Source organism: Rhipicephalus microplus, chromosome X (genome assembly GCF_043290135.1).
Source record: "Rhipicephalus microplus isolate Deutch F79 chromosome X, USDA_Rmic, whole genome shotgun sequence".
NCBI lineage: Eukaryota > Metazoa > Arthropoda > Arachnida > Ixodida > Ixodidae > Rhipicephalus > Rhipicephalus microplus.
This window is the reverse complement of record NC_134710.1, coordinates 22405469-22477557: the sequence shown is the minus strand read 5'-3', so window position 1 is coordinate 22477557 and position 72089 is coordinate 22405469. Positions and strand designations below refer to the sequence as shown.

Below are 72089 nucleotides of genomic sequence, written 5' to 3'. Positions count from 1 at the left end.
ACTTCATCACGTGATGAATACAGTTTGCGTGACTCATACGCTATCGGCGATGGTCAATTTTTCACGTTTGAGGAGGCATTTAAGGCCTTAAGATGAAAGAAAGTACACAGTCTTATTCCCGTGCTGTTTCAGCTAACCGACAAAGAAGCAATGGCATTACGGTGGAGGCAATATGCTAGAAACCCGTTTATTGTGCGATGTCAGTAGCACGTCAAAGCACACTAGATGGTCGATTTTACGCTGATTTTCGGAATTCTCGCTATATGAAGCTATATACTGGCCCAGCAAGCCGCACTTGTACAGCACACTCGCACACCGTTTGAATCTGAACACGAGTCCTGCCACGAGGACAGCTCACACTGAGAAGGCGGAAGTTCGAGGGAAAACCTACTTGGAGATGATCAGCATGCGTGGGGAAATATAGTCTCGACCTTACGGAGCACCACCTCGTGATTGCGCGCGAACGAGTTTTCCTCCGTGTGGATCTCGTGCTAAGAGATTTTCGTTAACCTTAATTTTCGAGGATGTCTTGCCTCCTTGCTCAAAATAAGCGGGCTGGCACAGAGGCCTCGTGCTGTGGAAACAATGGGTCGCTCGAGCCATGGGGATAACGGGAATGAACGGAGCGCGCGCACACACGGCGGGCAATTAAACGCGTTGTGACTGCGCTCATCCGGTGTCGCGTCGGACACCGTGGCGGATTCCCGAACGAGGTCAAGGTGCGTGCCTTGCTGGGTGCGCTTGTTTGGAAGAGGTGAACTTAAACCTTTGCGCGAGGCAGGCAGCGATAATTGCGCCGCTGTCAGCTGCGATCGCCGCTGCGCGAAGCAGCGCCTCGGAACCTAAGCTCGATGGTCTCGCCACGTTAGGAAGGCCTGCCCTGGGCGCTGATTGCGCGCGCGTTCTCCCTCTGCCGCACCCTTTAATCTTGGGCGTAGTCGACACGCTCGCGGTAAGGAGCCACTTCTTAGTGGGACACTCCACGCGGGAATAGAGAAAAGGGATTAAGGTGACGTGTAATGGCGAGAAGCCGTGACAGCGAAGGTGCACGTGCTGTGCAGGTACACGGATGTTGCGCAGGATTGCCGTGCTAAATGTACGAGATGCCGGAAATTGAAATATGTGTGTGTGTGCACTTTAGGTTTTAAATACACGTGCTTGATGAGAGTGAACTCGAGCTTCTTGACTGTTTCCGCACTCCAAAAACGCTTACGACGAATGCTCTGCTACGTTCGACCAATATATCGCGCCGGATAACCGGAGCCTTAGTCGCAAGCGGGAAGCTATAAATGATATAAACTCAAGTCAAGTGCTTCACTGGGCAAGATGATATAATTCATGGTATAAGGAGCTATTATCGAGCCTTCCTCTCTGTTCTTCGCACGCTAAGTTTCGCTATGAATTAGAACACTGAAACAAGTACCATCAAGAGCTTGTGTATACTCATTAGGGAACCGCTTGAGTAATAAAAATAATGTTCAATTATCAGGTCATCTTTAAAAGGCACAAGCTTCGCAGTCGATACAATGAAGGTGTTTGTTTTGCGCAGCATGTGTATCTTCAGCTAACGAACTTCGAACCTGAATCTAAATTCTCTGCATAGCACCTAATTGTGAACCAGTAAGCGTTAGTTGCACCAAAACCGCTTAATTCATCGCACTTTCTGCATAAAATATCAACAATATATTGCGCTGTGACAATCTGTAATGAAATTGTGTACTAAAGAGACTATCTATAAATGAACTACGTTCTCGCCGCGTTGATGTAAACATTGAGCACATGTAAAGAATGATACATTCACTCATATCAAATCAGTGGGCGTGAACGAGCGAACACAGAGTGGAAAAAAAGAGAAGAAAAAGAGAGAAATATAAATAAATAGAAAGAGATTAGCACTGCACACCACACGCAAGGAATAAGGGGCGTGCTTGTGTATTTCGGACTACTCGCTGTTTTTCTTGGACAGATTCAGCTGCCAGCTTACCTGCGCGACAAATTTTGAACAACTTCTGTTCTTTTTCTCGACTTGCTAAGTATTTATGTATGTGAACCTTCGAATGCTTGTGCAGTACTTATATGATTATTGTCGCTTAGTGAATGCATCACTACAACAAATCAAATGCTATAATTTCAAATACGCATTATAATGGATACCTTTAAAAAATCAGCATGGCTCTGTGGTAGAATACTGGGCTGCCACAGGAAAGGACTCAGGCTCGAACCCCCTCTTTTCGTTTTTCGCGTGATAGCGGTTACAGACACCGGCGGCGGCGGAAAGCTGTGGCCCCCTTGTTGTGCTGTCACAACAGCTCTCGCTGTAAAAAAAATGGCTCCGTAGCTGCATGTAATCTGCAAATGTTGTCGAAAGACGATAGTCTTGCGTGGAGAGAGAGTGAACAAAAGATTTATTTTATGTTCTGGGCAAGAAAATCGGTGAATGGTATTCCGGGGGCGCTGCGTTAGAGTGCCTCGAGCGTGCATCGGAGGCTCACGAGCGCATCAAGTCATGTCACACGTGAGCCATGAGCGCCATCTGGCAGTTTCTTTTGGAAAACAAAGCGCGTGGCCGTGCGCGCCCGTCTCAGAGGTGATAAGGTGTAGAACTCGAGGCGACGGGTAGGTGCCACCACCATCTCGTCTTAGCAAAGCGTTGGAAACGCTTCCCGTTCCGTGCAAGCATCGCATAGTAAGCGCAGCGTGATAAGCACTACGGTCCTTAAAATTACTTATGTATGCGTTTTCTAGTGAGAGATACATATGCAGAATATGTGCGTGATGTTATGGTGCCCCAGACATGCGCAATAATTGTTTTTTAATTGACAATTGCACAAGCATGAACGCTCAATCTTGAGCAACATTGGTGGTCGTTGCGGATGGGGTCGGCCGTTTCAAGTACCCGATGTCGGTGAGTGGACAGACAAATGTACAAACAGACAGACAGACAGACAGACAGACAGACAGACAGACTGACAGACAGACCAAAATTTTTGCGTCGAAGGTCCCCAAGAAAGACTATCGCCTTTTAAAAAATCAGCCCACTTCAGGTGATTAATCAGGCGCTGAACTAGCACACTCTCTGAGATTACGCAATAACAAGTTGTGATAGTGACAGGGAGCACATTATGCAAACGTCCACTGTGTCCGTTTCAGAGCGTGATTCCTTGGTGATTTGGCGGTGACGAGTGGAGCTGGTCCATCGGCCATTCAGCTCTCAACCAATCATGGTGCTCTGAAACGGCACAGGGCCACCTATAGTAGGTTCTTACAGAATGTCCCTCGGCGTACAGCCGGCTGTGGTGTCTGAGACTTGTACACCTGTGAGCATAAGTATACAGACAACGGGAGTGCGTGCCCGAAGTTGTTGTCTGTGGCGTGTATAGTGACAATCCACCTACTGTTATTGTTAAGGCCGCATTCGCCAGAGTGATGTCCTGGACAACGCAGTTCTTTCAACAGGAGACGACTCACATTCCCGGGGTTCATATACTTACTGTCACGGGTACACATGCGGCCACTACCAACCACACTCTGAATCTGTGCGAAGCGGCTCGCACAAAACCAAGTTTGTTTGTTTCGCGTACTTTTTCGCCGCTTTAAACAAACAAGTAGGTGGCTCGCTAAAACAATTGCTAGAACTATCTCTTCGTGTTTTAAAAATAAGACAAGCAAACGAGAATTTTCGGCATAGCTATAAGTGATCGCTATGGAATCTACTCATTGTGGCTACTACACAGCACTCAGTCATGTCGCTGCGCCGCACAGACCCCACTAACACTGACGTTCACTAAAAACGGACAACACAATCACAACACCGACGAAAAAAATTGGCCCCATATCTCCACTTTTCACTGCAAATGTCGACGAAAGACGATAATCTTGGATCTGGAAAGAGAAAACAGAACGTTTATTTGATGTTCTGGGCGAGAAAACCAGTGAATTCTATTCTTACGGAACTGCGTTAGAGAGTCTCGAACCGTGCAGCGAAGGCGAACAAGCGCATCGAAGCACGTTAGACACGAGCGCTATCTGGCAGTTATCTTCGAAAACAAAGGAAGGCGTGTGCGCCCGTCTTGGAGGCAATAAGGTGTAGAACGCAAAGTGACGGGCAGGTGCCCCCACCGTATCGTCTTAGCAAAGCGTTGGAAACACTTGCCTTTGTGATCAACGCGTTGCATTGTCAGCGCAGCGTAATAAACCCTAAGGTTCTTAGAATTACTTATGTATCCCTTCTCTAGCATAAAGCCATACAAAATATGGACGTGTTGTTGTGGTGCCTCAGATGTGCGCAATAATTGCTTTTTAATTGAGAATCGCACAAGTATGAACGCTGAAGCTTAAGCAATATCGGTGGGTGCTGCGGATGGGGTTGGCCATTTGAGGTATCGTTTGGTGCCGTTTGGGCTATCGTTAGTGTGGACAGACAGACAGACAGACAGACAGACAGACAGACAGACAGACAGACAGACAGACAGACAGACAGACAGACAGACAGACAGACAGACAGACAGACAGAGCAAAAGTTTTGCGTTGAAGTACCCCAAGAAAGACTATCGTCTTTAAACATACTTCCACACTCAGCGGGATCACCTTGCCAGACTGCTTGGGTCACGGAGGAAGGAAAAAGGTAAGGAGAGGGCATGCCCAGCCGGCGCAGGGCGTAAAAAGTGTGGCGGAAATGACATCATGGCGGCCATTTTCACTAGGCACAATGGCGGCGTTGCTATAGTTACGTGTTGCGCAGTGGAGCTGGTCTAGCAGTGAGCGGCCGCGGCTGGCGGCGGAATGTGTGCCTCCCCAGGTCTCGTGCTGAGCCGTGGCGGACAATAGAGAGTTTTAGTACTGCGGAATGGTGCTACGTACGCATCACGCAAGCGCCTTGCGTTACGTGGCGTCGTTTGCCACTAATCGACTTTTAGTACGCCGTAGTACCCGCGTACGTAACGAGCGTGAAGCGTGTTGCGTCATCTGGTATATCAAAATAGAAGTACGTGTTGTTGACAGCCAATGTGAGCCAATCCAAGTGTTATAGCCAGATTATGGCCATATTTTAAGCCACAGAGCCGTTCGGTGCTTGCCTTCGATGCCGCCATTTTGCAAAACGAAGTCTCGCGCTGTCGTGAACTCGTTCGAGAGCGGCGCGATCACCTCATACGTACGCACGCACGCATCTCATGCGTGCGTACGTAGCAGCTGCGTACGTAACGCGATACGTGCGCGTTGCGGTCTGCGCATGCGCACTACGCAGAACGTGGTGTCCTTACGTACGCAACGCCGCCACGTACGCTGCGTACGCAGTACTAAAACTCTCTAATATCTGTGCTCTGCGCCGCGTTATTGGTTACGCAGTGTTCTCCTGGCTGTTACATTACTCTTAGCAACGTTTACAAATCCCTTTGTCCATCACGGGGTTTCAACAGTGCGCAGAACAAGTGCATATCCATGTGTCGTGCGGCGGATGACGCGGATGAAGCAGTTAGTGTTCAGCGAAATTGCGTTGGGTACCATGACGAAGCTGAATGACGACGAACGCCTTGCAGGTCAGTGACGGTTGAGCAGTGCTCCTGCTTGTGACAACGGACGGCGCTGTTGAGCCCAGCAAGACGCCGTGAGGACCATGTGCACATACGTAGTTTCGTGCTGTGTGTGTACAGTAACAACTTGCATGTGCGTATTAAAACACCTTTTCTGTTCCGCTTGGTACACTCTTCACCAGCATTGCATGTAATCTCAACGTAACAGCAACCACGTTCAACTGTCACTAGCACCGTGCTCAAAGTCACCACAGTCGCAGAATGCTGACGCCGGTGAGTTTCACGAGGAACACGGACACAGTGGCAGGACGCTGCGTCGGCCGCGTGGCGGAATGCAACCGTAGAAGGCGCACGACCGATCGTGTTGTCTGTACAGTTGCTGAATTAATGACGTGAAAGCCCTCGCCGTTGTCAGTGCATCTAGCGCACGTTCTCTCGTAGTTGCTTCGTTGTCGGCGAGCTGTTACTCCCTGTTATTACTCGGATGAAGCGATTTCGCTGAAGGTGTCCCGCTGGCTCAGAGTGATGAGCCCCGTTCCATTAGTTTCGGATCGTCACGACACACGCGCTGCGCAGCCCACGTGCTTTCCGAGCCGGAGAGGGAGTCGCGCCTTCTGCTTCGCATTCATATGTAAACAAGAGAGGAGAATTTGCCTAGTCAATATGGCCGACTTCCGGCTTCATCGCGGCTTCACAACGAGTGACGTCAGGGCCTCTCCTTACCTTTCCTTCCTCCGTGGCTTGGGCAGTGGTGGTGGTGGCGCCAGTGGCGCGGCGGTCGCAAGCACACGCGCTGCCGTAAAGTTGGCTTTACCTAAAATGAACTCTTTTTTTTTTTTTGCGCACGTGAGCGCGTTTTACAAATCGGGGCGCGAGCGGCGAGTTCTATCAGTGGTGCAATTCTGCGACCTAAAGGTAGCGTATACAGTAACTATAACGAGTGCCGTGAGAACATGATCAAGCTGGTGGTTGTCTAAGTTTCGCCGCCTCTCCGACGAGGGGCAAACCGGGTTGGTGGTCAGTCGACGACACGATATTGACGATTACCGCCACCGCGTGACGGAAAGGAAACTTGGTTTCAACACATGAGATAGCAGGAACTAATAAGTAAGAAATGGCAAACAGCGCCACTGTACGTAAACCTGAAGTCGATGGGTAGTGTACAGGAATTGTCTGGTTTCCAAAAGTCTGAGCGATCGGAGTGGAGGGGACTAGAGCCATTGCCCCCTTGCCGTCGCCTTGCTGCTTTCATCACACAGGCACGCGTTCCACGTACATACATGCGCAAGTGAAGTCGGACACAGAACCATTTAGCTATTATTTATTTATTTATTTGTTTATTTATTTATTACAATAGTGTGTAGCTTCTTTTGTGTCTGTGAGAGAGAAAGCAGGCCACATACTCCGGCGTTTTAAAGAAACGTGCTGTTACCGACAGTTGACCAGTTGTGACGCAACCAGCATCCAATTAGCGACGCGTGAAGGAGCCCAGGAGGCAACCACCGCTTGCTCGGCCCGACCAAGATGCAGTGAGAGCACCCCCTCCCCCTCCTCCTGCGCGACGGCAGCACGTAGGCAAATTAACCCCGACCCACCACCCGCGGCGCAAGTCGCTGCTGCGTCGCGTTTCGTCATGCGTGGCCTCCAGGCTGCTCGGTCGGTCAAGACAGGCGAGGATACTGAGCAGCAGCGCGCTTTCACTCCCGAGTCGCTGTCGCAACGATGTCGCAGTGACAACCCACGCGGTTTGAGTCACCACGAGACGTAACGCGAAACTGGGAGCGTGTTAAAGAACTTCGTCTTGATAGACGAACCCCGCTTCCAAAACGTTTGCTGTATAGATTGAGACTTCTTTGTTCACTCCGCTGCCCTGACAGTACGGTCCACCGTTAAAGGGAACAGTCGAAGGAGCACTTTGCCTTTTAACAGCGAGTGTAGGTGGAAAATTGACGCACGACACCAGTCTTTCGAAACGAGTTATATAACTGTCAACCTCAGTAGCCTTAATATAAGCCACCATGTGTTTTTTTTTTTTCAAGAGAGCTAAATGCAGACATACCCTGTAAGTGAGTGTTCCTTTTGACAATGAACCCGTTTGTATACACACCCACCGCTCGCAACACGCAATTACACTAGAATTGCTTAAAAAAAAGTATACTATAACCATCGTGATTCCAGCGATAACGGTTATCTTAATATTACCTACTTCACACACAGGCAAAAAAGTGTGTTCCACACCCGCCGTAATGCCTACTGGCGGCGCTCATTATATCGCTCTCGTGTTCAGATGAACATATATACCCAATAGAATGGACGTAGGGATAACTGCCGCCGTAGCTCGGTGGTATATGGCATAGGACGCGTTATTCGAAGCTCGCAGGTTCGGTCGTTGCTGGTGGCAAGTCATCTTTTCATCCACTTTTCTCTCTTCACATTTAAAACATTAGATTACTACTAATAACATCGGATGTATGCACTAAGGGACAAAGAAGGCAAAGGTTGGTTTCCTAAATAAGAGCCGAGTACCTGTTCTGAAGCGAGACTCTGAATTCCCGTACTTTCCCTCTCAGCGCTAGCTCATTGATTGGCTTCTTGCGTATCAGTTTCTGTCGTTCCTTCTTCAAGTCTAGGCGAATTCGAGACCCCGCCATTCTACGATCACTACATTTCTTGTTATGATTGTCTGTCAGTTCTCGTTAATACTTGACGTATTAGAATTTTTCAAGGGGGCGGGCGCATTTCAAACATACTTTCCAACAGATGTCTTGGGTGTTTCAGCTACAAGTCATCTTTCTCTTGTACGTAAACCTTCCGCTTAAACGAGTATAAACATGAAACCCACGCGGTGCTATACATTTTCTTAGGCTGCACGTCTCCGCGGGTATAACTCGGATATTTAGGGGCGTATATGTGAGTCGGAACAGTATTGTCTCAACCAGGGTTTAAAAATATGTAGCTTGAAAGGACAAGTGGCACAAGTTTAACGGGTATTCATTCAGGAGAGCTTTCCCTCAAAAATAAAGCCACCAGGACAATTATTGCGTTATAATCACACATATTAGGGATGAACAATTAAGAGGAGACATACATAACGACTGGTGCGACACACATGTAGTTGCAAGGATGGGTTGATCCCAAAAATGGTGCAATCGCCTTCTGCTGGTAAGCGATAGGCTAAGAAGTCGCTTCAAAGCACGAAGCCTGGAAAAAAATAACAGGAATATCAAATGGATGCTTTATGAAACGAGCTGTACTTTTTTCGCATATACACATACGCTTCACTGAGGTTTATTGAGTGTTTTATGTAGTTTTGATCCGGAGTGCACAGGAAACAGATTTCACATCTGTGGAGTCAGTTTCAATAGCGGTGTATGCGGACGTACGTTCAGGTTTATTTTTATTAAATGCGGAGTACTTCAAGGCCCTAGCTGTCATATGCTATCGTCGCTTGGTTTAACGCACGAAAAACTACTTATAAACATTGAAAAAGAAGAAGAAAGAAAAAATGGGAATAACTATAGTAATAAATTAAAATAAAGAAAGAAACATGGAAGACTGGAAAAGATAAAGCGCAAGAGAAGGAAGGAGACAAAATCGAAGAACGCCGCCCAGCTTTGAACTGCCTTCCGGCTTCTTGGCACCACTTCCCTCTTTCGCTCCATACTTTCTGTACATGTACAAATCTATGTAAAATCAAATAAGGGTTCACCTGCCAAGTCTGTTAGCTTGGTAAAAAAAAACATGAGATAAAAAGGCTATTGTTTGCTAGCATCCCCGTATAACGTCCTTTTCATCTATCTCACCTGCAGAGGGGGAATAATGTGAGTAATTTTGGTTGTTCTTAGCAGCTGTAAAATCGCTTGTGAGTATAATAAAAAATATTTTATAGGGAATAGCCTCGAGGCTAAAAACAGTTAAACCATGATTATTTTGTTGAGCGGTATGTTTGGAGGTTCGCATGTGGACTGTGGCAGTTATGAAATCATAAATTACTCCTAAAACGTAAATAACTCGCACGACTGATTAGTTTTCTTATATTTGTGTCAATATAGTAATAACAAATTAATATAACTGCTCACCAAAAGTAATGATAATAAATTACCATTATATTTGAAAACAACGGTATTCGTATAACAAAACTTTGTCAGTCATGCTCAAACCCATGTACGCTTTATTTACGGTACATATGCATCGAAGTGAAAGATATCTTTGTTGCATTACAGAAATAGCTGCCTCGTTCCCACGCCTGATGTTTGGCACTAATATTATCTTGTCTTATCTTTCCATCGTTTTGATTTTTTAGCAGTGATAAAAGTGGGCATAAAATACTCAAGTCAAAAATGATTGTAATAGTATAGAGTAATTTTCTTAATTATACTTGCTCGAAGAAATTCATTCATCACAGATATGCCAGCTTATAAAAGTACTCTAATTATAGTAATTTCATCACTGCTAAGTCAGGAAAAGTTAGAAGTAATCGTAATGCCGGGAACAGTCTACTTGGGCTCTTGTTTTCAATATTTGATTGATAAGTGGAGTTTAACGTCCAAAAACCACCATATGATTATGAGAGACGCCGTAGTGGAGGGCTCCAGAAATTTAAACCACCTGGGAGTCTTTGACGTGCACCCAAATCTGAGCACATGGGGCTACAACAATACCGGCTCCATCGGAAATGCAGCCGCCGCAGCCGGGATTTGATCCCGCGACCTGCGGGTCAGCAGCCGAGTACCTTAGCCGCTAGACCACCGCGGCGGGGCCTTGTTTTCAGGAGCCTTGAATGTTTCATCAAGGCGTTAAAGTTTGAAGAACTGCTGTTCACGTAATGGTACGTTATGAAATGTAGGAGTCAGCGATGGAGTGCCATCAGACGAGCAACGCGGTGTCCGTTTCAATTTTCGTCGGCCTTCCGCCCGGTTTCACTAATTGCTGTAGATTTCAGGCTAAATCCCAAGCTCGCTGCTTAGCTCGAGAATGATGGCTAAATTCCCAGCCATGGCGGCCGCCTTTAAATTGCGGAAAAGCGCATAGAACACCCATGCACTTGACTTGATATGTGGGGTTTAACGTCCCAAAACCACCATATATGATTATGAGAGACGCCATACCGGAAGGATCCGTATATTGCGAACATCTGGGGCTCTTTAACGTGCACCCAAGACAGCCATGTACTTAGATATAGGACATAGACATGCATAAATCTACGGCAATAAATAACTGCGGGTGGTCAAAATTGAATGCCCGGTTTTACTCTGTGTCACATCATCATATGGTTGTTCAGGACCCCAGAGGTTATTATTTTTCTTTCACTAGCCTATTGTTCCCATTGGCGAAACCTGACTGTTTGAGCTCCGTGACCCCTTTTTCCTCTTCCATAACAAATGTCAGATTGCAGCCGGGCACTGCGCTTCCTGCGCGCAACTGGCGAGCCAAGCGTGTTCGCAAATACGGAGCTCGCCTCGACGCAGACAGAGGGGTCACGCGGTCAGCCACACGTGCCACGCGAGCCGAGATCAAGCGGTCGCTTGTTGCTGTCATCCTTACGTGTGCAGTAACCGAAATGCAAATCAGCGCCGTCGAAGCGCGACCGGCGCGCCACGCATTGCGCCAAGAGCCGCTAGAGGGCCAAAACGAGTCGGAACTGCACGGGAGCGAAGCCCCCGCATCGAGAGCGCGCACAGTTTGCGCGCTTATTCCGCGCCACCATCATTTGCGGCCATTAAAAAAAAAAGGGGGGGGGGGGTGGGCTTCGCGAGAGCGACGTCAAAAGGGGATTACGCGCTGGCCGCGTTGCTCTGGCCGCAGAGATAACACGGGAACAACTGGAGCCGTTGATACTGACCGCGAGAGCATTTTACGATTAACACAAGCGCCGCAAAACATGTTTATGGCTCCGTAAAGAAATCACTGGGATATTCAGTCCGACCCAAAACTCTCGTCAATTGTCCTGCTTGGCGCAAGTTGGAAAAAAATAAGAAATTCGGGGCAGTGCTCTTGCGCAGCCCCGAACTCAACGACCAAACCCTGGCCGTCCACTGTGTCAGTGAACGGGCCGACAAGCTCGGCTTGACGGTTCCCATTTGTGAGACTAGCCGGCTGGCACGTGGTCTCCCTTGTGTCTTCTCTGGACCAAAGCAGTCTTCTTCATCATCATCATCATAACCATCATCATCATCATAATATCATTAAGCACTGTCATGTTTATCTGCGCTGTAGCCACGCTGCAAACAGGGGCCCCGTAAAAAAGATGAAACGATTCCTCAGAATCGCTGTTTGATAACACACTGTTAATTCCTTTTCCTATGTCGACAGCTACATTTTTTTTCCAGAATGCCGGCGACTCTCACAATCGAGTGGGTAAAAGGGAAAGAAGGGAAGGAAAGGCAGCTTATAGCCAGGGTAAATACCGATTGGCTGTCCCTGAGGGGAGATCAGCAGGGACGTACACCGACATTTTCTTCGAAAAGAGAAAGGTTCAGCCATATCTTATGTTCGTGCGTGTGTCTGTATGCGTGAGTTTATATATACACATGCAAACTTGAAAAACACTTAGGCGGAGGGGGGGGGGGGGGGGGTAACTATACACGTTAAATTCCTTTTACCCCCTGTTGTAGTATACCAGCAGCACGAATTATTTATGATAGCTCAGTTAAGTATGTGTGTGTGTCGAGAGTTAGGCTATATGGGAAAGGTACGTGTGCTGAACGAACACTTTGTGCACACAGGTGTGTAAGCACGGCACGGTCAACGCGCTGATGCTCGTAGTACATGACGGCGCATGCACCACGCTCGCTTTCTCTATTAGGATATATTCACCGATTGGTAACTAATTTCTTTTTTGCCTATGCTTTGCCTGAGAAAAATATACCAGAGAAAAAGTATCAAATAATATCAAATATTTATTTTCTCTGGTATCAAAAATAATACCAGAGAAAAAATATCAAATACATACGTATTTCAAAGGGTTGAAAGCACCTGTCCAACGTAACAATACTGATGAGCGGGCTTCATTTACGCGGCAACAAAAACAATAGGAAGAAAAACGAAGAAAATGACCCAGAAACGCGGCATGGAAATCCCGCCTGATCTTCATTAAAAGCCAACAAAAAAACATAACTATTAACAGGTTGAAACATGCATGCTTTGGGGAAACAAGGTAAGAAAAGGAAAGATGGGGACCAAAAATAAAAGATATTTTTTGAAGCTTTGTGTCCACGAATAGAAACTCGCAGTCGAAAATGGTTCATGACTGAACAATTTACACATAACTTTCTTCTAATTAAGCGCGTCTGCGTTAGTTCTATCGTAAACTCATCCGTTGTTTCATCACCGAAAAAGTTAAGGTGGGTGGTTAAACTAGGTAGTATATCGAGGATAACAGGACATGATTATTTTGCATCACTGGAACGTGGACGAGCATAAAGAACACGGGATTATTCTGTTACCATGCCCCGTCTTCTCGTCCCCTTTACGCTGGTAACCATGTCCTGTTTATACCGAAGCCGCGCTGAATGTTAGAACGCCCACAACTGTTGATATGGCGCGATAAATAAAGATAGCCGGTCGTTCCCAATGATTGCCAGTGTTATTTTCAGCTTTAACACTTAAGCATCGCCCAGTTTCACAAGCGTATCACCTGCTGCAAAGTGAACAGAATAAAGTAAACATCATTCACATTGCAAGGACTGTGCGATACCTTTTGAAAATGTTACATGTATACGTTGCAGTTTGATTTTTTAGGCTGAAGAAAGGACGAGGATCACTTTATTTAGCATTTGCAAAAGCTCTGAATTGACACCTTCCACCTTTTGAGGCATTTCTTTTTATTCGGCTGCTTATTTGTGTGTTGCCCGGGCCTAAGAATATCAGCCGTTCAACTTTATTTCATATGCTTTGACACAAAGCGTAAACGCAAGATGTTGAAGTGATTGTCATCAAGCCAAACTTGATCAAGCCCTTTTTCACAACCCGAGAGAGACCACAATTAGAACCCAAGTTATCATCATAGAGAACAAATCCGACTAGACGCACAGACAAGAAGATGGTGGGACATGTTTTCCAGCGCTATAGAGAACACTCTACGAGCACGAATCCAGTCGCCCAAAGAAACAAATTGGCAAATACCACGCGCCACACTGCGCAGATCTTCCCTACTGCTGTAGTGTGGAGCACAGCCGTGTCACTACGTAACCAAGCTGCTCTGAAAGCGCCAGAACGAAGTGAGCAATGCCGCTTACGGCAGTAAGCACCTGACAGCCCCGAAGAAATGTCTGCGCTCTTGACTAGGCTCCGTTTATACGAAATATTTTGAACTCGTGGGTTACCTACTGGCGGCGCTGTTTCGTGACAATGCGTGAGCTTATTGTTGGTGAAAGATAACACTGCGAGCTCTGATGCGAGCGCTCAAAGAAACAGAAAAAGCATATATATATATATATATATATATATATATATATATATATATATATATTATATATATATATATATATATATATATATATATATATATATATATATATATATATATATATATATATATATATATATATAAGCGAAAGAAGTGTATACTTAAGGGCGCTCGTTTTTGCGTGTTTTCACACCATATTAATGACATTTAACAGACAATAATTCCAAGGAAACTATAAGGGAAGTTATAGACTGAATCGTAATGCAAATGTGAAGAAAGAAAAGTGGGTGAAAAGATAAGCTGCCGTGAGCAGGAACCAAACCTGCGACCTTCGAATAACGCGTTCGATGCTCTACCACTGAGCTACCACGGCGGCTATCCTCCCAGCCACTTTATTGGGTATATATGTGAATTTAAGCGTAGGAGTGTCAGTCAGCGCCACCAGTAGCCATGGCGGTGAGTGTGGCACATTCTATATGAGCCTGTTTGGTGTCACGTAGCACGTGAGCTTATTACGAGCTGGCCGCTGACCAGGTTGTATACGAGGGACTATTGATCAGCTGCCAGCTCATAACTCATGCATTCAATTCCAGCGGATGCACGCGTCCCCTAAACACCAGGTAGCTTCTTGGATTTATTGGTTATGTCCAGACACGGTATGAAGAAGCCTAAGACAAAGACGGAGAATTAGCTTGACACACACGAGCGCACGTGTGTAGAGCCTCTTTCACTGCCTTCCTTTTATATCCGTTTACCCTGTGTCTTCCCTAAGCACAATTTATAAGTCTGTGAACAAGTTCAAAATCAGTGTCTGAAAAATCAACAAACACCGAAAAAGCGTCAGGTTGCGTATAAAATTTAACATCTATTGACTGGTCAACTTGTTCTTGAATGTGGGGATCAATTTGTGCGAGAAAAATGTCCTTGCAGGGCAGGTGCCGAACAAGACTCGTGTTACTAAAACAGTGTGTTCTTCTTCGCCAGTTTTCATTTTTCGCGCTGTCCGTACATTAGTTACGACCTACCAGCACACACCTGTTTCCGCCCTCTTCATGCCTACAAACATATTTATGGTCTTCAGCAAGTGCTCCCTCTCCGCTCTCCTCCTCCAAGCCAAAGAATAATCACCACCCCTAAACCCAGTGAAAATCGTTGGCCAGCGAAGTGCGGCCCCAGTTTCTACTACTGAGTGACAAGACAACACAGCTATCTCATTATTCGAAGGAGAATGATCATAGGCGAACGCGTGGGGGGGGGGGGGGGACACAGGGAGAGAGAACACCTCCTTTTTCACATACCCCCCCCCCCCTCCTCGGAAGGAAAAGGACCAGCGAAGCTGTGTATCCTGCGGCAAAGAGGTGACACAATTTTTTTTTCAAAAGTGTGGAAAGGCTCGGGATTTTGATGAAAATATGAAGATTTTTTTTGCAATATAGCTTATGCGCTTTAAAGTTTTTTATTTGGGTAGCATGCGTCCTCCCGGCACCGGATGGATCGTCTTGGCTTGCCGCCTGCGCTTAGCGTTTCTTGCCAGGTCTTGAGGGACCTTGTGAGAAGCATGATTTTTTTTTTTTACGCATTCGCCACTTCGCAACGTTTTAGTGAACCATTGGTGAGCAGTGAGGCTGTTCCAATATCTGTGACACACATAACTGTGCACGAAACAACAACCTGTCTACGTAAGTACATCCGTTTTGCCTCAGCATATGAAGCTTCACTGTCAAAAAAAAAAAAATCTGGCCTTGGTTCTGCAACAACGCACGTGTGCAACATTGCGCGTAATCATACCGGAGTATAACTTTTCGACACTCAGAGCGTGAATTGTAAACAGAAATAATTTTCTTCAAAAACCTTCAAAATATTGGTCCTTCAACAAAAATCTTCAACCTACCTGAAGACGCAGAAGATTTTCTTGGCTCTGCGGTTATTTACGCTCAGAGGTACATAGTAGTCCGCTGTGGCTAGCTAGGAAAGTGTTGGTGAGAACTAGAACTAATGCAACACTCGGCACGTTGTATTTTCAAAATGGTCATATCGCCGTCTTTATATATACACGATCATATTGAGGAATATTGATATACAGAGCCTCGAAGTACCAGCTTTAAAAAAAACAACTGCCACGCTGTTGGTCATTATATGTGTGTACCTGCAATCACTCGAATAAACCCTTACAAACAGATGCCCGTTGTTTCGCAGATTATGTGCCGGTGCAGTCCTCTTGCCTTAGCCCGGTTGAGTTGCAAGAGACATCATGCCAAGATTCTCCAGGCAAGTGCTTTGGAGTGGGAGGATGGGTTTGTCTGTGGAGCTTGGATAGCCAAGCTTTTACGGGAAAAGGTCACATGACCTCAGCTCAGTGTACCCGCAGCCCTTATTTATGTGAAGTTCTAGACAACGCTTACTTCGAAAGATCTCTTTTGGTAGTGCATGTGTAGTACACACTGTACTAATTGGACCTGTCGAATAGCTAATAAACCACACATATTGCACCCGAAATATAACTGATGCAAGGAAGGGACGATAAAACTCGCTGCAAAGGCGAATTTATTACACCGTTTCATGTAATGGGCCAGCCTTTGTCAGAGTAGCAGAATAATTCATACATGAAGTTCAGAAGGGTTGAAGGGCGCAGAAGGGCGAGTTGGTCATCTATGAACGTATACCGTGTATTGGCACAGTACATAAAAAGGAAGGGACACGACACAGACGTAGAGATAGGTAGGCGCTGACGTATTTAGCGCCTACCTATCTCTACGTCTGTGTCGTGTCCTTTTCTTTATATGTACTGCGCTAATAGACGCTACGTTCATACGTGACTTTAAAAGCACCGTTCAAGAACAGGATTGAGCCATCGGCGCTGATTACAGCTGCAACATGTGTCATGATTTCCGGTCAATATCACGGATTTCAAGTACATGACAGAATTAAAAAAAAACAAGAGATGAAGAGCCCTAATCTCGGGGATTAACTGTGGGCTGTCCAGAGGACCCACGATGCTGCGGTTGGACTTGGCCTGACTGTACCAACGTTGGAGCAGCCCGCTGCGTGCACCTCAGGATTTCAAATAAAGTTTCGCATCCATCCATCCGAGAAATACAAAGTACAGCACAGGATTCTTCCGATAAATGCTGCGGAATACCATGAGTATGTGTAGATAAAACACGTTCTCATGCATCACTGCAATGGCAGAGCATGAAAACTGTAATCTCTGCGCTGAGAGCCATAAGTAAGCAGCTCGATACCGATGATGCATTGTACATTAAGTGCGCCTTTTTGCTTAGCCTAACGCTAAACAGGTTTCATTTTTTATCTTATTTTTTTTTCATTCTACAGGAGACAGTGTCAGATAATGTCGCGGTCCTGGCTTATGCATATATCTAAAATCCAGTATGTTTACTTTGAGGCTGTTAAATGAGTGACGCGGCATATTTACATGTTTAGATAGCAAAAGATTTGGTTGGGATGCGGCATGCCATCCGCGGTTGTTAAAACGTATTCTGAAAGGTGATTCACAGTGGCCCTCGCCACGCTAAAGCAGGTACACATTAGACGAACCGCAATGAAAACTACGTTTAAGTATGAATGTGAATTCGTTCGATGTGCTTGCGGCAGTCAGTGTAGGTGTTATATGAAGGCAAGCTTCAACGTGGTTCGTTACAACGGGTGCAACCCGTTTGGTCAGAATTGATAGTTTCAGAAGACGTAAGTATGTCGCCAACGTCTTTTGAGTGTTTCTGCTCGACACGAGGTCGCTGGGAAAAGCTGTTCTTAGTATGTCACTTTGGGTAAGATTGTAGTAATACTTACGAAATATGTGTCTGCTTCTCTCATAATCATAGGGTGGTTTTGGGGCATTAAACCCCACATATCGATCAGTATGCGTTTAACCTTGAAGATGACAGATGAATGCCCTAGTACCAAGGTAGCAGACTGACCCCCACTAGACCTGTTGCTGCGGTTTTAACTGTCTATCCAGTCGCCTTGGGGCTCGAGGTTTGGCGCCGTTATTTTTTTCCCGGATATATCATTTGGGTTCCTGGAACGAAGAATTGAAATGGTCTTCTGGGTAGCCGAAATCGCTGTGCCTGGCTGCATGGTGTCTGTCTTCCAATGACGCACGTAACTGCTTTAAAAATAAGGAATTGATGACTATCGATTCAGTTCACAAGAGATGAGATTCGGGCTTGTTGGTAGCTCATATTCAGTAAGTTTTCTTGTAGCGCACCCAAAAAACGGGAAAATATTAAGGCACATATAGACGAACGGCGCTCATTCTGTCTATATGTGCATTCATTTCTTCCTGTCTTTTACGTGCGCTACAACAGAACTTACCGAAGATGATTATCAGTTTGTTTTGGAAAACGTTTAGTAGTTTGGCGTCCGTGCAAAATAGTGATCGTGACGTTGAGGAAGCTTGTGCTGGTTTCTAGTGCCTGTTGTTTTCATTGTGATGATGGTTGATTCGGTGTAAATAAAAGGGAAGTGGTGCGTGGCTTAAATTAGAAATGACGCAGCTTTGGTTAGGGCACTGACGCAGCGATGATACCAGTTGCAGCTCTAAATAGATTATTTTTTGCAAGCAAGCAGCGTCATAACTGCGGTGGTTCCTGCCCATGATGCAGTGTTGCTCATACACGTGCGTACAGGACGTGTCGTGCGCTTTTGGTATACCCTTGCCCTCTCTGGGGATGCCGAGCAATCGGTGGAGAGTGCATCACGCGTCGACGCTGCATGCAAGCGGACGCCGCGATACTTTGTGCCACGTCATTGGCGACCTCGTGTTGCAGGAGCAACGCCGATGGTTACCTAACAATGCACCGCAGTCTGCCGCTCAGTGACCCTGACAGCGTGTCGGGGGTTTCACCAGGAGACCGTGATGCAGGCGCGGCTGCGTAAACACCGTTCGGCCTGCAGGAAGCTCGCTGAGCGCGTGCTGCAGCCACCTTGGAGCGGCGTGCAGTGCAATCGAACGCACTTATCATGCCACCGTGTTGCCGGAAGCCTAGACAGCGATCGTGCAGTGAGACCTCGACAGTAAAGCATGAACCAGCTCAAACCTGGGCATGGCGTTCGTGCAACCGAGCGAAAGTGTGCGCCGAGGTGAATCTGAACACCATTACGTCAGGTGGTACGAGTGCGGCCAACATGAATCTGTCTGTCAGTTGTTGCCATACAGACCATTTTCATGCCGGGAGCATCGATGGGAATGTGCTTGCTGTGTTGTCGAAGGGCCCGGACCACCGCTACCTGCGTATAACGCGATGATGGTTGGCATCTGAAAAGTGAGTGTTCCCAACTCGTGTGAGCACAATCTCTGCCATTAGCCATACTTAGTTTAAGCTGCATATTAAGGTATTAGGTTTGTATGGTTTTTTTTCAGTTCACTAGTTGCAATTAATTGAGTGATGTGTGGGGTTCAGTGTCTCTAAAACCACCATATGATTTTGAGTGATGGGCTCCGGAAATTCTGACCACCTGGGGTTCTTTAACGTGCCCCCAAATCTGGGGCCTACAGCATTTTCGCCTCCATAGAAAATGCAGCCGGGATTCGTTCTCGCGACCTGCGAGTCAGCAGCTGAGTAACTTAGTCACTAGACCACCGCGGCGAGGCCACTAGTTGAAATTCTTCTGAGCGCTATAACCTGCTGAGCGCTATAATTGCTGAGCGCAATTCTGCTGCGAGCTATAATTCTGCTGAGCGCAATTTTGCTGAGCGCTATATCCGAAGCGGGGTGCTCCGATTGTACGCAGAAAAGCTAATGACGTGAAGATCTGCCTCGCTTACTGCCGATTATTCAATAAAGGTCATTGCAAAAGTTCTGGCTAGCAGCATATCTTTGAGATATTTTGTTTGATTTGCGTAAGCAGGATTTGCTGTGAGTTACGTCATTCCTTAGAGCCAGTGCGGACAGTTCTGCGTAGAGTTAATTTGGTATCCCTAAGAAAGTACAAGTTGGGGCATGCCGTTATGCTCCCAGTGAACTTTGAGACGACGCAAGGCCTCATTACAAACAACTCATTAAAAACGTCAAGTCGGGGCAGTGGAGGCTCGCCAGACCACGGATCTTTCCGCTTGATCACATCCACCAAACAAGCTTGGTTGTTAGTTCGTTGTTTCGTTGTGTTGTTGTTTGGTTGTTGCAGCAACGACGATTGTGCAGCACCGATTCGGTGCTGCACAACCGTCGGAAAAACGAGGTGAACCGGCGACCCACGTTGTAATGATAACGTTGCGAGCATGTTGACTGATGCAGACTCTAAGTGCGGCTGCCTTCGGGCCGCTCACTGCATGCGGCTTGCGCTCTTCTTTGAGCCGATATAGCCGGCTGGTTTAGAAGGTGGAAGGGATAGACGAGGCTTTATTTTCAGCGCAAGCGGGTAAAAGCGAACGTATCTCTGAATACCGTTATGAAGCGCTTACATGTGTTTTGCCGGGCGTGGAGAAGAGCGCTCTTCAAGTGCGTTCGTTATCTACCGTTTTAGTCACGCACCCGCTGACAAGAAAATGCTGATTGCGAAAGAGTGACTAACTCTTGTTTTTGCAGGGACACCACGGGAAAATTTTGGGCAGCCGCATGGTGCCGCTTGTGGCTCAACTGTGGAGGCAACCGCGGAAATGAAGAGCCTGCGCAGCACCTCACATGAAAAGGCGTACGGCTTCATTTTCCTGGCTGGCTTGGCCTTTGCGTGCGCAGGGTTCGCCGTGTTTTCGACGTACAGCCAGTTCCTCGGACTGGTACTGGTCATCTTCGGCGTGGGGGTCATCATGACGGGAGCGGTCTTTGTAGACTCGTGCCTTACTCAAGTAGGAGCTTCTAGGCAATGCAGCCCACCCGACTACGAAATGGTAATGGCACAACGTGAAGACGAAGACGGCGACGCGGCGCTGTTCCTTGGTCCGCCTCCAACGTCTACAAGACGACACTGGAGCCTCCCTTCTCCGTGGAGCCCTTTCACTGAGCCGACCCTCTTCGAAATGAGCCCTGTCAACGACCCTCGCATCGGGCACCAATTGAGCACGCAGCTGCCGCAGAGTAACTGCTCCGAGCGGGACCGTCTGCAGGGCCGCTTTGTCTACCCATTGAAACTGCCAACCACCCTACCGCACGACTCAGCGGCTAACAATTTGAACTCGTCGGCGGGCGAGTCGTGGACGCCGGAACGCGACGCTGCTGCCTGCGGGCCGATCCTTCAGCCAGATGTTTCCTTCGACGGAGCCTCACCCGCGCATCCTGCCTGTGTATCGGTGGATCCGGACGAGCTACCTTCGTACGACGCGGTGCTGGCCGAAGATCTCCGGGCAGGCGGCGTTGCGTCGCCCGACAGCCGATCTCCACGCGAGGACAACGGCCGGATGACGCGCGGCCGATTGTCGGCCCCCGAGCTTCTCGATTCACCCTCGTCGACTGGCACTACATCCCTGGCTTGTGCCGACCGCTAGCGTGCGCCTGCAGCGTCGCGCACTGCAGCGGCTTGCGACGAGCGTTGCAGCAGCCGGGAAGAGCAGCAGCTGGTGTCTATAAAACTAGAGCCTTTCTTTTGCTCTTCAAAACAGCGTGGATGTTCATCGGCGAGCGCACAGCTGCGCCGCCCTCCATGTCTGTTCGTGGCAGTGCTGCGCATGAGATCTCGTGGGTGAGTCCCCCGCCTATTTCTGGCTCCAAACCTCCTATTTGTTCGGGAGTGTATCTATCGTGTCGGCCACCCTTATGAGGTGATGGCCGGCGCGGTGCACGGCACACTTCCGCACCTATGACGTGACGAGGTGGGGACAAGCAGAGCCGCGTTAACAGCGCGACGTCGCGTGGGGTTTTGCTGTAAAGGTTGGTGAACCTGTGTTCCTTTTTTTGTTTGTCGCCTTTTCTCCGCCGCTTGCCTCCTGTAATTCGCAATCGGAGAGTGAAAGCGAGATGCATGCTACAATTCACAGCCGTATTTCATACGTGACTGCAGTGGAATACGTAGTGGTCGATTTCTGTAACGCGTCGTCTACTGCGTCGTCTATTATATAATGCATATGCTTCTTTGTGAAACAATCAAATGTAACAGTTCTGCTTGAAGATCATCTTCTTGTACTCGTTGTAATCATTATAGAGGGCATTATTTATTTGGTCGATTTGCATGTTCGATTTTGGGCAGAAGAGTTGCCTGTTCTACTTTATCCCTAGGACAAATCGCTTCCTTTGAAGTTACTGTTTTATTATGGCTTCTGTATCAACAAAAGTGCAAAGTTATTAAAAAAATTGTCTTCGTCGATAGTGGCAGCGTATTGTGTCTCGCTAACATTCCCTTGTAATATTTTATATTTTGTGAAAGAAGTGCCACCTGGCTTATTTGTTGAAAACTCGAGTGTATACTTGTTATCAAAAACAACTATAAAAATGCAACTCTCACAGCAATCTCACCAAGTAAAGTTGTGTGAACATGAGGAAGCAGAGGTACTTTATACCGGTATATTATGCTCTATTATGGTAGTACTCACCTTCTGTAGTCCATAAATATGTTCCGTCCTAATAAAGAGAACTTTCGATGTGCTCAGTGTGCATAAATCATTTACAATGTTCACATTATATACTTAGCGCCATGTTGGTGTTGTCTGGTGGTGAATGCGTATACACTGCGCTAGATCTCCACTTCATATGTGACGTGACATTTCCATCCATTGCAACTACAAGGCCAACACATAAATGATAAGACTTGCGTGAATTGGGAACTAATTGGAAAATTGAAGTATGATTGGTCTTGGTACTGCTTCCTTGAATTTATTTTAGCTCTTAAATAGTAACAAATTGATGTGGGCTAGTTCGTACATATTTAGACCAAAGAAATTAACAGCGGGAAAGGAACAAAGACGACGCAGCTGCAAGTAAGCTGTCTTTTGTATGTACACTCGGGAAACTAAAAAAGAGGCCCCCTGCGTGCACCACTAATTGCAAAACCTATTACACTGATTAGACGTGCAATGTTGTTTATTAATTTTCGATTAGCTGTGGGAAAGTCTATGTTCCAACAGGACAGTGTTTTCATGATCACGCTCGAACACAGGGCAACAACCTAAAGAATAGACATCGTAGCCATTTAGTTGACCATTGCAAGAAGTGCGCATATATTTAAAGGAGTTCGTAACTCCTGGTGGTGGCACACGTACCACCACCAGGAGTTGACGTCACCACTAACCCCCTTAAAACTAACATGCCAAGGATGACATGGCGCCTTTGAAAAAAATAGGTCCTCCTATCGAAACGGCGGCCAGCCAGTCTGAGGCACTTCCACTGTTAACCCTTATTATCCCACTTGTTTTTGCGAAGTAATTTAGTGCTAGAGCTACTTCATGAATAAGCGAAAGCTGCAGAATACATTAATGCTTTCACTCGTCAGCAACATTTGCCGTTCTCTCGTATCTGTGTAAAAAACGTATTAAAATATTAGCTAACATGTATTTTGCTTAGAAATATTCTATTTTTCTTAGAATACTTGCTATTACTGCACCGAACTTGACGTGTTTTTTTACAAAAAGCAAGTGATACATTATGGCAAAAAGTGCAAAATACGAAACGGTGACAGGACACAGCACTGTGTCTTATATGTTCCTGTTGTGATTGCGTCAAACAGGTGCTGAATGCATAAACCTTCTCTATCGTCCAGTAACTTCTCCGTTAGCTGGCTCCTTCCACTGATGTTGGGTCCAGCGTCAGGATTTGCTGCATTATTCACTTAATAACTCCTTTAGCGAAAAAAAAACATTTTTTGAATGTGCATCCAAATTTTTGCTCAAGCCATCGATGGTTTTACCAAAAGAATAAATGTAGCAAAATCTAAAGAAAAAAAATAAAGCTATCAGGTCATCTACTCTGTAGCTCAGAAATGAAAAGTGGCATAACATTTTTTTATTTCTCTGAAAATAAAAGACTTTGTGTACGGAGCACCGTGCTAAAGTACGTGAGTAGAACATCGTAAATGCTGGAGCGTTGTAACATGTAACATGGTAAATACTCTAACGTTGTAAACACTGTTACAGCTTCGCTTGAACATTGAATCCACAACTCAAAACTTTTCTGTTTAGATGCTTTAACGAAAGCAGTTTTGAGGATTCGTTTTAGGGACATGGTTACTCATTTGTAAACTTGGTGCTTAAACCTTTTACAACCGTACCAATTACTGTCAATTTTCTTGAAAGCTTAAAATTAATATTCTTGAAAGCGTAAAATAATATTCTGCTTGCTACAATAACCAAAATTTTATTAACTTTACTGCTACACGACGCAAGCTTCCCTCAAATCAATTCAACAGTTTTCACATTGAAACATTTCTGAATATTTTGTGTACTTGAACAAGCATGTATAAGTTGATTGCTAGCCAGGCAGTCGTTGTCTAGTTAGTCGCGGTGCAAGCATGTGGACATGTGTTTGCACACGTGCGTATATATATATATATATATATATATATATATATATATATATATATATATATATATATATATATATATATATATATATATATATATATATATATATATATATATATATATGGGGAGAGCGTATGCGTGCGTGCGTGCACAGTTGGCACAGTTTTCTTTCATTGATCGCACCCTTATGTCAATACTGCATTGCTTTTCTTAATTAGCCACCTACTGTTATTTAAGATTGTTCTAGCGTAAAAGCTGCTTTACAAAACGACAGCCCTTAAGCTGTGCTCGCATTTTTTCGTTTCTCAAAAATCGTTCACCGTTCAGTGGTCACATTACCTCTGGCTACTCGTTATCGCAATTAATCAGCGCATGTCGTTATGAGCCGATATATATAGCACGGACCTTTTTTTTTTCAATAGTTACCCTGAAGCTGAGTTTATGAAACTCTCTTCACTGTATTATGTGGCTAGCACTTCCTTATAGGAAGGCTTCTGCAAGAAGTTTGATGCCTGTTCCTAAGAAGAACGATGCATACGAACTGTTTTGAAAATATGGGTCCGAACGTCGACAGCTGATGAATAAGTCAGCTGCTTTAATGTCGGATTAATGAACCCCAGCCTATGCTGCATACAAATTATCCAATGTTTAACTATCATGAACACTTTTTACAAGACTATTTTAGCTATGACAGTGATGCTTGTACAGGTGGCATATGAGTATAAATCAGATTATAGCCAAATTACTTTCCGTTACCGCGGGCCAAAGCCTCTTCATTTTGGTTTGTGAGTATCAATTATGTCTTTAACGCAGTTTATTACTTATCTTATTGCGCCTACAAATACATATTTTCATCGTTTGTGTCTTTGTACACACATACTTCCGTTTAGCGTCTGAAACAGGTTTCCCGCGACTATTTTGCCAGTACTAAAGCACGTTCCATTACATATTTCCATAAGACTTTGTAACAACGCTAGACTTCACTGCTATTATTGAGAACGCGTTTAGTTACTCCGGCGAAATCGGTCAGACTTTTCATCACCCTTCTAAAACTACCCACGTCCGCTTTTTGGAAATCTTAAAGCGGCCGAGAACTTTTCCCAGGAGAGCGTTTCTGCCATTTGACCCATGTCTGTCTCCAGTAATTCAATATTTCATTTCGGTAATTACTCTGTACTTTCTTCCTCTGGCAATCTTATAAACACCTGGTACCACAGCAAAAGTAGTTATGAAGCAACGTGAAAATGTCGCATTTTTATTATTTTTGAGAATTTTGTAAAGCATTTCAAGAAGCACCCTAAACACTATAGATGTGAACTATTACTATCGCGTTTTTTACATCTTGGCACTTTTTTCGAGATTTTCATGATGTCAATGAAAGTGTCACCCTTCTAATATTTTTTCCCAGCTATAAGGTTGCTGTCCGAAATCCTATAAGCGGCTTTTATTTCGTATTGTCATCACTGCTACGCTGAGATAGGTTGTTTTGTCAACGTAATTGTATTGACAATACAAAAATTTTACAACAACATTTGTACACAGTACCAGCCAAGAACTTAATACTTTATTGTAATAACTGGCTTTTGTAATGATAAAACCTATTGTCACTTTTTTCAGTGGTACGTGCACACCTTCAACGACACGCGTCAACGAGAATATGGGCACATAAAACCGATGATACATGATCATTTGTCATTTAGTCATAATACGAGCACCCCATGTTATATGTTGAAGCTTACCGCTTCAAATCCTATATGGCACAATGTTTTGAATTTCCTAATTGTTGTTCTACCAAATACCAATTTTCTTAAATTACTCTACCGAATAGTTGAAGGACACTACAACATAGACTCATCTCACATCATTACTTATCCTAAGGCTTACGCAACTAGGCGAAGACAACTTTTCATGATAACGCCTTTACTTTCACAAAATAACTGCGTTAAATACCTTTTCTCTCTAGAACTCTTGTTAATTGGAATAACCTAAGCGATATTGTTGTAACACTAACTCACTTTCTTTCTTTGAAAAATGCTTGCAGCAGTTCGTTGGCATCGTTGAACACATTTCTATTGTATTCGTTCGTATTTATTGCATAATCCCGTACAACTCGATTATTTGCCGGACAACTTTCCTTTTTGAAATTTTATTCTATTTTGTGTTTCTTCAGTCGTTTTGTTGCATTCTTCTGTTTTACAGTTACTATTTGCTGTTTAATACCAATGTGTTTCTTGTTCATTTCTCCGGTCCTAATGTTTTTCATGTATGCATTGCATCTTTCACTTCGTGTACTTTTTGTATATACTATTGTACTTTTAATGAACATTATCCATCTATATTTCACACCTACTATTGTCTCTGCTGGAGACTGTAGTATCAATTAAAAATACATAAGTACCTTTAGCTAAATCTGAATAATTATTTCCTTTCATCTAACGACAATACTGCAATTTTATCAACACTAAATACTGCGCCCCCCACGTTAGGACACGTCGGTATAAATTCTAACATTGCGACTCATTGCTTCTTTATACACTGCTTACAGTTCAGCAAACGAGGCAGCGTTGCAATGTGTAGCCCCACGTCATTGTCACTACGTCAGACCTTCACGTTGATCGGAAACGCGAAATTGTAAATGCTCTCCGAGTGGATAGAAGAGACCGAAAGTTGGGCACACATGTGCAGTGTTTGTGCTGTGGGCATCTGCAGCAAGCGCAACGCGCGTCCGGTTACAACAAGCATCTCCACACATCATTTGAAGAGTGAAGGTCGCGTCATTCAGTAAGAGAAATACAGCGGGGCATAGAAATACGAGCGGCTGTCACGAATGCCTTATTTTATAACGCCCTCAATTGCTAACCATGTAATCGTAGTATGAATGCACATGAATGCGTAGCGGAAATGTTTAAGGATTACTGCTACAATCTGACTTAGTGATTCATATTATTACAATTTCAAAGAAAGAAAGGTCGGCTGCTTGCCAATGCAAAGAGGTATGTCTCACAGTTTTGAATAACCTGCAACATGTGCGATGAGTTTCGTCTGCTGAATCCACAGGACTCACGTTTCACAGTTACACCACGTTGCACGTTTACGGATTGCGCTCGAGATTGATGATGCCCTGTGAGGGTGTTGACCAAGTGGCTGCAGTTGCGACTTCGAGCAAGAACCGTTTCATGCTCAAATACTCTGTGCTGAAGAGCGATTCGTAACAGTAAAACCATGAGAAAGCAGAACGTTCTCTGGAGCACCCAGATGTGTCTGGGTTCTCCAGAAACATCTGGGAATAGATGCACATAAAAGGCCAAGCTCAAAAACATAATATTGGGGGGGGGGGGGGGGAGAACAGAAACACAGTCGAGCACTCAGTGGCACCATGTTTTATTTCTTCCCACACGATGTTAATAAGCACGAAAAATGATCAGCAGATCACGTGGCGCGGAAATGTTCTGACAGGGTCTCATTCGAGCACATCTTTCAAAACTTGCACGTACTTCTTTATCATGCGAAGCAATCGATGCCTGGCTGACGCACGCGCTCTGGTTAACATGCAAGTGGTATGCCTCCACAACCTCGCGATTCGTTTCGTTATTACTTCTGTACGCTACATGTGTTTTCTAAAACATTGGCTCACAATGGCACGTTTTGATGCGCCGCCATGTTTGTCCTAGCAGAGTTTGATTGCAGAACAATCGAGTTCTAGCTGGCCTCGATTGCTCTACATGATAAAGTGCAATTTTTGAATGAAGTAACCAAGTGACACCCTGTCAAGACATGTACGTGCCACATGATAAACTTTTGTACCCAATAACCTCATGCGTGAAGGAAAAAAAAAACTAATTCTCAGTCACCGCTTGTCCGCGTCTCTTTTCTTTTAGTCCTCCGTCCGGGTCACGCTACCCACAGCAATATCATGTTTGCCCAGTAGTTTTCCGTTCCGATTAGGCTTATAATCTTTGCTCTTAACGAAAAACTAAGCTGTTCGTATGCACGAAAACCCAAGCTTTCCCCTTGTATTGATTTGTTTGTAGCATTTACGCTGAGAAAAAAATTCAGTGGAGATGCATACATTATGACCGGTGAGACTGATTCATCAAGGTGTGACCTATATTATTTAACATGAAGGCAGCCCCGTCACATGTTAGGAATTTTTTTTAAATTCGGTGATGAAAGAGATATAACGAATAAACAAGCATTGTTAGATTTCGTATGTGCACATATACTATAACAACGACTCTATAATGCCACACTTACCCAATTGAGGCAACACGTAAACCGCAAAACCCGCATAAATGTCTTATGCACTCTCTTTCCTGTGCGTCCAAAATATTTTGTTGTGAATTACCATCACTAGACTATCCTCCGACCCCACACAAAAGCAATCATATTCACTGACAACAGTTCAAGTACTTCCCCGGCATTGTGAGCACCTTGCGTAAAGTTGCACTTCTACCGGGTACTTGTCACAGCAAACATGAGGTCCTTATGCGATTTCATAAAGCCCATACGCCTTCCATCTTATGTTTAAAGCCGTTCGAGTTCATCTTTGTAAGGTTATGAGGTTCAGATTAGCTCGTCTTCGACAGGAGAGGCCAGTGGGAACGTGGATAAAATTTACTGGAATCTGCTCAGAAAGCTTGCTTTTTTGAGTCTACCCAAGATTTGGTCTTTCAGTTGGGAATATAAGCTGCCATTCATTCCACAACACTGTCTGTGAATCCAATACACCTGATCTTTTCGATTAACTTATAGTGCACGACATGATCAAAAGCCTTTGAAAAATTAACAAAAGTGGTATCAGCTTGAAAATTTCGGTTAATTAATGACGCAAAGTCTTGGGGTATCTCTAATAATTGAGTAATTGTTGATAAACCTTTTCTAAAATCATGTTGCATAGAGTTCAACACGTTATTTTCGTCTAGGTACGTCATGATAACTTTACTCACTATGTGTTTCATTAATTTACAACAGCAACTTGCCAGTGATATTGGTCTATATGTTTTCACGTGTAACCTATTGCCTCCTTTATGAATCAGTATTACTTTAGCGCACAGGCAATCCTTAGGAAGAGAATCTGTATTCATTGATGTCAAAAATACAACCTCCAAAAAGGGAAAATGTGAAGATGTACGATAAGTCGCTTATCGTTCCGATGTACGATAAGTATATTATCTTGTTTTTGCACTCAGAAACAAGATAAGAGACTGAACGAACATCTGAGAGCGCTTCCGTAAAAATTTCTGGGTGACTCGTTGCATAAATTCTACAGCAGGACGCAGACAAGGCTTTTTCAACTTTGTCCGCATGTTCAGATAATTTATTCTCGAGAGATAAGAACTAGTAAAGAAGGAAAGAACGGGAGGTTAACCAGTTTAGGACAGCTAGTTGGCTACCTTACACGTGGGAACAGGATGGAGAGATGAGAGATTGAAAGATGAAGAAGCCGCAGATAAATGTATGGGGTAGCTTAGACAATTTTACTAAAAAGACGACAATGCCATCCATGTACTGGGGCTATCAACAGGATTCAGCGTTTCAATGGACTTCAAAAAACATATGGTTTCGATTAATCAGTTGTGTATAGACGTATAAAGGGCACATAAAAATGCCCAACGCGTCCAGATCAAGTCTGTGAAGAATGTCGACCGTAAGCTTCGGGTGTAAGTATAGTAGCCAGGAAGGTGCAGGTTTAAGGGTGCACAGAAGGTAATAAACACAGTAATGCTAAACGTTTCTTACAATTTTAATGTTTATGCTTTGTGGTACTGCATCATTCAAACAAACAAGGCAAAAAAGTACCGCATATGCGCCGCGACGCACCCACCCGTTTTCTCGCGTCCTGATGTGTCCATCTTTGTCAGCGCACATGTTAATAATTCTCGTGCTCTCGTTTACAAAGGGCAGTTCTTGGCAAAAAAATGTTTCGTTCGCAATGAGGCTACTGAATAGAGCGTTATGCTGCTGAACATGAAGTCACAGGTTCAGTTCACGACACTTGTATTGCTCTAACGGTGGCCGCACTTGGGCAATAGATGCGAATTCATAAAGCAGCAAGTAGCAGAAACCGATCCTGTACCTCTCACTGAGGCTCATTAAATAATGTCTCTTCTATTTGTATACGTCAGACACGATAATTACGTTTTAATAACGTACTCGTTGCTCATGCGTGACAAACTGCTCAGCATTGGAGGTTTGTAAGGAAATGCATGCATTGGTTCTAGCGTTAGACGTTGCCAAGTTCAGGGCCTAAAGGCGGCCTGTCCGGATCCAGAGATTCTTAGCATACTCTGCTGCGTTGCAGATCTGACCACCGCCGTGTTCAGTTGCTTCGCAGCTGCTGGGGACTGAGGGCCGTGAGTTATTTGACGTATGCATGCGGGAGGTAGTGGCCAGATACTGCACCAGGGTGGCCAATCCTTCTCTGGTGAGGGAGTGCGTTACCGGCGGTGGTTACCGGTGAGGCAGCACCCCAGGCCTTTTAATGCAGTTCCATCACCACGCAGATTTTTTTAATCCGGTTTGGAACTGCGCGGCACCGGGATTTGAACCACGGACCTTTTGCATGCGAGGCGGATACTGTGACTACTACGCCATCGCCACAATGGATCTATTAAGGGAAGTCTAGCTGTATTATTCGAGGAGCTAGAGGGTGTTAAATGGGATATAGTAGGGCTCAGTGAGGTTAGGAGGACACATGAGGCATATACGGTGCTACAGAATGGGCACGTCCTTTGCTATCGGGGCTTGGCTGACAGAAGAGAACTGGGAGTGGTGTTCCTAATTCACAGAAACATAGCTGGCAACATAGAAGAATACTATAGCATTAATGAAAAGGTGGTAGGTGTCGTAATTAAACTGAATAAGAGATACAAGATGAAGGTGGTACAAGCTTACGCACCTACATCCAGCCATGATGACGCTTCACTTGAAAACTTCTATGAAGACGTGGAATCGGCAATGAGTAAGGTAAAAACACAGTATACTATAGTGATGGGCAACTTTAATGCAAAGGTAGGGAAGAAGCAGGCTGGGGACCAGGCAGTAGGAGATTATGGTATCGGTACTAGGAACGCCAGAGGAGAGCTACTAGTAGAATTCGCAGAACGCAATAATTTACGGATTTTGAATAACTTCTACCGAAAACGAGGAAACCGCAAGTGGACATGGAGGAGCCCTAATGGCGAAAATAAGAACGACATAGACTTTATAAAGAGTGCACACCCAGTCATCGTGCAGGATGTGGAAGTGGTTGGCAAGGTACGATGCAGTGTCCATAGAATGGTACGGTCTCGAATTTGCCTAGACCTGAAGAAGGAACGACAGAAACTGATACGCAAGAAGTCAATCAATGAGCTAGCACTGAGAGGGAAAGTACAGAAATTCATAGTCTTGCTTAAGAACAGGTACTCGGCTCTTAGTGAGGAAACCAACCTTAGCGTAAATACAATGAATGATAATCTGACGAGTATCATCACGGAGTGCGGAGTGGAAGTTGGAGGCAGGGGAGTTAGACACGACACTGGCAAGCTTTCGCAGGAAACGAAGAACATAATTAAGAAGCGCCAAATCATGAAAGTCTCAAGTACAACAGACAAAATAGAACTGGCAGAGCTTTCGAAGTTGATTATTAGGCGTAAGGTATGCGATGTAAGGAGGTATAACATAGAGGAAATTGAACACGCTCTGAAAAACGGAGGAAGCGTCAAAGCAGTGAAGAGGAAACGTGGGATGGGCAAAAATCGCATGTATGCATTAAGGGACAAAGAAGGCTTAATAACTACCAACATGGATAGGATAGTTAAAATAGCGGAGGAGTTTTACACAGATCTGTACAGTAGCCGGGACAACCACGACCTTAATACCATAAGATCTAGCGGTAACCCAGATGACACCCCACCAGTAATGATAGAAGAAGTCAGAAAAGCTTTGGAGAGCATGCAAAGAGGCGAAGCTGCTGGTGAGGATCAGGTAACATCAGATCTGCTGAAAGATGAAGGACAGATTGTGTTAGAAAAACTAGCCACCCTGTTTACGAGGTGCCTCCTGACGGGACGAGTACCAGAGTCTTGGAAGAATGCCAAGATTATCTTAATACATAAGAAAGGAGATGACAAGGATTTGAAGAATTACAGGCCGATCAGCTTGCTCTCTGTAGTATACAAGCTGTTTGCAAAGGTAATTGCTAACAGAGTAAAAAAAAGGTTAGAATTCAATCAACCAAAAGAACAAGCAGGATTTCGAACAGGCTACTCAACAATCGACCACATTCATACTATCAATCAGGTAATCGAGAAATGCTCAGAATATAACCAACCACTATACATAGCCTTCATAGATTACGAGAAGGCGTTTGATTCAGTAGTAATATCAGCCGTCATTCAGACACTGCGAAATCAGGGCGTCGATGAAGTATATATAAACATCCTGGAAGGAATCTATAGGGGATCAACTGCTACCATAGTGCTTCATAAAGAAAGCAACAGAATACCAATCAAGAAGGGTGTAAGGCAGAGGGACACAATCTCCCCATGCTATTTACCGCGTGCTTGCAGGTGGTTTTCAGAAGCCTAGAATGGGAACAGTTAGGGATAAGAGTTAATGGAGAGTACCTTAATAACCTGCGCTTCGCCGATGACATTGCATTGCTGAGTAACTCAGGGGACGAATTGCAACTAATGATTACGCAGTTAGACAAGGAGAGCAGAAAAGTGGGTCTGAAAATTAATCTGCAAAAAACGAAAGTAATGTACAACAACCTCGGAAAAGAGCAGCACTTCGAGATAGGTAATAGTGCACTTCAAGTTGTAAAAGACTATGTCTACTTAGGGCAGGTAATAACCGCGGAGCCGAACCACGAGATTGAAGTAACTAGAAGAATAAGAATGTGGTAAAGCACATTTGGCAAGTACTGTCAAATTATGAGAGGTAGATTGCCACTATCTCTTAAGAGGAAGGTATATAACAGCTGTATCTTGCTGGTACTTAGCTACGGAGCAGAAACCTGGAGACTTAAAAAGAGGGTTCAGCTTAAATTGAGGACAACGCAGCGAGCGATGGAAAGAAAAATGGTAGGTGTAACCTTAAGAGACAAGAAGAAAGCAGAGTGGATTAGGGAACAAACGAGGGTGAAGGATATCATAGTTGAAATCAAGAAGAGAAAATGGACATGGGCCAGGCATGTAGCGCGTAGACAGGATAGCCGCTGGTCATTAAGGGTAACTAACTGGATTCCCAGAGAAGGCAAGCGAGTGAGGGGGAGACAGAAGGTTAGGTGGGCAGATGAGATTAAGAAGTTTGCGGGTATAAATTGGCAGCAGCAAGCACATGACCGGGTTAACTGGCGGAACATGGGAGAGGCCTTTGTCCTGCAGTGGACGCAGTCAGGCTGATGGTGATGATGATGACATGCGTTGGTTGCACTAGCCACACTGAATGTCAGCAAAACAATGTCTCTGCACAAAACATGATTAACAAATGTTGTTTGACTGTCTACGCTATACGCATACATAAAGGCGAATGAACTAGAAGCTCATTACATTGTCCTTATGAAACGAACCCCCATATTTATTGTCTTTACACTCTCAGAAAAAAAGAGCCAATGGACTGTTTTTGTGATGCCTGACTTGCCATGTATACGAGTTTCCTTTAAAGAAACGCGTAAACTTTTTGGAGATCACTAACTCTCTTCATAAAGCCGTGTGACACCCATAGGGGAGTCAATGTGCCTTTTAGAGAAAATCATATACGTGTCAAGTCAGCAAGGTCTCACTGAAAAGTGTAACATATATACTTATTTTTTTACAGTGTAGTGGCAGGCTGTACACTGTAACAAATAGCAATATAGTTTATTATTTTTTTTCGTTGATTGCATATATCTATCTGAATCTATTGTGTCGCATCCAGTACTCTCACATTTAATCGCCTGCTTATTTTGTCAAAGTTGTGTACGAAACGGTGTTGTGGGTGGTCGGGGCTAGTCAAGCTGACATGAATGCAGTTTTTTTCCTCCGTTTGTGTCACATATTGAATACTATTCTGAACATCTTTGTGTAATATAAGGGCGTGAAATACTTCAATACCAAGAGTCTATAAGCTATCTATAAGATATAAGAAAGTACAATATCTATAGGATATTCTACTTCACTACTATTTTAAAATACATCTGTTGCTTTTCAGCATCGCGGTTATCTGACTAAGTCACTTCGGTGGTTCACCTGTATTTTAGTAAAAAAAAGTGAATTCTTTCTCATAATAACCACTATACCAAAATATTACGCATGAAATAGGATATTTCTGCCCTGAATGCAGCGTAATTCGTTCTTATCAGTTGTTCAGTTGCCCAAGAGATGCATTACCCTGATTCGTATGAATTGCAAAATTATATTCCTACACCGGGTGGCTACAGCTGCCTGTTGAGTATAGCGAACGTGGGAGTCATAGCTTGGGCAGGTACGCCCCGTAAAGGTGAACACGTGGTCGACGCATAGCAGGAAGCGCTGCACATTCGAAATAAGCTGCAACAAAGCCAGCACTTAACTTTTTCATTTATGTTTTCTATATCTCAGATGGCCGTGAAACACCGCATGTCCTCGCGCGCATACTGCAGTGGCGGCGAACAGCATCCGGCATAGCTTTGGTGTAACTTTCTCTCGTGCTATTCAAAGTGCAGATTCGCTGCGGGGCTCGGAAGGAGAGCTTTTGCGAATTCGTTACGAAGCACTTACCTCTGTGTGACTATAAATGGGTCGTTTCTGTGTGTCAGCAGCCGAACAGATGTGGAGTGACATCTCATGGCGATTTGTTTTGAGGCTGCGGCAATTTCCTGCGATGACGCTCACGAAGCGGTTGCGAGTTTGTAAACATAGCGCAACCAAACCCGAATATGTAAACGGTGCGCTTCCTGAAGCACAGAAAAGCTGTCACTCCTAAAAGTCGCAAGAAGTGAGGAGAGGGAGAGAAACCAAGATGAAGAAAGGCAGCGAGGATAACCAGACGAGCGTCCTGCTTGCTACCCTGCTTTGTACTCAGCTAAATGTATACAAACGCTCACTAAGGTTAGAGTTCTGTGGCTTATACGACTTCTTCGCTGTGAGAGTCAATAGAGCAATCGTGGTCTTTGAGATAATAAAAATACCCTAAAGAGAAATAACGAATGAGTTTAGATTGATACGTGGTACTCTATGAATTGTCGTTGATTTCATCATCATACCTTTATTTTTAGAGGGGAAAATCAAGTTTAAAGTGACCTTTTCATTCAAATTTCTCCCAGCGTGACTTCACGAATTTCAATGTGTACTTATCGCATTTCGGTGCCATTAGCTCCAAAAATATCCCCAAACTTTGTACGTTAAGTCTATGGCCTCTTCTAAAGTCAATTTACTTCAATTTTACCGATTAAAAACGGTAAAAAATATTTGACATCACGCTTATTGGGCGGAAACTTGAAGGAGGTGTCTCCACCCACATTTTCTTTTTCGCGCGTTTTCTAGCTTACTAAGCGTCTTCTTGTCGCAAGCATGGCGTTCTCGGTATCATGAAAGAGTACTTTCAGCGGAACAAGAAAAATAATGTGCTCTTTAGTACCTCTTTAGGACTGCCGGGTGTTCCCATGGGCCCTGCCTCTTTTTGCACTTCGCGCTATCCAGTGCCACCGTTCGTTGTCGTAACAAACTTACTAGATAATTGAGGAGGGCGTGAAATACACAGCACACAAGAAAAAGACGTACACGGTATGGCGTGCCACTATTGCAACGGAATTTTTCGTTGTGGAAAACTTATTGATAACGGAGTTGTGCAAACTGAAACCAAAAGAGTCGACACAAAAAAGTATAGACATGTATACTCTTCAATATATGCTCTTCAATAAAGGCAATCTCTCCTTCTTGCAAATTAATAGACGGTCGACTATTGCAACACGGCCCCTCTCGCCCACTGAGGAAGACCTGACTAGTCCCCCTTCTAGTGGAGTCTTTGTGCCTGCAGTACATCGCAGTTGTAAGCGCGAAAAAAGAGGATACCTGCTTTGCACTCTTTGCTGCGCAACGCCGGATGCGTGAACAACCTGTCAGCGAGAGAACTGTTGTGCTTCCAAAAACGCACGTAGAGACACCTTCCAGTTTGCTCTGTATACGCCTTCCTGCACGCATCGGCATTCTGCACACAACACCACGTGAGCGAAAAAAACTCTTTTACGTGCTTGATGCTACATATCCCCTGTTATCACACCGCTCAATCTCGCCTACTCACTTACTAATGACTGAGCAAATGTGGTCCACCCGTTTTTTTTATTATTTTCTCGGAGAACACGATGTTAACAACGTACATTGAAGTCACTCTCTGAATGCCGTGCGAAAGCCAGTGGTCATACGAGATTCTTACAATCTTTTTTGTTGTTGTTTTTGTGAAATTTCATTCAGGGATTATACTTTTTTCGCAAGTGGCCGCTATGGTGTTATCAGGAAAACCAGCTTCTTCCAACTTTTCTTTTAGCTTCATGAAAAAAAAAAGAAACTAGTGTTCGTGACGTGCGTTCATGACTTGTCCAACGCGGATCTTAGGCACCAGCCGGCATTGTCCTGAGCTGTATACTACAGAAGCGGATTCGTGGTGTTAGGAGAAAACACCAAACAGACATGTTTTTCTTCGAAAGACAGCTGTAAATTCAGAAATCGAAGTGGCCCATCCTTTGGCCCTTCACACGTAAAAGTGAAGCCTATAGTCTCTTGTTATAAAACACACTTAGTACTTTATTAGCATTCCTGTTGAAGCTGGCTGAACTAACCAAGAGCAGGTAGTCGTTCGCGTATACATGTACACTTTGTAGACCAACCCATCAAGGGCAGTCATTAGAGCATAGTCCACGTTTTCCAAGAATATATTGCTCAGTACTTCGAACCAATACAGGTGGCGCCAGTAAAACGCAAAGGTACACTTTTTTTTTACTGCAAAACACACAAGATCAGCATGTATCGTAAACAGATCGAAAAATCATGCAGAGCAGCTTAGTTCCCCAAGAAGCAGCGTTCTGTGCTCCAAGTGTTCAAACTTTGGGAATACCGGGTGTGTTTTGCATCAACAGAATTTTCGAAGATTGCTTGCGGCACATGAGACAAAATCACTTAGGAGCTGGCTGTATTACTCGAACAGGAGTCGTTGATTCAAAAACTTAAGATGCATAATTGATGAACTTATAAAAGAAATGAACAACCTTACAAGAAATAACTTAAGCTTACGTATCGCAATAAGAAAATTGGAACTCGTCATCCTGCACCGCATACAAACTGGAATCGACGCACTGTTGCTCACAGTATTGCTTAAATAATCCGTCATTTTCCTAACTTTACGTTTGCCTACTCGTTATACTACAAGAACACTAGTACGGCTATGTTCACAATGAAAACTCATCAACAGGAGGTGTTTTTGAAGCCAACATTTCGACAGGTGGTCTTGTCTTGAGTGTGGTGGTATGCTGGGTCAGTTGGTGCGCCATATTGTAGACTTTATAATCGCAAAAGAGCACACTTAGTACTTTATTAGCATTCCTGTTGAAGCTGGCTGAACTAACCAAGAGCAGGTAGTCGTTCGCGTATACATGTACACTTTGTAGACCAACCCATCAAGGGCAGTCATTAGAGCATAGTCCACGTTTTCCAAGAATATATTGCTCAGTACTTCGAACCAATACAGGTGGCGCCAGTAAAACGCAAAGGTACACTTTTTTTTTTACTGCAAAACACACAAGATCAGCATGTATCGTAAACAGATCGAAAAATCATGCAGAGCAGCTTAGTTCCCCAAGAAGCAGCGTTCTGTGCTCCAAGTGTTCAAACTTTGGGAATACCGGGTGTGTTTTGCATCAACAGAATTTTCGAAGATTGCTTGCGGCACATGAGACAAAATCACTTAGGAGCTGGCTGTATTACTCGAACAGGAGTCGTTGATTCAAAAACTTAAGATGCATAATTGATGAACTTATAAAAGAAATGAACAACCTTACAAGAAATAACTTAAGCTTACGTATCGCAATAAGAAAATTGGAACTCGTCATCCTGCACCGCATACAAACTGGAATCGACGCACTGTTGCTCACAGTATTGCTTAAATAATCCGTCATTTTCCTAACTTTACGTTTGCCTACTCGTTATACTACAAGAACACTAGTACGGCTATGTTCACAATGAAAACTCATCAACAGGAGGTGTTTTTGAAGCCAACATTTCGACAGGTGGTCTTGTCTTGAGTGTGGTGGTATGCTGGGTCAGTTGGTGCGCCATATTCTAGACTTTATGATCGTAAAAGAGTAGGAATAGAGAGAAAGTACTTGACAGGACAGGCACTCAACTTGCGGCTGCTGTTTGTTGAGAAACTTGCGTTGTTCCTGTCGAGTTATTTCCTTCTGTTCCTGCTGTTTCACGCTCACACAGCCTAAAGGTCTTGTTTGTTTCGAGGCAGAAACTATCTAACATTCACACGTGTATGCTTCACACCATCTCTCCAACCAAACAGCAAAAGAGAAGACAAGTTTGAAAACAGGGGACGTGGGTGGAGAAGAAAACACAAGTGGGATATGGAGATAAGCGACATGCCGAGTTGGCTGACTTATCAGAAAGGACCGAAGAAAAAAAGCAAAAGTGAGGGGAGGGGAGAAATCCGCCTTGTACGGGCAAGAAATACTGATTTGCGGCAAGATGGCTTGGTCTGCTCGGGATGATTTGTGTTTCGTTCTGGTTCGTCACAACATCGTATATTTCTACCAACGTCCCGTTCAGAGTGTGTCCGCGGCGGACCGAAGAGGCTTTCATTTGGCTGACCTACTTTCTCTCATGATATGTCGACGTACTAAAATACGTTCGCTTTCACACAACTCTCTGTTTACCTTGCTGGTTCCTTCACTCACGAAACTATGCCGGCCGTATCGTGTTCTGCGATTGGGCGACGCCTTCGAAGGGGACGAATTACGCACGCTGCAAAAACGGTGGACATGGTCCGTGCCAGCGCTGGCGTGGTATGTCGTCTTCTATTTTGGTTTCACTGAAAATGTCCACTCACTTCATTCAGATTGATGTATAATCTATACGTGCTCACATGCGACACTTCGTTGAAGTGGCACCCAAAAAAAATTGTAATTTACCTCAAAACCATGCCACGTGACACACATTTGTGCCAGAGCACGTGCGTTTTCTCTGTGAAAATTTCTTCAAGGGAGAGGCGCACTAAAAAAGAACACCATAAGAGTACGTGACATCGCTGAAACTATCATTATAAAGCCAGTGGTCACCCGTAGTGGCAGATCCTAGATTTCTCATCGGTAAAATGACTCTCACGTAATAGAGGTCATGTGAAGAAAGTCTGTATTGAGCAATCATCTGTGAAATATTCAAACTTCTAAGCTATCCTTTGTCCTCATTCACATGCTCACAATTTATGATAGCAATTTTCTGGATTGGCGCGGAACGCTGCTTTATGACCAATACCAAAGTTCCTCGAAGTAAGATTTGAAAATACGGGGCTGTTCTATTCTTGTTTCTCTTAATGCTGTTGTTGTTGTAATTCATTGCTATTAAAAGAATGTGTCCCTCACAAGCCTCAGAAAATACAAAAAACGATTGCAATATTCTCTCATGGTGTATCTCGTCTTACTTGTGCACTCATTGACGCAGTAACAGTGATTTCCGTGACCCTATACCCCAGAACACAGCAAGTTCACTGCGTGCCGCCATATTAAGAATGCGCGTCACGCCATCTGTTGCAAGCGTGCCGTGTTGAAGCAACGCCTTGAACGGCCATGCGAGCAGAACCTCCACAAATTAAACGCGAAAGTTGCCAACCCGAGCACAGCTGTGAGCATGTTTCGTGCTTATCCTCTCCTGGAAATTCAAGCTGTTTTTTTTTTTTTGTGCGTGTGAAGTATCGAGAAGACCTTCCTCGACAGTCCGGAATGTCTACAGCACGTACATTGCAAACTATGGAAGCAACTTTATCGGGTACGTACCAGTGGTATAGCCATAACACCAGGCCCATGCCCCCCCCCCCCCCCTTCCGAAATCTTATTGGCAATAGCATAAGAGTGAACATGACCATTTAAAAATAGTGCCCCCCTCCCCCCACACACAGACACTTTGAAAACCTTTTTTTTTTTCCTATAGGCCCCTAATGCGTACTATCGCGATAGAAATAAGCGTCAAAAGCGGAAAGCGTGGCTTTCTACTCAGTCAAACTGCGACACACCTTGACTTCCGCTAGGCAAAACTTGTGCTTCAAGCAAGTAGCAGAGCGGAAACTCTGTTACCTGGGGTAACCACGAGGCTAGCAGAGGCGAAATGAACCTGCAAGTCGGAGCAAAAAGACCTATATTATCGGAAATCCTTTTTGCAGCAGCCTGCAGTGTAAAAAGACCACAGTGTGGAGAACAGTTTCATGTAATGTGACACATGAGTGAATCTAATAGCCCCCTCTAATGTCCCAAATCATCTCAACATTTTTCTGCCTTTCTTCCTTTATTTTTGTCTTTCTTTCCTACGACTTTTTTTGTTTGCCTTTTAATAATTGAGCTCAGAGGCTCCCGAAGGGACATAAGCTGAGGGGGAATATGGTGCAAAATACATGATGTATCGGATGGATTTAGGGATTAAAATTTTTCACAGAACCATTGGATTGATGGATGCGAAACATCATTGTAAATCCTGAGGTGCTCGACTCAACGCGCAGCTGGCTGCTCCTACGTTGACACAGTCAGGCCATGCCCTACCGTCGCATCATGGGCCCTCTGGACAGCCCACGGTTGATCCCCAACCTCGGGGCTCTTGAGAGCGGATAGCCACTTGTCTTCATAAGAATGGCCCATGTCCCGTAACGAGGGGCAACGCCAGAGCATGTGGCCTAGGCTGGCGAATTCGTTGCACTGCCTGCAAGAGCGATTAGGATAAATGTCGGGATAAATTTTATGCAATAAAGCCGGGCTGGGATACGGACCCATCTACGGTAGTCTGAGAGTCAAAGCCTGCGCTCGATTTAACTTGTTGTTCGGAAGGGGAAAGCCTCTCCTGCGGAGATAAAAGGGCTGTGTAATTTCGTTGTAAGTGGTCGGATGATCTCTGTTCTCCCCAACTGCCGGCCGGCGGGGCCGGAGTTCCCCATGGTCGCGGAAAGTGAGACCTTGCGCCTTGGAGTGGGCCAGCTCGTTCAGCTTTGTGGCCACAGAATGAAGAAATTGGTCTATTACGAAACGACACAGATAATCTAGACTCAAGCATTTCCTTCTCTTTCTTAGATATGTTAACCACTTCACCCACTATCTGTTCTTAAAAAGAAAAGCGAGAAGGTGAGAGCTTCGCTGGAGCGACGCTGAAGTGCCGCCTTGCGGCTGGACTGTGTCTGTGCATTAGCCGTGTACATAAGAAGGCCGAGTTTTAGAGTAAACTGACCCTTCGTGAAATGCACGACAGGCGCTGTATTTGGAACATACCACTGTCGTGTGGGAAGACCTACACACGGCAGCAGAAAGGGGTGGGAGAAACGAAGGAAAAGCAAGGCAGTTGTAGTGGCACGTAGTCCACTGTGCGTGGGAGAGAGGAGGACGTCCACTTCAACGCGAGGCTCGTCAGTGTGCCTTCCGCAAAGTCTGTTATCGAAGGTTTACTAAATAAAACATCTTGTCCGCCTCACTCATCAACCGGGAAAATAAAAATAGCGCCAGATCACGACTGTATGACAATACCACATTGCTTTTGTTCCAGAGCATTTTACAATTTCTGCGCAAAGCTCAGATACCCATTTATCGTGGTAAGTGCGCCAACATATGGTAAGTGCGCCAACGTTTCAAACTACCGCCCGATATCGCTGACATCCGTTGCATGTAAAATAATGGAGCACATTCTATTCACGAGTATTGTAGCTCACTTGAATACTCATTCTGCGATTACGTCAGCCCAACATGGATTTCGTAAAGGTTTTTCCTGTGTTACCCAATTATTGGAATTCACAAATGATATTGCTTCTGCATTAGATAAACGGCTTGCGGTTGAATGTATTTTCCTCGATTTCAGGAAAGCTTTCGACACAGTACCCCATTCATTACTCATTGAAAAGATGCTCACATATAAAATAAATCCGGCGGTTGTCTCATGGATTAAAGAATATCTAACGTTACGCCGGCAATTCGTGGTTGTAAATGGGGTTCGGTCACGGGCACAAACCGTTTCATCTGGTGTACCCCAGGGCTCCGTCCTGGGACCTTTGCTGTTCTTATTGTACATCAATGATATTGGCGACGGTTTGACATCGCAGTTGAGGCTGTTTGCAGATGACTGTGTGGTTTATAGGATCACTAACGGTACGGAAGACCTCAACCTGATTCAGCAAGACCTCGATCGAATCAGCACATGGTGCACTAGGTGGCGCATGCAGCTAAACCTCACGAAAACTGTCAATATGACATTCACTCGAAAGAAGAACCCTCTAAATTACTGCTACACCCTGAATAACATTGTAATTGGTAAAGTAACCGAATTTAAATACTTAGGTGTTTGGTATACCCCAGAATTATCGTGGCAGAAGCAGGTTAACTACGTAACCGGAAAGGCGGGAAAAATGCTGGGCTTCATTCGCAGGAACTCTGGTGCATTCAGTCAGTCCACACGTGAGCTACTCTACAAGACGTACGTGAGGTCCGTCCTCGAGTACGCTTGTGTAGTGTGGGACCCTACGACGGCGCGCGACGTTATTAAACTTGAAAGAGTTCAGAATCTCGGTGCGAGGTACGTGTCCCGTCAATACACAATTAATTTCAGTGCAACAAGAACTAAGGAAGAACTCAAATGGGATACCCTGGTACAACGACGCAGAAAGCTGCGCCTGAAGCTTTTTCATTCCATTTACTATGGTACGATTAACATACAGAGAGACATATATATAATACCGCCTAACTATAGGTCCCAGCGCGTGGACCATGAGCGAAAAGTAAGAGAGGTTCTATGCCGCACGGAACTTTTTAAGAAATCTTTCTTTCCAAAAACAATCCACGACTGGAATAGGTTACCTGCTGACATCGTCAACGTAGTTTCGAATGAGATGTTTTTTGCCCTGCTGAAATGATTGTTTCTTTGATCTTTTTAGGACGTACTGTATGCATTACTGTTCTTATCTTTTGTTCTTCTTTCTTTTGTCCTCACACTGTATGCAGAAGGGAATTGTGGCTATACTCCGATATCAAATCACTTATTTTTCCTGTTGAAGTGACTCAACCTTGTAGTGTTCTTGTTTCTCACATATACTGCATACTGCTGTGAATAACTTATGTTGTCGATCTGCTGTAGCTGTTGTTGTTGCTATTGCCGTTTTCCACGCTTTATATATGACAAAATATTGAACTGTCCAGACTGACTGTAAACCCCTCCCCCACTGTAATGCCTCTGGCGCTGTGGGTACTAAATAAATAAATAAATAATATTCGTTGCTTGATGTTCACTCGTTCAACTAAAAGTATAGTATCTTGTAAGTATATAACGGTAAGTAGAAAATATATGCTCGTGGAGCAATTGCTTTTCTTTTTAGCACAAGGCTGAGCAAAACGTGGGTTGGGGTATTTTAAAGTTATTTTGCTCCTACTTGGCTTGCCTCGGGCATAATAAAAAATTTCCCTCTTTCTGATAGTTGTGGGAATAAATATATGTTATAATTAGAGTCATAATGATTTGATATTAATATTAGTAATAGTAGTCGTAGCAGTGGTAGCAGTATTAGCAGTAGCAATAGTAGTAGTAGTAGTAAATACGATCGCGTAGTCGTTTCCAACGCAGATCTTCCTCTATTTGCGTTAAGTGTGATACCGTCCAAACAACACAGGGAATATATTGCTATCACAGGCTGGATTAGACTCGCAAGGAGAGCTATCGAGAAAAACGTTGCGTAACAAGCAAACTTGGCTACATATACGCCTTTCCAGCAGCTCTTTTCGCCCCCAAGACAAAAAAAAATTAATTTTCATTCTACTTTCCAGTCCACCGCGTGTGTTATGGTGCGCAAATCTCCACTCAATTAGGGAATAAATAAAAAAGAGAATGTGTGAGCGTCCCAATGCACCGAATGTAACAGCGTGCTCGAGGCCACTTTTTATTTTATCTTCCCCGAACGACCCCGACAAGTGACACCCCGGCGGCCCGCACGAACACGTGGAGCAGAACGTCCTGCTGTGTCACCGTGCCAGCGACTTCGCCCGGCTGACGCCTTGGCACTTGGCAGTGGTGGGAAGAAAACCTTGGGGAAGGCCTTGATTAGACTTCCAACGAGCATGAGTGCACCCCCCCCCCCCCCTCCGTCACCCTTCTAGTCACTGGTGCAACGTACGGGCTACAGCATCGCACGTCTGTTGCATCACATGGCACGCAAATGGCACCACGTTCCTTTTTCTATTGAGCGTGACGTTTTTTTTTTTTTTTTTGGCTCCTGGTTGACGCGCCTCCAATTGAGAAACCGTTCTTGGCTACGTAAGTCCCTATGTTACCGACGGCGTCAGGGTCAACGAACAAAGCTTCCTTCGCCATGTTGCGGAAAAAGCAGGTGATGTGCATTGGCGAAAAATTACGAGGCTTGTGTACGTTGAAAAGAACGCCAGGCCTGACCAGAACGTGCAGCATTCCGCGTAGCACAGTCACAGCGAAAGGCGGAACAGATGCATTTCTGAACCTGTTGTAAATTCTCTCGAGGCTACCAATCAAAAGCACGCTTACAAGGTAGCCACTACGTCATAAATAACATTTTTTGTCAAGTTGGGGGAATATGTGATACTGGGAAGAATCGAGGTACCCGCTACGCATTTGTGATAAATTATGTGCACGGATGAAGATGAAGAATTGTGACGGCCATTTGTAATTGGTAGGAAGGATTCAACAACCCACTGGTTACAATATTCGTATTGAGCGACGCCTAATTACACAATTCAAACTGTGGGACAATTTTACACTTTCTGACGCCATGGCTCTACGGTAGAATACTGGGCTGCGACAGTGAGGGCCCGGATTCAAACTCCCCTCTATCGTGAATATTTTTTTTATTTCATTTTGTGTCTCATTCCGCGTGATAGCACTTATACAGACTGTGTGGAGGTGGCGCCAAAACGGTCCTTGTTGTGATCTCGCAGCAGCTTTTGCAGTAAAACGAGGGGGAAGTGGCAGAGGCAGCACATAAACGAACAAGAAGAGCCCACGCTGTATTTTATGCAAATATCATGAAATACAAAAAGAGAGACTGTGCAAATTGGAAACTTCAGATGGAAGCCCTCCTAGATGCATGCGTTGCTGCTTGAAATGGTTTGGAATTATGATTAAGGAAAATTAAAGTCAAATAGAGTGAGGAGAAAAAATATATATGGAAATTATCAAGCCTGAATTACTGACGTATGGCCAAACTTATATATTTATGCTCATTTGTGTAAGCTGAACAAAAAAGTAAACGTACCTGGGATCGCTTCGCCTCGTTTTTTCCACGTGAACTGGCCGATTTTTAAGCACAACAAAGGACAGACGGATGACGCAATTAGTGTGCTCACAACCATTTTCCAGGAAGACTCATTGGGCGCTCTTTTAGTCAATGCCGCAAAACGGGTCATGTTGTCCATTGGGGGACGTGAAAAACGCTATACCCTCGCTGGCCTCTCGACGTTCGATATACGTGTACATGGGATGTTTATTAACGGAAGAAGCGAAATCTGTGTGATTTCAATAGTTCGTTGCCCCGCCGCGGTGGTCTAGTGGCTAAGGTACCCGGCTGCTGACCCTCAGGTCGCGGGTTCGAATCCCGGCTGTGGCGGCTGCATCTCTGATGAAGGCGGAAATGTTGTAGGCCCATGTGCACGCTAAAGAACCCCAGGTGGTCGAAATTTCCGGAGCCCTCCACTACGACGTCTCTCATAAATCACATGGTGCTTTTGGGACGTTAAACCCCACATATCAATCAATCAATAGTTTGTCTTCCAATTGTGAAATATGTTGCTTCCAGAGTGGAATGCATTGTGGATGACGGCGTCATCAATTGATCTCAATGGGCCCGTTAAGTAATGAGCTTGAGCGCCCTCTAGACCGGTGGAGTGCGCATGTGCAAACTCAACGGTTAAAAAGCAACCTCCGGCGCTCGATTACGGAGTTTGCTCCATCCCGGTGCACGAGGGGCTTCGCGGGAGTTCGCACCTGATTTCGGAAGAATGACGTGTTTCTGTCTTCTGGTGAAATGCGTTCTCTTTTTTCACTGGTTCTTAACGCAGACAAACCTAGCATTCATCATGTAACGCTATCGTGTCCCAGAAAGCACTCGGCATAAATCGCCGTTGAGCTGAGTTCTGAAGGAGTTGATTGATTGATTTGTGGGGTTTAACGTCCCGAAACCACTATATGATTATGAGAGACGCCGTAGTGGAGGGCTCCGGAAATTTTGACCACCTGGGGTTCTTTAACGTGCTGAAGGAGTTGTACCCCTGTCAAACGGCCACCACCGAACTCTAGCTGTCAGACTCCGTCAACATAGAGTTCCGCTAGGTAGTTCAACGGAGATGGAATTGCTTCAGTGTCACACGGCAATGACAAGGTTACAACAGTTGCCGCGAGGGGACTCAGCCGGCACCGTTCGAGTTTCGCAGAAGCATTCCAAATTCATCCGTAGGTGTGTGTTTTTTTTACAAATCTTCGTGATGCTGTTTTTTTACGAAAACACAATAATAAGTACGTCTGAATGCAAGAAAGCATGAAAAAGTATTTCAGATAGAAACACATTCGCTAATTGTAGCAATGCTGGCAGCGACGCTGGCCACCTTGTGCCTAACGCTATGTTTGTTTACAATTGCACTGTGCTCGGTGACTATAGTTGGTTTTGTAGCCCGTGTTCCAAAGTTCTTGTGTTTCCTTCCCTCGTGAGCACATCCCAAGTTACGCTCGAATTAGGTATGCTCCCATTACTCAATCCTGCAGACGTCGAAGCAGGTGACAATGATGCAACGCTGTCAGTGATTCCTCTCCCGGGCACACGCAAACACGGTGACAACAAGAACCGCACGAATGGACGATGCACTTCACACCGCGCCAAAGAAACACTTGTTATGAATGACTACTGCTACAAAAGAACGTTTAATATTGCCAAAATGTATTTATTGTTGTCACCACGGCAATTTAGTGCTCGAATTTTTTTTCTGACCTGCCGATACTGGGAACGAGAGTACCTCGTTCCGCTGCACAGGGAGATCGTCGAACGTCCTTTGCGAAATTCTCCGTTTACCTTCGTTTGCGTAAGGGTTGCCATGTGACACGGACCTCATCACCCTTGTCGTAAGAACGAAGGAGCTAAACGGTGTTCGCGGATGCTCGTGTGACAAAGGTATAACACTCGCACGCGTTCAAGCGTGTTGTTTCGGAGTTCGGAGCGCGCTAACTTGACACGCCCAACATCTTGAACAATTTGTACACTTAACTATTATTCAGCTCTTATTGCAGAGTTAGGACGTTGCAACAAGCGCTAAAATATATTGGAAGTGAGGGAAAGCAAGCGAAAAAATGCAATAAGGAACGTGGTTTTTTTTTTCGTATCTGATGCTAAGGGTAAGGCAATGAGGAATGAGATACTGTGGAGAAATTGAGCACCTCTTGATGTAACATTCAGTCCCACCACGCACTCATATTTTTTTACTTGGCTGCTAACGTTTCAATACTGCTGTTATTAGGAGCGAAGCTCCTTATGGCGTGGCTTGTGCGTCCCTCGTAGTACGTAACCACCAGTGGCACATACCCGAAATAGCGGTCCTTACGATTTTGACTTCCAAGGTGGTTCCGGTGAGAGATTTCTTCTATGCGTTGTTGAACATTAAAAGATAGTGCTCAATGCACATGTTAATGGCTGCTAAGGGGAAATGAGAGACAGGAGCATTCGGCCTTTAGGTAACGCACACGCTGCGATCTCCATTAGCAGCTATTGGCATGTACATTGAGCACGATCTGACAAGAAAGGGTTGCTACGTTATACTCGCTGGGTGTAACCTCCTTCGTTTTAGAAAGGTTTAGCGAGCGTTGGGCCGCATAGCCATGAATACAGTGAACTAGTATATACCATGAACTCGAGGTGGTTAAAGGTGGGAAGTAAACCCGAAGCACAAGCCGTAAGAAAGTGTGCATGTGCCACCTCCCGTTTAGTCCTTGAAATGTCCGCTGGATGGTGGTGCTTCTATATGGAGAATATATGATGAAAAGATGCGAGATGGTGGTACTTGGAGTGCTGAATAGATGGACGAACGGACACACAGACAGATGCATGGATGGACGCATGAATGGACGCAGGCGCGGATGCATGGACGAACGCAGGGACGGACGCACGAACAGACGCACGCACGGACGGGTGGATGGACGCATGGACGGTTACACAGACGTACGCAGGAACGGACGGGAGCAAGAACGAATGGACGGATGAATGCTTCGCCCCACTCCCCATCATTCACTCCGTGGATATGCTGCCATTTTTTTTATGCAATACAGCACCATTGTTCTCAGGGATGGTCGAAAATAGGCGTGAGCTCACCCACTGAACTTTCCCCAAGTTTTCCAACAAGCCATTGGAAAGCGCGAAAATGGTTCAAGTCTGTTTCGTTTTTTCGATTTTATTTTTTATTTAGTACTTACTGCAGACCTTAAGGTTCAAACAGGCGGAAAGTTTCAAGAGGACACAGTTAAAACAATAAGTGACATGTCCTGGCTGACTAGGCACATTTTCTTGGCTCTTGCAACTTTTCAAGGGGCTTTGCCATTATTTTCTGAACACTTTCTTTTTCTTTCTGAAGAAAGCATGCTGACACGCGTGCATCTGAGTAGCTAGTTTAAGGCGCAAGAAAGCAGGTAGCCTATAGTATTACGCAGTATCAGTTGCAAGGCAGTGTAAAGATTGTTGTCGTAATTTGCAAGAGTTCTGCAATCTACGGCAAATTCATCGTTAAATATGAAAACAAAGCTGGATAATGTGCTGCATATAGTGCCTGCTTCTTACGCACATCTCTAAGGCCATGTCTACGTCATCCATCTCCTGATAAACAAAACACTGCTCGTAAAGTCTCATGGACCAACTACCAGACCGCCGTCAGTTGGGCTAACTGCAACGCAGAAAAGCAAATTACTTTCGAAGATGTTTGAGCAGTTTCTGTTTGTTTTTTCCTAAACGAGCCAAATACATTTTAAGCAGAACTCAGAAAGACGCGATTGTTTGCTACGAACAGTATGCTCAGAGCTGGTCTGACAATTTTTCGTCAGTGCATTCATGTCGTCAGAACACCTGAAACCATAATTACAGTCAAAATACGGCTCAGCTATACTGCCACCAGCATTCAGGAGTAAATGCAATATTTAGCACTTATGTAACAATAATACTTGACGCTATCACATTGGAAATTTGGTGCTGACATTGCTGCAGAAAAGCGCTAAATTGCAGCACATGAACAATTTCGCTATATTTTTCAACCAAGTTAACCACAAAAATATGTTATTTCCTCAGCGCTGCGCTTTGCAGGATTTCGTATAAACGACTGTAAATTGCAAGGGCTCATCTCATAAAACATATAAATTAAAGACATTACGCTTTCGGAGGTGCTCCGTTCTGCCAATGGTGCTCTATTGATGTTTTCATTCGCCAGAGCGCGTTATAGGCCTTATTTCTTCGCTCACTCATTTTGGGAAGTAGTATGTGCTTTTTTTCGGTTTAAGTGATGTGGATAACCTCTTCTTGGAACTGGACCCAACGTCTTTACGCCCAACATCGTCTTTTTAAATGCACCGTGTTGAAGAAAAAAAAATAATAAGTGTGAGGTATACCTTCTCAAAATGAAACATACTAGAGGAGTCTATATATGTTGCTTTTTTCGGTGACTGGGCGTCAACGTAGCACGACCATAAATTGACAGGGGCTATGGATCACTTTGACTCAGACGTGTCGAAAATGTCACTTATTATTTCTCCCAAACTAATATCCTAAGTCGAAGTTTCAACAAGTAGCGGACCAACTTTGTTTAAAATGTGTTTTCAGTGTGACAGAAACCGATATTTGGTTCACGTTATCGTCAAATATTGCTCATTTTCGGTTTCAGGATCTTGTTCATTTAAAACAAAAACAAATGTTATTCCTGTATTGCGAAATCAGGAATGTGGAGACAGAAACAAGGTATTGAACGAACAATTGTTTTTAGGGCAACTCACGTAAATGTATACCAATGTTCTTTTTTTTTATTCTGGAAATGTAATGGTGTGATGGTTTCTGCTCAGCCAGATTCTTGCAAGAATGCTGTAGGCAACCATAACAGAAGCACTTGAGCAGTGAAATGTTAACACTAGCAGTGATTTTTGAAGGAAAACCCTCGTGTGTGCGCAAAAAGTTTCAGGAAAATTTGAGATGTGACAGAGCACGCTTCATGTAAGGAGGCAGAATACCAACCAGTCCAAGTAGCTAGACTGTTGCATTAGGAGTCAGGAAGTAATTGCGAAATGTTCATAAATACACACACACACAAGCGCGCGCGCATGAACAAGCAGAAAAGCAGCCTACTATTACAGCAGTTCTTATGTGGAGGCACCTATAGCATAAACATCGAAGATATTTTCGACTTGAAACACCTTACCGCACCATAAATGAATATTGCGATGAGGCTGGGTCTGCAACAAGGCATTGACACAGACAGTCGACGCACTTTTCAAAGTGACCAACCACTATTCATGCGCAAGTAGTGGTCAGCAGGGGACGTTGGTTTCGGCCACAAACTATCAATCAATGTATTGGGACTTATTTTCAGCAAAAAAAAAATGTCGCAGATCAGGCTTGACATGGTTCGTACCTCCAGGATTGGCAAACATTTCATACAATGTACAGATAGGCAAAATGAGGAAATGGGCACATGGCAGTTCTCTTCAATAAAAAATAAGCTAGCGAATGCGAAAAGAGGGCTAACGACATATGTCTGTATACAGCAGTGAATGAAAGAAAAAACGTGTACGCAATAAAAAAGTAAAGAAAAAGGCCCTGGTATAGCTGACAAAAATGTAAACGGTAATAAAAAAAAGGGCGGAGGAAACAAAAAAATTAAATACACATATACCTTTATCACCACGTAGGTGTGAATTATGTGTGTAGCTCGAAGTTTTCAAGTAGTAATGGTAACTGGTATCAATATCCGAGTTTTTTTTTTTTTTTCACCTTTCAGACTGCAGGCACCCTCGAAGTGCGCACATGTTCAGCCTGCCTTAGCCTAGATAAATCTGTGAAAAATTTGTTGTTATTTTTTAGCCAATGCATTGCGTTTGTTTAAGATTGTGCGATGGAGTTCATGCAATAGAATTTTGAAACTTGGTTTCGTGTGTGCGTCGTATACGGCACTAACAATGTTTTGAATGGCGTTCTTTTGGACTTTGTGTAATTTCTGAATGCTAGTTTTTGTTGTAGTACCCCAGATTAAATAAAAATAAAATAAGTTAAGCGAAAATGGTACCTAGCAAATTAACAACTCGATGTTTTCTGGCAGGATCTCTACTCACACGTTCCGTATGCGATGTCCAATAATTCCGTATGTTTCCGTAAGAATCTTACGGAAATATATGGAAAATATATAGGAAACATATGTATTCTTTATGGAAACATATGGAATTATTGGACTCGCATACGGAACGTTTCAGTAGGGATGTAACAAAATTCGCATGATACTCCTTCAGTTTTAAACGCGGAGCATTTTTTAGACGCACGATATGACGAGTCGTGCGTCGGCGGCGATGTCCACACCTCCACTGCGCATTCTTGCGCCTCGCGTATGCTGCGGCATGCTTGCGTCTCGTGCCAATTTTTTACCCCCCCCCCCTCCTCTCATCCACAAGGCCGACGCAGGCAGCGTCTGCTAGTAAAAACAACTGCTCGAGCTGCAGAACCTAACTGGCCACCCCGTATGTGTATGCACTGGATCACACATCAGCGTCCCACCACTCTTTAAAGGCAACGCTTCTCCTTCATTTTATAAATAAGAATAATAAAGACAAAATAATAATTGAGCATTCCCAAACCATCTCTTGCCTCGCAAGGCCGACGAAAAAGCAGCGCCTGCTAGTAAAAACCGACTGCCCGAGCTACACAACTGTTCACTGGCCACCCCGTATATGTAGGCATTAGATCGCACATCAGCGGCCCGCCACACGTTGAAGGCAACGCTTCTCCTTCACTCAATGAATAAGAATAATAACGGCGAAATAACAATTAAGCATCCCCAAACCATACATAATTACGCAACATTCACGTGATACCCCCCCCCCCCCCACTCCGCGACCCATTTACGCGAGTTTCCCTCTTAAGAAGATGAGAGTCGCATTTTTTAAAATCTATATTGAAGGTGGCATTTTGTTGTTCTGTCCACGTAACATGTTCTTCGAAAATTACTCCCAGGCTTCTAGCTACGCGTGAAAATTCTATATATTGATGCACCTAGTTTAGACTGTTGGTGATATTCAGTGTTTTTTTTTTCTGAGGCCGAAATAAAACTGCTTTCCTTTTTGCCGTGTTTATGTTCAAAGTGTTTGCGATGCTCCCAGTGTGAATTTTACTCACGACTACGTTGCCTTTTCCTACGCGGTTTGAATTGTCACGTGCTCCAATACATTTACTTGTATCGAGAGTGTAAATGATAAATTATCTATTACCACGCAGAAAAACTGGACCTGCATTTATATACAAATTTTTCAATACATTCATGTAGGCTAGCAAACTTGACGCATAGTCTAGTTAACCTCCCTACCTTTCCTACATTTCTTTTCTCTCTCTCTCTCTCAACACATTCTGAAAACATGAGAATAATTCAAATTGACCTTCCATTGGAGAAGGTATTGATGTCTACACCTTTGAATATAACAGTTACCTTTGACATCTGAAGTTGTTTAGGAAATGTACCAACAGAAAACATGAGGTTAACAATATAATATGGAAGTGGTGCGATATTATCGATTGCATATTTTATTTATTGGATCTGCAAGTCATCAACGTCAATACACAGTGCTTTTTAAGGACATAACAGAAGTTACAATTTCATGCGCAGTAGTTGGACACAAGAATATCGTTGAAAGAATCAGCCAAGCGTGCACCTTTTAATATATCGCCATTATTATTAATTAATAAAATGGATTGTTCTTGGTGGTCACCATGCAGGAGATTGTTCAATCGTTTCCGCTGTGCCTTTTTAAGTATACTTTGGGGAGGGGGAAAGACTGCTGTTTTTTGAGTTGTTTCGTGAAGCTCAAAAGCTTGCAAATTTGTTTATGCTGTTGTTTTCATAAAGATATATTGCTCTTTTTCTTTCATACTCTTCAAGTGTTCCCCGTGATCTATGGCTTGCGGGCTTTCGAGCTCGTTTCTACAGCTTGCGTGGAAAATTCTCATACGTCACTTGAAAAACATTTATAAACTAATTATACGCTTCCTCTGGCTCAGCCGCCACGCCTGCAATACTTGACTCCAGTCAGTTAGAGAAGACTGAGATAGAAAGCGTTCCAAAGTTCAAGAATTCGTCTGTCCATAGCATTTAGTAGGCGGGTGTTGTGACGCGTTTACTATGTTTGTCTAAAATTCGTGTTAGCAGTGGAAGGTCCGAGTTGCACACCAACCCACCGAAGTATGTTGTTCACAACTAAAACACGCACGTCCTCGTCACCTTAGCAATTTTTTTCACACCAAACATATGTTATGTCTTCGTATTCCATCACCCAGAAAATAATATGACACGACACAAGGAGGAGGAGGAGGAGGATAAGGAGGAGGAGGATAAGGAGGAGGAGGAGGAGGAGGAGGAGGAATAAGATGGAAAGAGGAAGGACACAAACACGAACGTTTCTCCTGGCGCCTGCATTATGAATGTTGACAGTGATTTCTACGGTACAGGCGAGCAGGCTACATGCAAGTTTGTGCATGCTACCTCACATACACAAACGTGCAGAAAGCCTTGATTTTCTAATGAATGGAAATGGAAGGCTAAGGGTGAGTTTGCAATCAAACCCTAATATACAACGTTTTAAGAGAAACATCAAATTTTCGTCGGACATCTTCTTTTAATTGAGCTTGATAAAGAAAGAAGCATACCGGTGTTAACGAGTTCAAGGTAAAAATAAAATGCGGCAATCGTTGATAATGCACCTGACGCCTGAGACCTTTACTATACTTCACACAAACATGGCAGGCTCTCGACGTTGTCACAAAGTAGTTTAACAACAGCGTGTCAAGGAGCACCATTTTTTTTCGCCTCTCTAAGTTTTCGTGTTGTCTCTCTGCAGGTATGAAGCGAAAATGGAGCTGAACCACAGCTGCGGTGGCAGAGCGGCTGCTCAGCAGCAACGGCACCCATGAAGCGCAGCGCCCTCTATGTGATCGGGGCCTTCCTCGTGGCCCTGTGCGTGGCCGGCATCTTCTGCGTCATCTTCGCCGACATCACTGTCGGCCTTTTCATCATTGGCACAGCGTTTACGGTGGCCCTTCTTTTCGGCATCGCATGGATGGGCCGCGCTTGCTACGGCGGAATGCCGCGACGTCCATCGCTCAGCACTTCAGTCGAAGACCCCTCCCAGCCACCGGCAGACTCCCTTATGGCCATCGACATTCCGCCCTACCCCGCGCCATCGGAGAAGGTGTTCCGAGAGGCCCACAGTCAGAGGAGCGACTCAAGGGCCGTGCTCTACAAAAGCAGTGACGGGGCCGTAGTCATAACAAAGCGGCCACCTGTTCTCAGTGATTCAGAAAATGATTACAGCGGCGTCCATCTTTAGGATGCATAACTCTTGCTAAAAAATGTGAAATTCACCTGGTAGTTGCCGGTACAAATAAGAATTTAGGTTTCAGACTGCGTTTGTTCAGTTTTACTCGAATTTAAACTTGGTGCTCGTTGTTTAATTCGCTGCCCGTCATATGGCAGGAAGTTGAAGCGCCGCTGCTGCACCTCTCCTATGTTCCCCTCATTTTGCGAGCAGCTGCTTCGCAGCCTTCCGAAAACACACGCTCGTCACCTCCTCCGGCGCATCTGTCGCGGGCAGACGACTGCATGTGCACAGGCCTGGCCTGACCCGCTCACCCACTTCTGGCTCGCTCGTCAGCTTGACGCAGCGCACATCTCCGGAGACGCATAACAACAGATCCCTAGCTGCAAACATTCCTGGCGCGACGCTGCTGCCCGTTTTTTACGTCCCTGAGTGATGGCAAGGCAGAACGCGGGGCAGACTGAGCAGGGGTAGCGCCTGCCGTGCAGCTGAGAGAAGCCAATTGTAACACCATGGTCTCTCCCGGCGTGCCAGGCATCACTTTGGTCCCCGTGGAAGTGAGGCGGATAGGCACTACGTCCCAGCAGCCGACCGCGAGAGACGAGCAACACTTGTCCCAACTCCAAGGCAGCAGACGGGGGGAGAGCCCAGCTTCGAGGCTACAGACTCATAGGGCTTCAGCAGCGCTCTGCTTCTCGGTGGTAGCTCTGGTGTTTGTCGCAGGCATGGCTCTTCTAGCGTCGGGCCTCCACTGGTGGGGCCTGTGCATGGTGGGCGCCGCGCTACTGCTGCTTGTATCGCTTTGCGTGCTACCAACAGGCCGCGGGGAACCGACGCTCGACCACCGCAGCTCACTGGGTCGCCGAGTTGCGTACGCCGCCGAGCCCGTACCGGTGTCGACGTGCCCACACCTACAGCTGCGGACGATCAGCGGCAACGCAGTGCCCTACCTGCTGGAGGAAGTGACGCTGGCGGACGTGAGCCGCATGTACCCGCCACCGTTCCCGCCGCCCCCTTACCAGGACAAAGCGACAGACGCCCGCATGCAGTGAGCTGACGCTGAAGCAGTTCGGATGGATACTGCGCGCACTGATCGAAGAGCGTGCTTTGTCGTAGGGGAAAAAATGTAGTGTTCATTCTCTCACGCGTTACCATTCAGAAGAGCGGACAACAGCTTGTCTTTTTGTCCCTTTGCAGCCTTGTTGCGTAATTCTTAGTGGGTTGATTGCATAGCGGCTCTGAAGGCACCATGCTCGAGGCGCATATTGCCCAAAGAAACTTAATGGGATAGTTATAAAGAATATCGTTAATATAAACGCTTTTCCTTTTGTATCTCATGAAAAGCTCTTTTAAATAATGTTATATTGTTTGATGTTACGTGCATTTGGCGTTTTTCTGTCTCATTTGTCTTGTTAATTCAATGTACATGCAATAGGAGAATACTGCCGTTAGGTCACTAGCTAGCCACGTTTGCTGACGGTGCTCCGTATATAAAGTAGCGGTGCTTGGCACATGCTATGCATATTAAAATGATGAAACGTCCTCAATCATCTTAATGAAAACGAAAGGATTAATACACTGAGCGCCACTCATATTACTTGGGAGCGCACTCAGCTCTGATGGAGTGTGGCTAAATTCGAGGCGCTGTTTAAATACAATTTTTGTGTAAGTTAAAAAATTCTCGTGGTCCCCTATCGTAGATACAGTCTAGTCGTTATCGCACTAACTTCGATACTCGCGGACAACTTTTCTTGGCAATGAAGGGAAGGCTACGAAGCCAAGCTCAGCATGTGTCACCGCCGAAGAGTATAGTTGCACGATTGCGTTCGTACTTTCCGAGCGAAGATCATAAAAAAACAATACTTTATTTTTTCCAAGATGTTGTTTATAAAGAGAAGCAGCCCACACCACGGACACATTCATAATTTTTTTTTTCATGAAGTGTCATTTCGCGTTTCGGCACGTGTGAAAACGTAGCATGTTTCACGCACACCTCGCTGTCAAAATGGCGTCTTCGTCTTTGGGGGAGCGTTTGTCGCCATCCAGCTATCGCAACGACTCGCCGAAGAAGCGTGTGACGAATTTCACTCGTAAACGGTTGTCTGAGCAGGCGTAGTGAACTTAATGCACTGTTGTTATTCAAAAACGACCGTCATTCGAAGCGCGAGCCGAACCGGACTGCTTGATGGAGAAGCACATGTGCTCCGCCCCCGTAGCTTTCCCTTCATTGCCGAGAAAAGTTGTCCGTGAGTATATCATCCGTAGTTGGTACCGGGAAGCCAACCAAGAAAATGCTCTCGCGAATTTTCTATGAAAACATGAACCCTTGGCCAAGCAAGCATAGAGAATTTTTTTCAGTGAAAGGTGGGGCCACCTTTGATATTGTGATTGATGATGATCAAGACTGCAATAATGTTTAGTAATAATAATACCATGAGTTATAGCAGGATTGGTGAGTTTATTTGCATCACATTGAGTCTTTCTACTAAAGACAGTAATGGCCGCGACGGATGGATCCATCAGCTTGTAGCGTCTTGTGCACCCACGCTGAGCACGCAAAGTTCAAGAGGAAGGTCAGTATATTTTTAGAACATACTCCTTGTATACGCGCATGCGTTTGACCCGCCAAGTGTTCCCACCCGTCGTTGTGTGTCCGAAAGGGCTAAATAAACTAGAATGACCACAAAAACAATATCAATGCTGAATTAACTGACAAAATTGACAAAATTCATTGACATAAAACAATGTCGATTATCACAAGGAGCAGTAAAATACTGTTGAAGAGAGCAGCGCATTATGAAGTAGAGTGAAGGAGTTCCCAGAGATGTGGCCTGATGGGTATCACTCTTTTGTCCGTCTCGTTTATTCGTCAAGACGATCCATTATCCGTATGATTGTACCACTCAATATCGAGCAGGGTGTATATACACATTACTCAATTCTAAATATAGTCAAGACTGTTTTCAAAATATGTCAGCGGATATATTACAAAGCAATTCAAGCTTTTAAGTGACGTAAATTTGAAAGCACGGACGAAAAAATTACGTATTCATGGTCCTTTCGTGCTATATACATGGAACGTGTATATAGCCACCCTCTTAGACAAGCTTGTTCAATCCTATTTGTATACAGAACATTGTAGATGCGAAAAAACTGGCAAAACTTATTAAAAAAGAACGGTCATTTATTTGCCGACTGTTTGTTTACAACTCACCGTCCATAATTGCAATAAAAAGTATACTGGAGCTCAACTTTGTCCGTGCAAAGCTCATGGTCGCTGTGTTAACGGATAGAAATGTTTCACTCCAACAAAGAAAGTAACCGTTGCTTTATTGGGATGTCATTAGTTTAGCTTGGGGGACCACACATTTTTTTCTCATGTCACATAATGTCGCACGAACACATCGACAACGCAAAATGTAGACCGAAACGATGCTACGGCTCCTGCGACACCTCCGTTAACGCTCGCAAACGAGGCAGATAGAATGGCACCCTTCACATCGTTCACCGGACTGCCGCTCCATCTCTTGACGGGAGACGGAAACGATAGATGCGCAACATGCGGGCCGCTGGTATTAGACATATTTAGTCACGCGTCCGCAGCAGCCCTGCTAGCCATTTGCAATGGATGGCCGCGTCTGTACGGCTCCTGCGGACGCGCAACGAAGTCTGTCCGTTTATTTGCGGTGTATTCCGCTCAATTCTGTGCCAGTCTCATCATCCAGCGCTCACGGCGAGTTGTCGAAGTCTCTGAAAACTCGGAACAGGTTTCAGGATCACGAAACGCATTTGCCCAGTCACCTAATTCACAGTGTATCGCGTCTACTGCTAAATCCTGCATACCATCACCCTCTCTGGCTTTCAAATCATACGCCAATCATCGCGATTGCCCCGCCGCGGTGGTCTAGTGCCTAAGGTACTCGGCTGCTGACCCGCAGGTCGCGGCCTCGAATCCCGGCTGCAGCGGCTGCATTTTTGGTGTAGGTGGAAATGTTGTAGGCCCGTGTGCTCAGATTTGGGTGCACGTTAAAGAACCCCAGGCGGTCGAAATTTCCAGAGCCCTTCACTACGGCGTCTCTCATATACATATGGTGCTTTTGGGACGTTAAACCCCACATATCAATCAAATCAATCATCAATCATCACGATTGGCGGAGATCCAGTCTTACGAACAATTTTGCGGCAAGAACTTCTTTTGAGGACTAAGTGAACATGTTACAGAAACACGTATCACGAGAAATTTCTCAGCTCTTTTATCTTCCGTCTTTCCCTGGACTTCTGTCTCGTTTGACACACACACACGCATGGCTCAGTGGTTACAGCACTCGGCGGCAGAACGAAAGTAGCGGGTTCGATCCCGGTAGCGGTGGTCACATTTCGATCGCGGCGAAATGCTTGAGTATATATGCAGTGCGGTGCTGGCGTACGCTGAAAAAGCCCAGATGGTGGAAATTATCTGGAGCCTTTCACTACGGCGTGCATCATGATCACATCTTACTTCTGGTATGCGAAATCTAGCCCGCACTGAAAAATTGTCTATCACATCAGAATTCACGCTGGGCAAATCATCAGCCAAGGTGACTGATGTCTTTTCGATCTTCAGCGGTCTTCTGATTGGGCGGCTGCCTTCACCAACGATAAGTCCAGCATCGATATTGACTAAATTTTCTCTTTTAGCAGCTCTTCGGTCAGATGTCTGTTTCTCCGTTTATATTGCCTCTCTCTCTCTCCTATCTCTCTTGTGTGTGTGGTATGTGGTAGAAATTAAAGCTCCAGGTCACAGTTCAGGACCACCGACCGAGAGAAGACCAGTAGAAAAATTAAGGACAAAATAAATGTTTTACTTTTCGTTCACAAGTGATATTTATGGGCTGTACTAGTGCCCAACCCACGCCCCGCTAATTGCAACGAGTTGTGTGTACTGTCACTTGATTTAACGAAAATGTCACACGCTTACTGTCGATCTACGAGTTGCCAAAACATTTGTGTATTGTGAAATAATGTGAACGTGTTGTTATTCGTTAAGGTGTCTTGGGATTCGGGAATATACGAGTTTGAGACTCGCTTACAACTCCCTATATATAGCTAAAGCAGCTAGATGCTCCCTCACTGCAGGTGTGTGTGTGTGTGTGTGTGTGTGTGTGTGTGTGTGTGTGTGTGTGTGTGTGTGTGTGTGTGTGTGTGTGTGTGTGTGTGTGTGTGTGTGTGTGTGTGTGTGTGTGTGTGTGTGTGTGTGTGTGTGTGTGTGTGTGTGTGTAAATTTGAAGCCGATTTATAAAAAAGCACTCAATTTACCATATTCCAATAAAAAATTGTAGCCATCTCCAACAAATCAGGGTGACCGGCCAATGCTAAAGGCCGGAGACGAACAAAGAACTTCATGAATTCAACATCTTATTCAAAGTTGATCGTAGTGTAAGCGTGTTGTACGTCTTTTATTTTTTTATGGCATGACTTTTGCTTGCACCATCGTGCCTCACTTTTCTTGGTGAAAAAGTGAAACCAGAGTGCACACTTTGAATTCGATATCTCTAACCAAGAAAGAACTTGGAGCTACCTGTAATGTGCGGTAATATACGAGTGTACACATTTTTTGGTATGTGGTGATTGTTAAAGGCACAATATAGCAATGGTCTTGAATTTCGATAAATAATGGGAATAAGGCAAGAAGTTGTATCTCAACCTTCAATGTCATTTTAGCGCCTGCATGAAACACCGATTCATATAGGGATAATGTAGTAGAAGCATCCATATGCAGAATGTCTTCATCAACTTGAACACATCTCAATGTAATTATTGACTGCGTGATAGAGACGAGCGTGCTCGTAATTTATAACTTTATTGATGCGAATTCGCAAAAACAGCACGTATAGTGAGTGCTCCCTCCCCTCCTCGCCAAAATCTAAGGCTCAAGTCTTGCTGTGGCATTAAGAAGAATTAATAGCTCGATAAAGAGAATTTGCGCTATCCAGCACATGTGCTTAATACCGATTATCCTTCTGCTGCCTCTGATCGTATATGAAACCACCAGCCGCGATAGTTGGTTATGACAAATAAATTTAACGCAATTGGGCCTCATGATCTACCAATGAAGCGTTTTTATATGACACAGTGAAACTTCGTCCTGACTTTGATAAACAAGCGGCTGTGCTTCGTTCACTAGCACGCCACCTATTTTATTTCTAAAACAACTGTTCAAAACAATACAAGAACAAAAAGAAATCAAGTAATACAAATTGCTGTTCATTTTCAGCAACGTTAGAAGTTTTTTTCTGAATGTAGATACACCGGAAGAACTTATTATTCATTGAGCGTCATTTGCTATTTGAACTGAACAACGACACGAAGTCTATGTTTTTAAATATATACTCATCTGAGAAAATTGTTTCACGTGAATAAAGAATACTCAAGACTTCTTTCCGTCAGATTTACTCGCTAAAACGCTCAGTGTTTACACTGCTTTAATGAGATAGCCCACTGAGATTGAGTGAGTGCTGCAGGCAGGTCTGGGTACAACGTCATCTCTTCATCGGGCCAAAACGCCTCTTCTTTGTGTTTCAAAATTTGTCCAGATGAAATGCAGAAATAATTTACGCAATGTCACCTGAAAAACTTTTATAATCAAATCCGCCTTGTTGAAGTGCCGCCAGAAGGAAAACAACTATTTAGGCAATATTTTATGACTACCCACGCCCACTAATGATCAAGCTACATCTCAGAAAACCGTTTTTTTTATCTTTGTAGAATCTTTTATCTTCGTAGCATTATCTTCGTAGCATCTGAAGCCAATTTTAGATTTTCTGTTCTTCATTGTAACTATAGTGACATGTTAGATCAACCGCTATTTATACTCCAGAATGAGAGACAGATGAGAATGTCTTGATTGGATGTCCTTATTAGACAGAGAAAATAATGAGGAAATAAATGAAGGGAGGAGGAAGCAACAAAAAGGGAGAAGGCAGGGAGGTTAACCAGAAAGACATCCGGTTGGCTACCCTACACTGGGGGATAAAGGAAGGGGACAAGAAAGACGAGAAAGAGGGAAGAGAGGAAAAAAAAGGGGGTGGGGGAGAGACTGACAGTAATTTCACTGCAGCGTGTAGAACTCTACCGCATGTCAGAGGCGTTCACACAAGCCTGTCTTTCTCAGGAAACACAGCAGAGCTTTCACTGCCTTGTGGGCTGTCGAGGCATGTGTACGTTGCTGTAATAGCACCAGCACAAAAAGAGGCCGATCATCCAGTCGCCGCATTGCGTTGGCAAGTACTTGTCTATCTGAGGCAAATCGAGGACAATGACACAGCAGGTGTTGGATATTTTCGTCGGTGCCGCAAACATCGCACGCCGCACTGTCAGTAATTTCGATTAACGTGGTATAAAAAAATAAGTAACTGAACGCACGTGGTGACATAAAAAAAGCGAAGGGAGTGGGACAGATAAGGTTATTGAAAACAAAAATTATGCTCCAACATGGCTGCTAATCTGCCAGAAGATGCCTGACTTATTGTTTCAGTAGAAAAAGGCCTTGATGAAGACTAGTGGTGTTGATGTATACAAGACATAGGTCGGATAAAATTGTGGACCTCCTTCTGAAACTCACATGAAAAAAGAATTGGCAGATCCCACGTACATTTGAAATCGATAATATGCGAAGCACGAATGAGTAAGGTTTATCTCTCGCTTTAAAATCAGCACAGCGTTACAAAGCAGACGTAAATTATGCCGTACAAGGCTTCCATGTCATGACTATCATATTTGGAAGTGTCATTCACTTTCGTCGTCTATTTAGATCACGTGATTCCAAATTTGGGGTATGTAGAGCTAACAAAACGGCCGCGAGCACGCAATGAGGGTAGCATGTAGTCAAGTTTTACATGACACCTACGCATGCCATGACCATCAAACTTGGACGTGTCATTTACCTTCGTCGACCGTTCGCGTCACGTAATACCAAATTTGGTATATGTGAAGTTATCGAAACGGCCGCGAGCGCGCTATGAGCGTAGCATGTAGTCATGTTTGACATGACTCGCATGTCTATATTATAATGCTTAGATGTGTCATTTGCCTTTATCGTCCATTCACGTCACGTAAAACCATAATTGGTATATTTGAAGCTAGCAAAACGGCCGTGAGCGTATCAAGAGCTAGATATCTTGTGATGTTCTTACATGACACGCATCTCATGCATGATTATCATGTTTGCACAAGTCATATTGTGAGGAACCGGTTTATTCGGCCAGCCTCGAGCTCAATCACGCTGGTGAATATATTCTTAGATGAAGAAGATGTACAGGTGATGATGATTACAAAGAGAATAAAGAGTCATTCGCTTGTCGCGCTCACACTAATTCCCCCGCGCGGTGAAAGCGGCCGCCTGGTCGCTTGACAGTATTATGAAATGCGTCGCGCATAAGGCTTTAAACGAGATACGTGCACTATCTCTGTTCCTCGGCAACGATGATCAGGACTAGCGCTAAGAGGAGAAACGCGGTAATTGACAGGAGATGTCTGTTCGACCACCGTGTATGGCCCAATGAAGCGACTGATGAATTTGTCGCATAGGCCGGGGACGCGTAGTGGAGTCCATAGAAGAACTTCGTCACCAGGGGAAAAACTCGCAACACGGCGAGACGAGTCGTAGCGAGATTTTCGAGTGTCTTGAGAGAGGCCGGTGTTAACACGGGCCTGGTGACGGCAGTGTGCGAGACGAGATAGGAATTCTTCAGAGAAAGGAGCCGTCGAGGGTGCAGGGGCCGAAAGGAAAGAGACATCCAGAGTGAAGCTCGGCGAGCGACCATGGACGAGAAAAAATGGAGAAAAGCCGGTAGTGCGTTCAGCAGCCGTATTATAGGCGAATGTCACGAAGGGTAGAATTGCATCCCAGTTCGTGTGGTTGGGGTGAATGTACATGGCGATCATGTCCGATAGGGTCCGATGAAACCGTTCAGTCAATCCGTTGGTCTGCGGGTGGTAGCTAGAAGTGGTCTTGTGAACAGTGTTCGAGGCACGCAAAACTTGCTCGACAATGGAAGATAGGAAGACTTTGCCACGATCACTGAGGAGAATGCGTGGAGCTCCATGACGCAAAAAGATGTGGCGAAGAAAGAAATCGGCGATCTCAGTGGCAGTCCCAGATGGTATAGAAGCTGTTTCTGCGTAGCGGGTAAGGTGGTCGACTGCCGTGACAATCCAGCGATTCCCATTGGATGATATAGGAAGAGGGCCATACAAGTCGATTCCAACGACTTCAAAAGGTGAGGCGGGACAAGGAAGAGGTTGCATTAAGCCAGCCGGAGCAGTTGTCGGTCGTTTTCGCCGTTGGCAATGGACACAGGAGGCGACGTACTTAGCGACGGCTGAAGAGAGGCCAGGCCAAAAACAACGACTTCGTATTTTGTCGTAAGTTTTGTGGTAGCCTAGATGAGCAGCGGTTGGATCATCATGAAAGGCTTCCAGAACTTCACGTTGCAGAGAACGTGGGATGACGGGTACCCACTTGTTGCCATCGATGTGGTAAACGTAGCGACATAAAGCATCACCGACAAGCTTAAATTGTTTAAGTTGTCGACGGAGTCTGGCGTTTGGAGGAGTAGTAGAGCCGGTCAAGTGGTCAACAATGGTGCGGCAGTATGGGTCGACACGTTGTTGTGAAACAAGGACGGATAGGGTGGCAGGTGATGAACTTAGCGCTGCGATTGGAGAGGTGCTGTTGTTTTGGAGTATCGATGGTGAATTGCTTCCGCTGGGCAAAGGACAGCGCGACAGAGCATCAGCATCTTGATGCTTCTTCCCAGATCTGTAGGTGACATCGAAATCATACTCCTGTAAGCGAATCGCCCAGCGACCAAGGCGACCCGATAAGTTTTTCAGCGATGAAAGCCAGTATAGGGCATTATGGTCAGTCACGACGGTAAAATGACGGCCGTGAAGATATGGTCGGAATCTTTGCACTGCCCAAACAACAGCAAGGCACTCCTGCTCTGTGATAGTGTAGTTCTTTTCTGGAGCGTTAAGAGCACGACTTGCGTAGGCAACGACGCGTTCGCGTGAGTTTTTGTCACGCTGCAAGAGTACCGCACCGAGACCATGACTACTTGCGTCGGTGTGAAGGATAGTGGGTGCGGTGGAATCGAAGTGGCACAGTACCGGATCCGACGTGAGGGCTTGCTTCAATGCCGTGAAAGCGCTTTCGTAGTCTTCGGACCAAATGAAGGGGACGTTCTTTGCGAGGAATTGATGGAGCGGAGACGCAAGTTCCGCGAAACCACGTATGAAGCGCCGGAAGTAAGAAGATAACCCAAGAAAGCTGCGCAGGTCCTTCTGACGTAGTGGACGAGGAAAATCGAGGACAGCGGCAAGCTTCTCGGGGTCGGGCCGAATTCCTTTTTTGCTGACAAGGTGGCCGAGAACCTTGATTGTCTTGCTAGCAAAGGTACATTTCTTGGTATTAAGCTGTAGACCGGCTTTTGCAAGGCATGTGAGGACTTCGTCAAGACGTTGTAGATGCTGCAAGAACGTGGATGAAAACACTACTATGTCATCGAGATAGCACCGACATGTTTTCCATTTCAAACCACGCAATACGCCGTCTATCATGCGTTCGAAGGTGGCGGGCGCATTACAGAGTCCAAAAGGCATCACATTGAACTCGTACAACCCATCTGGCGTTGAAAAGGCGGTCTTCTCTTTATCAGACTCCGGCATTGGTATCTGCCAGTAGCCTGACCTAAGGTCGAGGCTGGAAAAATACTCTGCTCCCTGTAATGAATCCAGTGCATCGTCGATCCGAGGGAGGGGATAAACATCCTTGCGCGTTATTTTGTTTAGCGCACGGTAATCGACGCAGAAACGCACTGTCCCATCTTTCTTTTGAACGAGAACAACTGGGGATGACCAGGGACTCGAGGAAGGACGTATGATGTTGCGTCGTAGCATGTCTGAGACGTTTTCCTCGATGATCTTGCGTTCTGCCTGAGACACGCGATATGAACGCCGATGTACAATACGAGAGCCATCAGTCTGGATGCTGTGAGTAGCGGTGGTAGTCATGCTGAGGGCGGGCGAGTTCACGTCAAATAGAGAACGGTGTCTATTTAACAGGGCGAGCAAATCTTCAGTTTGATCAGGTGTTAAGTCATTGCTTATTGTCGCCGACACAGGTGTGGCAGAGGCATTGAATGGCAATGATTGCGACTTCGGAACATCGTTGTGGTTGTTGTTCGGAAGAGTAACAAGCGCAACAGGCTCACTGTCGACCGCGCAAGATACTGTTGAGCCACAGGGGAGCAGTACACACTCGGGCGTTTGATTTATGGCGGTTAGGTACGTACACCCATCGAAGAAGCGAATAAGCCCCGGTGTGATCACAATGCCCCTACGTAGGGTATGACCGTAAGGGAGAATTAGTACGTCGCCATCCACAATGTCGGTGCAATTAACACTTATAATTTCTTCGATGTATGGCCGAAGTACATAATCTGACTTGGTGACAAGGCGGATGCGTCCATCTTGTTCAAGCGGAGAAGAGTCAGTGGCGTTTAGATGCAGGAGGCGCTGATCACATGATATGAAAGCGGACGCAGAAGACAAGAAATCCCACCCAAGAATGAGAGCGTGGGTGCACTCACGAAATACCGCGAAAACAATGTGATGACGAATGCCTTCTATGCAGACACGAACGGTACACTGTGCAAGTGGACGAATGAGAGCGTTTGTCGCCGCACGTAGAGGTGGGCCGCCATAAGGTGTGGTGACTTTTCGAAGGCGGGAATAAAAATCAGCACGAATAATCGAAACGGCAGCGCCAGTGTCTACAAGAGCCTCAACACGTACACCTTCTACAAACACTACTATCAAATTCGATGGCCGCTCTGGAGGAACTGTTAGCTGTCCAAGGGATGCAGTTTCCCCTCCTAAAACTGCATCGGGGAGTTTTCCGCATGGGCGTTTGTGGAATGGGAGGCGGGCCGTAGAGGCGACACTGAACGGCGACCTGGCGAAGGCGACCTGCGGCGAGACGTACGGGAATTCCCAGGCATGTCCGTATGGTAAGTAGGTGACGGTGAACGGTAATAGGACGATCGGGAGGGTGACCGTAAGTAGTTCATGGTCGGACGGAAGCTTCGATGTTCTTCGGGAGCGTAGCCGCGTTGCTCGTCTTGTTGGCGCCTTCGACAAAAGCGAGCGATATGTCCTCGATAGCCGCAGTAGTAACAGGTTGGCCGAGGTGGGCGCTGAGGTGCGTAGTAAGGTGGTGCACGCACTGGTGGTGATAACGAAGCCACAGGCGTATGGTCTGCTGTTGTAGGCACAGAAACGGTGGGTGCGGCAGAGAGCGCGGCAACTTCGGCGTACGTGCGCGTCTGGCGCACGCAGGGACTGTTGGAACACGTCGCACGCGATGCGGAGGCGATCTCTTGTTTAATCAGGTCTCACAAGCTACCTTTTTCAGAAGGGAAAGTAACTTCCGCAGCACAGGAAGAGCAGCGCCCGTGCAGCTCTTCACGAACGATGTCGCGAATAAGTGCGCGCAAGTCGAGGGGTGCAGGCAAACGAACGTCGGTGGCATCGTAGCAAAGGCGAAGAGACTGAAGCTCGTCAAGTCGCTGACAGATGGTTATCACGTCCTGGGTGGTGGCAGGATTTTGCGTGGCGAGGGCGTTAAAGGCGACGGTGTTAATGCCTTTAATAATGTGGCGTATTTGGTCGTTTTGAGACATGCCGGTGATAACGCGCTTGCACAGTGCAAGGACATCCTCAATATAAGAGGTGTAAGATTCACCCGGCAGCTGCGTGCGTTGAGCGAGTTTCTTCTTTGCTGCCTCAGTGCGAACTGCAGGGGCACCAAATACCTGACGAATTTGCTGCTCGAAAGTGTCCCAGTCGGGAAGATCTGGGTGGTGGTTCCAGAACCAAGTTTTCGCAACATCGGACAAGTAAAATGGGACGCTGCGCAACTTGTGTGGATTGTCCCACCTGTTCAAATCGCTGACGAGGTCGTAGTTCTTGATCCAGTCTTCGACATCATCGCCTCGGAGACCGGAAAACACAGGTGGATCACGCAGGCGAGTGTTGTTGGGCGGAGCGGGTGGCGGTGGCTGCAGTAGGACGGCGACGTTGGATGGGCCAGGGTTTTCTTGGGCCGCCATGGCAGGGGGTTGTACGCGACGACCCGAGCGGAGCTCCAGCGAGAACGGGCGAGAGGACTTGAGGGAACGAAAAGCACAGTCCACCACTTGTGAGGAACCGGTTTATTCGGCCAGCCTCGAGCTCAATCACGCCGGTGATGATATTCTTAGATGAAGAAGATGTACAGGTGATGATGATTACAAAGAGAATAAAGAGTCATTCGCTTGTCGCGCTCACAATATATTCATTCACGTCCCGTAATACCAAAGTGGGTATATGAAAATCTAGCGAAACGACCACGAGCGCACCGTGAGCATGGCAGGTAATCATTGCTTACATGATATGGATGTCATGACTTCCACGTTAGCGCCTGTCACTGATGTTCGTCATGCGCTCATTTCTTACCATACCAGTTTTGCAATATGTCATGTGAACGAAACCACCGAGAGAGCAGCAACACTATTCCCTGTAAATTATAACATTCATGACATGCCTGCCAAGATTTTCATGTTATGACTTGTCACCTATGCTCGTCATGCAGTCGTGCTAGGCTATACCAATTTTGGTACAGATTCCTTTATCAAAACGACCAGGAGAGCTAAAAGTCGTAAGTGGCTGGCTGGCTGGCTGGCTGGCTGGCTGGCTGGCTGGCTGGCTGGCTGGCTGGCTGGATAGATAGATAGATAGATAGATAGATAGATAGATAGATAGATAGATAGATAGATAGATAGATAGATAGATAGATAGATAGATAGATAGATAGATAGATAGATAGATAGATAGATAGATAGATAGATAGATAGATAGATAGATAGATAGAGACGCTCAAAGTCGCAGAAGTTCGCTAAGAAATGCTTGGCATTTAATATATACTTAATCTTAGGGCTCAATCGCATTCAGAATCAGCTAATTTTTTCTGAGCCGGACTCACTCGGACTAACGCTCACAAAAATTCCTTTAACCGGACTTACTCGGACTCAAACTCGCCAAAATACCACTCCCACAGACTCGCTCAAACTCAGACTCACGCCTTGATCTGAGCCTGAGTAAATCCGGGTGGGTCAACTCATGAGTCCATTAGCCTAAATTCGCGTTTTCGACCATGGTGACAATGCTTCTTAAAGGCCAACTCCGGTTATTTTTGTACAGTGTCAAGGTAATGGTGTTTTCATGTTGCTTACACAGTCTTGTCGCGAGCCCAATAGCTGAAATGCTCAGGAAATTTGAAAATAATTTTTGATAAGCAAAAATGTGCAATACCAAAGCCGAAACCCAACCGGGTGCCCTATCTACATATGACGTACTATTTGGTAAGAACTGGAGGTCGTATAGTGGTCCCGCCGGCGCGGAGTATGAAAACTGTGAAAGCTACACCAGCGAAGAGCCAGCCAAACACCACCGAAAAGGGAAGAAAGCTTCACCGTGCTATACCCATGCCAAATACCGCCACCGTCGCCTTGTGGCCTGCACAATAAACACTGTAGCGGCCAAAGTAGCGATGCCATCGGCTGCGTCACTACTGTTGACCTGCCAAACATGACGTCACACAGTGTTCTCTACAATTCTGGCAAGCGAGGTGAGCTTTTCGGGGTAATCTTTAAAATTCATTTGCAAACAATCAGCGCATCTCTCAAGCCTGTTATTTGGCATAACTGACCAAAATTTGCAAAGTAACGTACCCAGCGAATTTCATTCAGATTTATTGACCTCGAAACATCACCGGAGTGGGCCTTTGACACCAATATATTACATATTCAGTGCTCTTTATGGAGCTTTTTGCTATAGTATCTTCAAATACATGAGTGGTTATAAACTGGTAAAGAACTTTTTTGTTGAAAAAAATGACAACATAAGATATACTTATAAAGAACTTTGCTGCAACTGTTGTGGAAAGGAGAAGTCACCACACCTCTCTACATAACTCATGCCTCTGATAAAAATTATGGACGATGTCACGTAGGAAACCCCGATGGGATGCGAAGCAGCAATGGTGTGCATGGTGTTGACGCCGTGGAAATGGGCGTCGACGCGGGTTTAGAAGAACGGTTTGAAGCAAAACTCACAGTAGCATTTACTCGACTAAGCGTTTGTTTAAAACGCCTAGACACAGTAGGTGGGTTGGGTTTCGTGTAAGATTTATCGCAGATAAACGAGCCGAAAGAGTAGACAGAGTAGGCAAGCGTTCGCACGAACCATACGGACGCAGCCTCTTGGCCATTTGCAATGGCAGGCCGCGTCCATAAGGCTGCTGCGGATGCGCAACTAAATCAGTTTAGTGTTTCCACTCGACATGCGGTCGAGCGTTGTGGGTGGTGGAGAGGGTGAAGCGAGAGAAAAGTGTGTTGACAGATGGCAGAGGAGCCAGCATCTGCTGCGGGTGAGGGATAGAGTGACGTCAACGCGCAGCTGCGACTTCCCCTACTTGGGATCGTTCCAGCAACTACGGCGAGGGGAGCGTGGTGTGGAGCGTTGGCACGGAGACACGGACGAACAGCTTTACACAGGCTAGTGCAAGAGCTGCTATGCATCTAATAAATATTGAAAGGTGTACGAATGATACTGTTTTCGATTACGTTTCAGTGGATGTCAGTGATTCATTAAGGGTGAGGTTTATAACAATACTGACGGTGAGCAGATAAGACAATAAGTAGGGAAAACAAGTGCAACTCTCTCAGATTTACTCAAGAAATATATCTTGTGCTTTGGACTCCCTCGAACTCTGTGTCCGACTCCATCGCACTTACACTCACAAAACATTTCTTCACCCAGACTCAAACTCACCGAAATATTACTCACCCTGACTCACTCACATACAGACTCACGGCTCGGTCTGGGTGTGTTAGCCCGTGTGAATTGACTCATGATTTAGGCGCTGACTTGTGATACAAGATTTTTAAAGACATTGTTTTCGACTTGTTTGTTGTGGGACATTCTACAGCGCATCGGGAAGGTTTTCTTTTAGTAATATCAGAGGTCACGTGGGCAATAGGGATAAATAGAAAGTCAGCATACTTTCTTAATTTTGTCGCCTTTACTAACATTCGATTTGCTAAATAGGTGAGTCATCACCGTAGTAAGGACAGAGACTGCGTTCTTTTACTGAGTTCGGAAATATTCGTGCATCTGGCTAAACATTAGAGTTCCCCACAAGTTTGATTGATTGATTGATTGATATGTGGGTTTTAACGTCCCAAAACCACCATATGATTATGAGAGACGCCGTAGTGGAGGGCTCCGAAAATTTTGACCACCTGGGGTTCTGTTCCCCACAAGTTACCTGATATTCGAAGTGTGGATAGTAGTTGTACGAGAAAATTAGGTAACATGTGTCATTATTATAAGGCAAACGTATCTAAACATGTTAGCCCATCAAAATGGGGAAGTTAAGTCTAATCAGTATTCGCATTTATAACATTTAGGTATTTCCTCGTTTATTTATTTATTTTGTTAGTTAGTTATTTATCTTTCATATTATAAACTTTTGGTTGTGCTTAGGCTTGTTTACCAGCCATCAAGCCTCCTTGTTATAGAGTTGGTACATTGATCTAAGACTGCCTGGTCGTTTTGAAGTAACCCATTAATGAACGCGCAAATAGTCACGCTAACAATAGCAGGGCCAAACAGCCATATGTTTGAAGATCGTACACAGACTACAATATTAAAGCATAGTTGGATTTCTGTATAAGAATACTCCCGTTTCACGCAGATCATTTGTTTTCTTTAGTTTAAATGTGGGAATAAATTGATTTCATCATGTCTCTCCACTATGAAACCGCATTGGTTACCAGTGAGCATTTTTGCCGCTTTGTAGTCTTTTAGAATTAGCAATTGAA

The 72089-nt window shown here is 45.1% G+C and overlaps 1 protein-coding gene across 3 annotated transcripts; it reads left to right on the top strand.

Moving 5' to 3' along the window:
* Nucleotides 1-18688: 18688 nt before the first annotated feature.
* LOC119175722 (uncharacterized) lies at nucleotides 18689-55216 on the top strand. Of its 3 annotated transcripts, none has more exons than XR_012888128.1 (3): nucleotides 18689-19220; nucleotides 20484-21573; nucleotides 54649-55216. XR_012888128.1 is itself a non-coding variant. In XM_075881950.1 (2 exons), the coding sequence occupies exon 2, from the start codon at nucleotides 20555-20557 to the stop codon at nucleotides 21377-21379; it is 825 nt and encodes a 274-aa protein (XP_075738065.1). In that variant the 5' UTR covers nucleotides 18689-19220; nucleotides 20484-20554; the 3' UTR covers nucleotides 21380-22472. The 3 variants fall into 3 exon arrangements, 1 of the variants encoding a protein (XP_075738065.1); XR_012888129.1 differs by having other exon boundaries at nucleotides 20484-21761; XM_075881950.1 differs by lacking the exon at nucleotides 54649-55216 and having other exon boundaries at nucleotides 20484-22472.
* Nucleotides 55217-72089: the final 16873 nt, after the last annotated feature.

Coding starts and splice junctions, on each gene's coding strand:
- LOC119175722 (XM_075881950.1), top strand. CDS start 20,555: ATGAAGAGCCTGCGCAGCACCTCACATGAAAAGGCGTACGGCTTCATT.